Source organism: Mustelus asterias, unplaced genomic scaffold (assembly GCF_964213995.1).
Source record: "Mustelus asterias unplaced genomic scaffold, sMusAst1.hap1.1 HAP1_SCAFFOLD_1546, whole genome shotgun sequence".
Lineage (NCBI taxonomy): Eukaryota > Metazoa > Chordata > Chondrichthyes > Carcharhiniformes > Triakidae > Mustelus > Mustelus asterias.
Window position 1 is genome coordinate 3424 of NW_027591491.1, and position 72089 is coordinate 75512.

Consider the following 72089-nt stretch of genomic DNA (forward strand, 5'->3'; position numbering starts at 1 on the left):
ACAGTCAGCATGGCTTTGTGAGTGGAAAACCATGTCTCACAAATTTGATTGAGTTTTTTGAAGGGGTAACCAAGAAGGTAGATGAGGGCAGTGCAGTTGATGTTGTCGACATGGACTTTAGCAAGGCCTTTGACAAGGTACCACATGGTAGGTTGTTGCATAAGGTTAAATCTCACGGGATCCAGGGTGAGGTATCTAATTGGATAAAAAATTGGCTTCTTGACAGAAGCCAGAAGGTGGTTGTAAAGAGTTGTTTTTCAAACTGGAGGCCTGTGACCAGCGGTGTGCCTCAGGGATCAGTGCTGGGCCCACTGTTATTTGTCATTCATATTAATGATTTGGATGAGAATATAGGAGGCATGGTTAGTAAGTTTGCAGATGACATCAAGATTGGTGGCATAGTGGACAGTGAAGAAAGTTATCTCCAATTACAACGGGATCTTGATCAATTGGGCCAGTGGGCTGACGAATGGCAGATGGACCTTAATTTAGACAAATGCGAGGTGATGCATTTTGGTAGATTGAACCAGGGCAGGACTTACTCAGTTAATGGTAGGGTGTTGGGGAGAGTTACAGAACAAAGAGGTCTATGGGTACATGTTCATAGCTCCTTGAAAGTGGAGTCACAGGTGGACAGAGTGGTGAAGAAGGCATTCAGCATGCTTGGTTTCATCAGTCAGAACATTGAATACAGGAGTTGGGACGTCTTGTTGAAGTTGTACAAGACATTGGTAAGGCCACACTTGGAATAGTGTGTGCAATTCTGGTCACCCTATTATAGAAAGGATATTATTAAACTAGAAAGAGTGCAGAAAAGATTTACTAGGATGCTACCGGGACTTGATGGATTGAGTTATAAGGAGGGGCTGGATAGACTGGGACTTTTTTCTCTGGAGCGTAGGAGGCTGAGGGGTGATCTCATAGAGGTCTATGAAATAATGAGGGGCATAGACCAGGTAGATAGTCAATATCTTTTCCCAAAGGTAGGGGAGTCTAAAACTAGAGGGCAGAGGTTTAAGGTGAGAGGGGAGAGATATAAAAGTGTCCAGAGGGGCAATTTTTTCACACAGAGGGTGGCGAGTGCCTGGAACAAGCTGCCAGAGGTAGTAGTTGAGGCGGGTACAATTTTATCTTTTAAAAAGCATTTAGATAGTTACATGGGTACGATGGGTATAGAGGGATATGGGCCAAATGCAGGCAATTGGGATTAGTTTAGGGGTTTAAAAAAAAAAAAGGGCGGCATGGACAAGTTGGGCCGAAGGGCCTGTTTCCATGCTGTAAACCTCTATGACTCCAGGTGGTGATGGGATACAGTCAGCCTGGGGAATGGGATGATGTAGCGGATGGTATGGTTGTAAGATGTTGCAGAGAGGGGACTGGACAAGGTCACGGAGGAGTTAGATCAGAATGCGGAGTTTTAAACTCTGGTGTGCAACAGAATTGGAAGCCAATGAAGTCCAGAGAAACACCGTGTGGGACCCAATCAGATACAGGGAGCTGCAGTTAGTATTCCTGGAAGACGCAGAAGGTACAAATGTGGAGCAGGCCATTCGGCCCATTGAGTCTGCTCTGCCATTCAGTAAGATCATGGCTGTGGTCCCAACTCCACTTTCTGCCTGCCTGCCATCTGCCACCATCCCGCCAACCCCCCCCACATATTCCTATCGAGGGGAGGGGTTAAGGAGAGAAGGCGGAAAAGGTGGTCGGGTGAGATGGGAAGGGCAGAAAGTATGGATTAGGCTTACAGCTGGGCTGGAGGAGGCACAGAAAGAGGAACATAAGAACTAGGAGCAGGAGTAGGCTATTTGGCCCCTCGAGCCTGCTCCGCTACTCAATAAGATCATGGCTGATCTTTTCATGGACTCAGCTCCACTTACCCGCCCGCTCACCATAACCCTTAATTCCTTTACTGTTCAAAAAGGTATCTATCCTTGCCTTAAAAAACAGTAGAGAGGCAGAATCAGGGTCTTGGTGTTGTGTAGAGCTTGTACGATTCATAGCTCAGTCCACACGCAAAGATTCCCAAATTCTGCCCACAGCCTCGGCACCGAGACAAGGACAGGACCAGAAATCCAAACTTTCAGAGGCCAAAAGCAATGGTTTCAGTTTTTCCAATGTTCAGATCATAAGATTCAGTAGAGAATCTCTACAGTACAGGGGGAGGCCATTCAGCCCATCGAGCCTGCACTGACAACAATGCCACCCAGACCCCATCCCCATAACCCCACGTATTTACCCAGCTAATTCCCCTGAAATGTCAATTTAGCATGGCCAATCCCCCTAACCTACACATTTTAGGACACTAAGGGGCAATTTAGCAAGGCCAATCAGCCTAACCTGCATGTCTTTTGGACTATGGGGGGAAACCGGAGCACCCGGAGGAAACCCACGCAGACACGGGGAGAACGTGCAAACTCCACACAGACAGTGACCCAAGCCGGGAATCGAACCCGGATCCCTGGCGCTGTGAGGCAGCAGTGCTAATCACTGTGCCACCGTGCCGTCCACAGAGACAGAGGTGGAAAGAAGCTGAACTCTGTCATGGGAGAGGGGAAAGCGAGAAGAAACACCCACCTTCACTGACCACAAGAAAACACTCGAGCAAAGATATCCGAGAATTTACCAACGGCAATTAACTTTTCACCAGAGCGGAAGAAACGTCAGAGTTACGGTCTGCTGCTACAGAATACAATTTCAGATTCAGATACAGAACTTAGATTGAAAATATAAAGCTCTAAAGAATGGAATTCCAGCATGCTGATTGGTGGAGTGTATTAATTTCTGTTGTTCCCAGCAGACAGAGTCCTTCCAATTGAACAACACCTGTTCCCCGATAATAATGCAGCAGCAACGCTCACACTGGAATGGATGTGGGGTAGACAGTTTTGGTTAGTTCCGATAATTCATCAGCTCGGAACCCTTCCTGTCCCCCAGGTTGTAAATCTCCATCAGAATCAGTGCCGCCTAGAATTATTCAGGTCTGTACAAGCGTTCGGAACGGGTCAGTTCCTCTCCCTGTGACATTGCACACATCAGGTCAACACTGTCAAAGTGAAAGCAACTGTTTCTCTGACCCAGCGACTGCAATCCATCACAGCGCTGTGAACTGTGCCTGGAACATGGAACAGAATAAGCCCCATCGTTCAGCAGAGATTCAGCCTCCCAACCAGCTCAGAAATAAGTGTGTACACAAGATTCAGAGAGAAGGAGGGAGAGAGAGAGGAGGGGGAGAGAGAGAAGGAAAAGAGAGAGAATGAAAAGAGAGAGAGAGAAAGAGAGAGAGAGAAAGAGAGAGAGAGAGAGAGAAAGAAAGAGAGAGGGAAAGAGAGAGGGAAAGAGAGAGAGAGAAAGAAAGAGAGAGAAAGAAAGAGAGAGAGAAAGAGAGAGGGAAAGAGAGAGGGAAAGAGAGAGGGAAAGAGAGAGGGAAAGAGAGAGGGAAAGAGAGAGGGAAAGAGAGAGGGAAAGAGAGAGGGAAAGAGAGAGGGAAAGAGAGAGGGAAAGAGAGAGAGAAAGAAAGAGAGAGAAAGAAAGAGAGAGAGAAAGAAAGCAAGAGAGAAAGAGAGAAAGAAAGAGAAAGAGAGAGAGAGAAAGAGAGAGAGAGAGAAAAAGAGAAAGAGAGAGGGAGAGAAAGAGAGGGAAGTGGAAGTGTTTAAGAAATAGGCACGTGGAAGTCGAACATTGCGGAATGGGTGATGCTGAGCTGGACGGTGTGAAACGCGAGCATGAGGCTGCTCACTGAGTGAGAGCGGCCTTGCCCAGCACTCAAATAAATCACTCTGGCAGCTGGTTTGGAAGCAGCTGTTAATGATAGCTTGACTGAAGACTGCAGGAAATCACCTTTGAACCCAGCCTCCTGTTACCCTCCTCATAAGATGGTGACAAAAGATTGGAAATGAATAAAATGCCAAGTGTCAGAACAATCTGGCAGAGATGTCACAGGACACTGGTTCCACTGGCAAGTTAGCACAGCACACACTCTCAACTCCTACGTTTCAGAATTTCAATTCTACTCAACGTGGCTGGAACAATAGAAGGTCACAGCACTTTTAAAAAATCTATTAGTGAAGTCGATAGTCTCGAGATCAATTTTATTTAGAAATAAATCTTATGTTAGTCGGACCTCAATCCTGAACTGTGTTCCAAAAGGAAATATAATTGTCATGAGTATCCATGTATAACAGGCAACTTTCTTTTTTAAAAAGTGCACTGAAAAAGGTAAATACAGCATCTCTCAGAGTGCAGACTCTCTCATTACCCCGACAGTTATTGGTGTATTGTGTCAGTGAGAAGCAATGACAGATTATTGGGATGGAGAGCGAGAGATTAAGAAGCTGCAGACGGGGACTGAGTGAGGTCTGCCCCTGCTTGTCTCAGTGTTGGAGGTAAGTTTGCGACAGTGGATGCATGAGTTAACGAGGGGAGAGTTAAAATGATCTATTTTTACTTAAAAACAGAAACATTTTTCCAAGGCATCAAATAGTTTGGGGGGTTTGACAGATCCTGATGCACCATAACATGTGTTGGTCTTGGCCCCAAACTGATTCCTAACCCACTTTCATTCTGGGACGGCAGGCACACAACTTTTGAACTCGGGGGTCTATAAATACGTTCCCGGAGGGACCATGCCACAGAAAGGATGTGAAATATCACCGCTCACTCTCTCACTTGCACGCACAGAGGGGGGCTTGGAGTAACCTCCACATGGCTAAATAGAAAGCAGCGGGAAGGTTTCGTAGGGGCACACACCAGTCTGCTTTAATGACCAGGGTGAGGGGGCTGATTTTGAACAGGATTAGTTGTCCTGGGCCGGGACATTCTGGCCCCGTTGTGGCGCGACACACTGCAGGAGATTCAGCAACAACCACTGACTTGCAGCAGGAGGGAATGATTGTGGTGAGGGAGGCAGCAGGGGGGGGGGGGGGGGTGGGGGGCAGGCAGGGGGGAGGGGGGAGGCAGGCGGGGGGGGAGGGCAGGGAGGGGGGAGGCAGGCGGGAGGAGGGGGGGAAGGCAGGGGGGAGGGGGGAGGCAGGCGGGGGGGAGGACAGGGAGGGGGGAGGCAGGCGGGGGGAGGAGGGGCAGGCAGGGGGGGCAGGCAGGGGGGAGGGGGGAGGCAGGCGGGGGGAGGCAGGCGGGGGGGAGGGGGGAGGCAGGCCGGGGGAGGGGGGCAGGCGGAGAATGCATAATCCCCACCTGGTATTCTGTTCAACACAAAACCCAGCGGTACCGATCCTAGAATCACCCAATGACAGAAGCCCATCCATCAGGGCAAATTCCAGCAAAGCAGGAATGTATTTAGCGAGCGCTCCGGGGGTGGGGGGAACGATGCACCTATTGGCTGCTGCCAGATATCACTCGGAATGAAATGGGAATAGTCGGATTCTCTGATGGCGTACCTTCCCTGACTCCCGAAGGTGCCATTCTCTGGGTGCTACATCACTGAATACCATCAATGGTTTCAGGAAATACTGCTCCTTAAACTCCATGAAGACCGAGAGCACCGTTACGAAGACAGGAGCTAGAGGAAGCCATTCAACTTCTCACGCCCGCTCCTGCTATTCAGTTAGAGGTACACATCCCACGCACCCCGGACATTCTCTCTTCCACCTTCTTCCATCGGGAAAAAGATACAAAAATCTGAGGTCACGTATTAACCGACTCAAGAACAGCTTCTTCCCTGCTGCTGTCAGACTTTTGAATGGACCTACCTTGCATTAAGTTCCACAACACCAGGTTAAAGTCCAACAAGTTTATTTGGAATCATGAGCTTTCAGAGCGCTGTTCCTTCATCAGGTGTGAGTGGAGAATTGGGTTGGACTTTAACCTGATGTTGAGACTTCTTACTGCGCCCACCCCAGTCCAACGCTGGCATCTCCATTTCATTATATTAAGTTGATCTTTCGCTACACCCTAGCTGTGACTGTAACACGACATTCTGCACTCTCTCCTTTCCTTCTCCCCTATGTGCTCTATGAACAGTATGCTCTGTCCGTATAGCGCGCAAGAAACAATACTTTTCACTGTATGTTAATACATATGACAATAATAAATCAGATCAAAGATAATTCAGTCTAAGAAAGAAAGAGTCTTGCATTTATATAGCACCTCCTGCAATCAGCTGACATCTCAAAGGGCTTTACAGCCAATTATATTCTTCTTGAAGGGTTGTCACTGTTGCAACATCAGAAACATGGCAAGTACTATTCAGCACAGAAGCTCCCACAAAGCGTGTAATAAATGACCAGACAGTCAGCTTGTGTGGCATTGATTGAGGGATAAATATTGGTCAGGACACTGGGAAGATCCCCTGGCTCCCAGCCATGCTGTTACTCTTCTTCACAGCAGCGCCATTTAATCCCTTTGACTTTTGCTCCATATCTCCAGATAGCCTCACCCCCACCCCAAAGCCCTACCAATCTCAGTCAACACTCCAGCATCCATAGCCGGTAGGGAGGGAGGGTTCCAAATGTTTCCTGTTCTTTGTGTGAAGAGGTGTTTCTTTGAAAACTCTCTTAAATGGACTGGCTTTCATGTTAAAACTTGTGTCTCTTAATTCTGGATTCCGCCCCCCCCCCCCCCGCCCCCACCACTCCCTAAAGAAATAGTTTCTCTTCATCTACTCAATCAAATCCTTTTCAACAGCCCGGTTAGACCAACGTCTAACATCTGAAACACAAGTGAGAGTGTAAAGCCGGTTCGTGCAGGCCTCCCTCAGCAGAACCCTTTAAGCCAGGGTGTTGGGATGGTGAATCTGTACAATACCCAATGAAAGAGTTCAACACATCCTTCCTGAGGAACTCCGCCTCGAGCCAAATGCTGAACTCCACATGGGTTCCCATCAAGGCTTTGTACAACTGAAGCTCAACAGGAAGGAGTGAGATGGCACAAGCTGTATAAGACCCTTGTCAGACCCCACTTGGAGTACTGTGCTCAGTTCTGGTCGCCTCATTACAGGAAGGATGTGGAAAAGATTGAAAGGGTGCAGAGGAGATTTACAAGGATGTTGCCTGAATTGAGTGGCATGCCTTATGAGGATAGGCTGAGGGAGCTCGGTCTTTTCTCCTTGGAGAGACGTAGGATGAGAGGAGACCTAATAGAGGTATATAAGATGTTGAGAGGCATAGGTCGGGTGGATTCTCAGAGGCTTTTTCCCAGGGTGGAAATGGCTGCTACGAGAGGACACAGGTTTAAGGTGCTGGGGGGTAGGTACAGGGGAAATGTTAGGGGGAAGTGTTTCACACAGTGGGTGGTGGGCAAGTGGAATCGGCTGCCATCAGTGGTGGTGGAGGCAAACTCAATAGGGTCTTTTAAGAGACTCCTGGATGAGTACATGGAGCGTAATAGGATGGAGGGTTATACGTAGGCCTAAAAGGTAGGGATATGTTCGACACAACTTGTGGGGCCGAAGGGCCTGTTTTGTGCTGTAGTTTTCTATGTTTCTAAGGTCAGATCTGGTGACATGTTTACCGTGGATTTAACTACCTGTTAATCTGAAGACGGCTGGCATGCTGTTCAACAAATCGGACCGTCTTTTGGAATGTTCCATTGAACATCATCAGCTAGTGTTTTCGGGATGATTTCTGTAGTTTACCAGTTTAATTTTTAAGGGGAGGCGATGGCCTCGTGGTATTATCGCTAGACTATTAATCCAGAAACTCAGCTAATGTTCTGGAGACTCAGATTCGAATCCCGCCACGGCAGACGGTGGAATTTGAATTCAATAAAAATGTCTGGAATGAAGAATCTACTGATGACCATGAAACCATTGTCGATTGTCGGAAAAACCCATCTGGTTCACTAATGTCCTTTAGGGAAGGAAATCTGCCGTCCTTACCCGGTCTGGCCTACATGTGACTCCAGAGCCACAGCAATGTGGTTTGCCTCTCAACTGCCCTCTGAAATGGCCGAGTGAGACACTCAGTTGTCACAATCGCTACAAAGTCTCAACAAAGAAATGAAACCGGACGGACCACCTGGCATCGACCTGGGCACCGGAAAAGACAACGGCAAAACAAACAGCCCTGTCCACCCTGCAAAGTCCTCCTTACTAACATCTGGGGCTAGTGCCAAAATTGGGAGAGCTGTCTCACAGACTAGTCAAGCAACTGCCTGACATAGTCATTCTCATAGAATCATACCTTACAGATAACACCCCAGACACCACCATTACCATCCCTGGATATGTCCTGTCCCACCGGCAGGACAGACCCAGCGGAGGTGGTGGCACAGTGGTATACAGTCGGGAGGGAGTTTCCCTGGGAGTCCTTAACATAGACTCGGACCCCATGAAATCTCATGGCTTCAGGTTAAACACGGGCAAGGAAACCTCTTACTGGTTACCACGTACTGTCCTCCTTCAGCTGATGAATGAATACTCCTCCATGTTGAACAACACTTGGAGGAAGCACTGAGGGTGGCAAAGGCGCAAAATGGGTCTGTCCTGGATGCCGGATTTCAATGTCTATCACCAAGAGTGGCTCAGCAGCAGCACTACTGATCGAGCTGGTCGGGTCCTAAAGGATACAACTGCTAGACTGGGTCTGCGGCAGGCGGTGAAGGAACCAACAAGAGGAAATAACATACTTGACCTCATCCTTACCAATCTGCCGGCTGCAGATGCATCTGTCCATGACTGTATCGGTAAGAGTGATCACCGCACAGTGTGTGTGGAGATGAAGTCCCATCTTCACATTGAGAATAAGGTCCATCGTGTTGTGTGGCACTATCACCGTGCTAAATGGGACAGACTTTGAACCGATCCAGCAACTCAAGACTGGGCATCCATGAGGCGCTGTGGGCCATCAGCAGCAGCGGAATTGTACTCCAGCACAGTCTGTAACCTCATGGTCCGGCATATCCCCCACTCAAACATTACCATCAAGCCAGGGGATCAACCCTGGTTCAATGGAGAATGCAGGAGGGCACGCCAGGAGCAGCACCAGGCATACCTAAAAATGAGGTGTCAACCTGGTGAAGCTACCAAACAGGGCTACTTGCATGCCAAAAGGTAAAAACAGCAAGTGATAGGCAGAGCTAAGCGATCCCACAACCAACGGATCAGATCTAAGCTCTGCAGTCCTGTCACATCCAGTTGAGAATGGTGGAGGATAATTAAACAACTCACTGGAGGAGGCTCCACAAATATCCCCATCCTCAATGATGGAGGAGCCCAGCGCATCAGTGCAACAGATAAGGCTGAAGCATTCACAGCAATCTTCAGCCAGAAGTGCCAAGCGGATGATCCATCTCGGCCTCCTCCAGTGGTCCCCAGCATCTCAGGTGCCAGTCTCCAGCCAATTTGATTCCCTCCACATGATATCAGGAAATGACTGGAGGCACTGGATACTGCAAAGGCAATGGGCCCTGATAACATTCCGGCAATAATACTGAAGACTTGTGCTCCAGAACTTGCCGCTCCCCTAGCCAAGCTCTTCCAGTACAGTTACAACACTGGCATCTACCCAACAATGTGGGAAAACTGCCCAGGTATGTCCTGTACACAAAAAACAGGACAAATCCAACTGGACAATTACGACCCAATCAGTCTACTCTCGATCATCAGTAAAGTGATGGGAGGGGTCATCGACAGCGCTATCAAGCAGCACCTGCTCAGCAATAACCTGCTCAGTGACGCCCAGTTTGGGTTTCGCCAGGGTCACCCAGCTCCTGATTCCAGCCTTGGTTCAAACATGGACAAAAGAGCTGAATTCCAGAGGTCAGATGAGAGTGACAGCCCTGGACATCCATCATTTGATTGAGTGTGGCATCAAGGAGTCCTAGCAAAACTGCAATCAATGGGTATCAGGGGGCAAACTCTCCGCTGGTTGGAGTCGTACCTGGTACATAGGAAGATGGTTGTGGAGGGTCAGTCATCTCAGCTCCAGGACATCTCTGCAGGAGTCCCTCAGGGTAGTGTCCTCGGCCCAACAATCTTCAGCTGCTTCATCAATGACCTTCCCTCCATCATAAGGTCAGAAGTGGGGATGTTCGCCGATGATTGCACAATGTTCAGCATCATTCGCAACTCCTCAGATACTGAAGCAGTCCATGTTCAAATGCAGCAAGATGTGGACAATATCCAGGCTTGGGCTGACAAGTGGCAAATAACATTTGCGCCACACAAATGCCGGGCAATGACCATCACCAATAAGAGACACTCTAACCACCGCCCCATGACATTCAATGGTGTTACCATCACTGAATCCCCCACTGTCAACATCCTTGGGGTTACCATTGACCAGAAACTCAACTGGACTCACCACACAAACACAGTGGCTACCAGAGCAGGTCAGAAGCTAGGAATACTGCAGTGAGTAACTCATCTCCTGACTCCCCAAAGTCTATCCGCCATCTACAAGGCACAAGTCAGGAGTGTGATGGAATACTCCCCACTTGCCTGGATGAGCCCAGCACCAACAACACTCAGGAAGCTCAACACCATCCAGGACAAAGCAGCCCCGCTTGATTGGCACCACATCTACAAACATCCACTCCCTCCACCACCGACGCTCAGTATCAGCAGTGTGTACTATCTACAAGATGCACTGCAGCAATTCACCAAAGATCCTTAGACAGCACCTTCCAAACCCATGACCACTTCCATCTAGAAGGACAAGGGCAGCAGATAAATGGGAACACCACCACCTGCAAGTTCCCCTCCGAGTCACTCACCATCCTGACTTGGAAATATATCACCATTTCTTCACAGTCGTTGGGTCAAAATCCTGGAATTCCCTTCCTAACAGCATTGTGGGACAACCCACAACATGTGGATTGCAGCAATTCAAGAAAGCAGCTCACCACCACCTTCTCAAGAGTAACTAGGGATGGGCAATAAATACTGGCCAACCAGCGACACCCATGTCCCATGAATGAATTTAAAAAAAATTGCAACATAAGCTATTCCCGAAAGGGTTCACACTAGAATCTTTCACAATCTTTAACATCTAGAATAATTCTCGTAGCCCCCAACTACTTCTGGCATTTGGTTCGAGATGGTTGGGGAAGGGAGATTATAGGTTCTTTATAACGTCAAGATTTATCATAGCCTTTGAACTCCCAGGCTACATTCATCAGTGAATGAAGTTTGGTGTAACCATGATTCAGCACTGAAGGAAAAGAAATGCTGAAATAACTCTGCCAGAAACAACTTCTGAAAAAGTACTGTCTGCCATGCCAGCCCTCAAGTTATAAAGTTTCCTTACAGGGCAGAATATCCATCCCCACACATATCTCTGGATGAATATTCTGCCCTGTAAGGAAACGCAATGCCAGAATTCGCAATCCATATTTACCAATCAGCAATGCATTTCCGGACTTTCACTCTTCACAAATACATCAGGCTAAGGTTAAGAGCAACATTGGCAAAGCGAGGGGGAGAGATGCAGCCCCGTGCAACCATTCAGCAAAACAGCTAATGAGACAACCATTCATTTGAATGACTTAACACGTTATTTACAAGTCAAAGTGTAAAGTAGTCTTGCCGTCGAGGCTATGTTTAGGACAGATGCCATCAACTAAACAAAGAGAAACAAAGGTTTATATTTGCAAAAGTACAGGAAGCCTGCCTCCCTCCGATAACTGCGTCTCTCTGGAAATTTGACTGTTAAAGTCCATGGTCATGGTGAAGGGTCCAGCAGACTTCACAACTTCAACATTAGTCACAAAGTTTATCCTTGCTCAGCAAAAACATTGACATAGAATCATAGAAATCATAGAAACCCTACAGTGCAGAAGGAGGCCATTCGGCCCATCGAGTCTGCACCGACCACAATCCCACCCAGGCCCTACCCCCACATAATTTACCCGCTAATCCCTCTAACCTACGCATCCCAGGACTCTAAGGGGCAATTTTTTTAACCTGGCCAATCAACTTAACCTGCACATCTTTGGACTGTGGGAGGAAACCGGAGCACCCGGAGGAAACCCACGCAGACACGAGGAGAATGTGCAAACTCCACACAGACAGTGACCCAAGCCGGGAATCGAACCCGGGACCCTGGAGCTGTGAAGCAGCAGTGCTAACCACTGTGCTATATATTTCCACAATTCTCAGTTGCAAACACCAATGCAGAATTCCATGCAGCAACACGGTACCGTGTCGTCAGGAGAACCTCCCAAACATTTGCACAAAAACAGGTCAATGAATTTGAATGAAGAATGTTAACATTAATGCCTGAATTTGATGCAAGTAAAGTAGCCAGTACCTCCTACTTACTGTAAATACATCATCATCCCCAACCTCCACTTCATTCTGAATTGTCGAAGAGGATGTTGTTGACCCTGGAGGGGGAGAAAGCGTGCATTATTAAAAAAACAGAATCTTCCACCAGTGGTCACAATGTCAGCAATGTTATTCTACAAGCAAAGAAACACTTAAAAGTCATACAATCCCGACAGCGCAGGAGGCGGCCATTTGGTCCATCGAGTCTGCACAGATCATGATCCCACCCAGGCCCTATCCCCACATATTTACCCCACTAATCCCCCTGACACTAAGGGGTAATTTAGCATGGCCAATCAACCTAACCCGCACAGCTTTGGACTGTGGGAGGAAACCGGAGCACCCGGAGGAAACCCACGCAGACACGGGGAGAACGTGCAAACTCCACACAGTCACTCGAGGCCAGGAATCGAACCCGGATCCCTGGCGTTGTGAGGCAGCAGTGCTAACCACTGTGCCACCGTTCCTTAATTTAGAAGGTTGCAGTAGTGCAGTGGTTATAACTCTGGATGGTACAAGGTAGAAAGGGGGTGGGGGGGGGAAGGTGGAGTTTGGCAATTTAAATTAAACGCACTCCACCTAGTTTGTTTGTGGGCTAGCACCAGAGTGAAGAGGAGAACTGCCAGAATGTCCTTCACTTATTTACTGAGTGTTCTTCAGGGAAGGGAGGCTGATACTGATACTGCTCTCACCAACACTCTGATACAACTCAAGAAGTGGCTTTGCATGTCAATCCGTTCCAATAGTTCTTGAAGAAATGGGACAAAAAAAACCTCTTTGCAATAATCCTGAAATCTCAGCCAAATGAATTTGGCTAATTCCTCCTAACGCATGGGGATGGGCTCACAAATTGGGAAGAGGTATCCTCAGACAAAATAAGGAACAATTTGACATTCTTCAATCCTTCAATGAACATTCCAGAGAGCTGACACCCTGGTGTAAACATTCTGTGCCAGATAACTCATCCAATAAGCCGGCTGGACAAGAGGTCAGACGGTTTAGCATCGGAAAGTATCCCAGGATCTCACAGGAGAACTCAAATTAAATTTGATACCGAGTCATGTTGGAGATATTTCCTGACTTTTCTTCCTCCATTTTTAGGGATAGGCTGTCAATCAATATTTACTATAAGCCCAGTGACCCCATATTGACCTTGATTACATTTCCTGTAAGGACTCTCTTCCTATATTCTCCATCTCCATAGCATCTGTTCTGGTGAAGCCATGACTGATGGGTCCACCTTCCTCCCACTCCTCCAGCAGCCTCTACATTCAACTGATTGCCCGCCGCCATTTCCACTCCCTCCAGCACGATGCCCACCTCCACAGTTCTAATGATTTACACGTCATGCCTTCAGGTGAGTGCAATGCAGTAACCCCTGCTCACTGTCATCTCCTCTACATTGGGGAATTCTGACAAAGGGTCATCCAGACCCAAAACATTGGCTCCACTCTCTCTCCACAGATGCTGCCAGACCTGCTGAGATTTTCCAGCATTTTCTGTTTTTTGTTTGAGTTATAAAGCAAATACAATTCCACGATGAAGCTTCTGTCAGAGTGCACATTGTGCCTTTCCTTATGTTTTAAAGTTTCAGTTTGTTTATTTGTTAGTCACAAGTAGGCTTGCATTAACACTGCAATGAAGTTACTGTGAAGTTACTCTGGCGCCTGTTCGGATACACTGAGGGAGAATTTAGCACAGCCAATGCACCTTTCAGAATGTGGGAGGAAACCGGAGCACCCGGAGGAAACCCACACAGACACGGGGAGAATGTGCAAACTCCACACAGACAGTGACCCAAGCCGGGAATCGAACCCAGGTCCCTGGCGCTGTGAGGCAGCAGTGCTAACCACTGTGTCACCGTATCCTATGTTTTGGTGCAGGCTATTTGCTTGTGGCAAGGCAGAGTGTGCACTTGCTGTGTAGGCATGTCCACAATTGTGCTCAACGGCAGTGGAATGACAGACTGACAAAACACACAGGCGGTACGGTACCTTCAGTAAGATCCTCGACTGCCTTCCTCACTCCTCGGTCAAAAGCTCGTGCATCCGCGGGGCTTTGAAACGTAAGTCCAAACTTCCTGTTATCAACCATCCAATGGTGGAACGTAGGTGTTGCTTTAGTGTAAACCAGGTCCTTCTTCAAGAAACATTCCAATACAACCTTGTGCGAGAGAGAGAGAAAAATAAACAGCGTGTAACAAGGTCATGAGTAGAGTCGTAGCATCCATTTCAAGCTGCTTACAGACACAAATATTCTGCTTTCCACTTATTGGGCCGTTTTGAAAATCTGACTGCGCATTAAAACATTCCTCTTGAACAATGGGGCTGCCAGCGCTTCCATATGCTGAGGTGCTGCCCGCAGCAACTGGTGTGGCAGTAGTATAACAGGTTAGTCAAGGTCTCGAATAGAATGAATTCTTTTCAATATAGACTTGAGCCCCTTCCATTCCCGCTCGCCTTCTTTGAATTTTGCACAAATCAAACAAAGGTGGGAGAGACTCGGATCCGAGGGCACGGCCTCAGAGTAAAGAGAACCGGGATGAGGAGGAATTTCTTCAGCCAGAGGGTGGGTGAATCTGTGGAACTCACTGCCACAGAGGAGGCCGGGTCATTGAGTGTATTTAAGACAGAGATAGGTAGGTTCTTGATTGGTAAGGGGATCAAAGGTTACGGGGAAAAGGCGGGAGAATGGGGTTGAGAAATTTATCAGCCACGATCGAATGGCAGAGCAGACTCGATGGGCCGAATGGCCTAATTCTGCTCCTATATCTTATGGTCTAAATGCTGAGAGGCCGGAATCAGAGGGGAAAAAGAAATCACTCGCTACAAATACTCCGCCATGTCGAAGCAAGGTGACAGTTCCCAATAGAAGTTTTAATTTGGCCATTCAGCCTGGGGCAGAATCACACTATCTCAGCATACCCCACAGTCCTGTGTCTTGTCTGGTTTTCATTATCCATGATGTGGAGATGCCGGCGTTGGACTGGGGTAAACACAGTAAGAGTTTTAACAACACCAGGTTAAAGTCCAACAGGTTTATTTGGTAGCCTATTTGGTAATTTATTTGGCAATGGCATTTGCTACCAAATAAACCTGTTGGACGTTAACCTGGTGTTGTTAAAACTCTTACTACTTTCATTATCCACGCACACTCTGATTTATTGAATAATACCATAATCACTTTTAATTACTAGTAGTTTTTTTTTCCTGGAGGAATAGTTTTGTAAAGTTTGGACAGTATAATTTTGCAGGAGGTTATTAAATAGCATCAGGAAGCGCATCAGAAACCAGTAAGTCAACTGGCTTGTGCCCTTTCAGAGTACCAATATCAAAATCCTTAACTAACAGAGTGGATGATGAGAGGAGGCATGTATTGTCAGAACCAACATCACAAAAGGAGCATTCTATCGGGGAGATGGTGGCACACTGGTATTGTCACTGGGCTAGCAATCCAGAGGCCCAGGCTGATGCTCTGGGGACCTGCGTTCAAATCCCACCACAACAGGCTGCGGAATTTAAACTTGATTTGTTATAAATCTGGAATTACTGATGGTGACCATGAAACACCTCCACCCGGTTCACTAATGTCCTTCAGGGAAGGAAATCTGCCACCTTTACCAGGTCTGACCAACACGCTGCTCCAGACCCACAGCAATGTGGCTGAGTAGTGAATGCTCTCCAGGAATGGAGAGCAGAGGCTGGTTCAGCCAACGATGCCCATATCCCATAGACAAACTCACAATATATAGAGTCACGTGGCCTTTAGTTTTCACTGTTGCTATGTTCAGAGCCACGTTGAGCAGGACTGTGAGACACTGCATGCTGCGAGTGTGCAGGACTCCAATATCACAAGTTATTCCAACAGGGCGGCACGGTAGCACAGTGGTTAGCACTGCTGCTTCACAGCTCCAGGGACCCGGGTTCGATTCCCGGCTTGGGTCACTGTCTGTGTGGAGTTTGCACATTCTCCTCGGGTCTGCGTGGGTTTCCTCCGGGTGCTCCGGTTTCCTCCCACAGTCCAAAGATGTGCGGGTTAGGTTGATTGGCCAGGTTAAAAAAATGCCCCTTAGAGTCCTGAAATGCGTAGGTTAGAGGGATTAGCAGGTAAATATGTGGGGGTAGGGCCTGGGTGGGATTGTGGTCGGTGCAGACTCGATGGGCCGAATGGCCTCCTTCTGCACTGTAGGGTTTCTATGATTTCTATGAAATTAACTTTATATCAATGCTTTCATTTAGCAAAAGAAAAAGAGTGACATTCTCTCTTCCACCTTCTTCCTTCAGGAAAAAGATACAAAAGTCTGAGGTCACGCACCAACTGACTCAAGAACAGCTTCTTCCCTGCTGCTGTCAGACTTTTGAATGGACCTACCTTGCATTAAGTTGATCTTTCTCTACACCCTAGCTATGACTGTAACACTACATTCTGCACCCTCTCATTTCCTTCTCTATGAAAGGTATGCTTTGCCTGTATAGCGCGCAAGAAACAATACTTTTCACTGTATGTTAATACATGTGACAATAATAAATCAAATCGAATGAAGGGTTTTTAAGAAACAAAAATACCTTTAGAAAAATATCCATTTAGAAATATTGTAACACCTTTGGTCATTTTAGCGGACTGCTCTTCCTAAACTCAACTGGAGCACACTCACTCACACAATGAAACAAAGCACAAAGAGGAAGCTGGAGAAACACGCAGCGGAAAGGAACAAGAAGCCCACGTTAAATGAACAATGAGAGGAGGCTCGTGTGAAGCATAAATACCAGCGCTGGGCTGAATGGCCTGTCCCTGTGCTATTGGTGATACTGGAAGATCCTTTATTAGAGTTTAAAGTTTTAAGTTTATTTATTGGCGTCACAGGTAGGCTTAGATCAACACTGCAATGCAGTTACTGTGAAAATCCCCACACTCTGGTGCCTGTTTGGGTACACTGAGGGAGAATTTAGCATGGCCAATCTACCTAACCCGCACATCTTTGGAAGGTGGGAGGAAACCGGAGCACCCGGAGGAAACCCACACAGACACGGGGAGAATGTGCAGACTCCACACAGACGGTGACCCAAACTGGGAATCGAACCCGGGTCCCTGGCGCTGTGAGGCAGCAGTGCTAACCACTGTGCTAACCACTGTGCCACCATTTCTTTCACTGTGGGTAACATGGATGCAAGCAGCAACGTAATCAGATCCACAGTCAGAACAACTCAATCACCCTCCTTTCCACAATCACACCAGTCCCATTTGCCCAAATCACTGCTGCATTATCCATGATTAAAAGCCAGATCAAGATATCTTGATTTTCCAGTATTTATGAAGAATAAGATTCTCTTGCAAATATTCACACTATTTCTCACCAATAGCTTGGGGAATATTTCGAGCCAGGGAACAGCTCAGTAGTTGAATTTCTGTTGCTGCCCTGCCTGAAAATGACAAGGTAGCAGAACGGATTGTGCGCGACCCAGAATATTGTCCAACATTGTGAAGATCCTGCATGGCGATTTATCAACTTTCTAATAGGTGCCTTGAACAGAAATGTTTGTTTATAGAACACCAACATTTCCTTCAAGATGTGGTCTTATTCAAGAGGTGATCATGTTTGTTCTGGGGTTGGATACAATTTTCCATCATTCCGTTTAGATTCGAATTGGTGGACGGCACGGTAGCACAGTGGCTAACACTGCTGCCTCACAGTCCCAGGGACCCAGGTTCGATTCCCGGCTTGGGTCACTGTCTGTGTGGAGTTTGCACATTCTCCCCGTGTCTGCGTGGGTTTCCTCCGGGTGTAGGGGGATGGAGGAGGTTACAGAGATAGGGAGGGGTGTAGGGGCTGGAGGAGGTTACAGAAATAGGGAGAGGTGTTGGGGCAGGTCAGAGATAGGGAGGGTTGGAGGGGCTGGAAGAGGTTACAGAGATAGGGAGGGGTGTTGGGGGAGGTTACAGAGGTAGGGAGGGGTGTAGGCGCTGGAGGAGGTTACAGACATGGGGAGGGTTGTAGGGGCTGGAGGAGGTTAGAAAGATAGGGAAGGTTGTTGGAGGAGGTTACAGAGATAGGGAAGATTGTTGGGGGAGATGGGGGTAATGAGGCCTTGGAGGAATTTGAAAGTAAGGAAAAGAATTTTAAAAGTATGACATTGATTGCCAAGAGGCCAGTGAAGGCGAGGATGATGGAGGAACAGAGCTCGGTGGGGTTTGGGGTATTGGGCAGTTGAACTTTGGACCACCAGAGGTTTACGAAGCTTAGAACATGGGAGCAAGACATGTGATAGCATTCCTTTGTGACTATTGGATCAATATGCTTGACCTCCTGACCTATCACCATGATGGGGGGCACCGTCACACGGAGAATACCACCAGCAACCGACAGGCCGTGCTGTCAACTTCCGAGGCTATGAGAAAATATGTGATACAGGTGCTGCCTGAGGAACCTGCCTAATGTTGACTGAAGCACCTTATAAAGTGGGACAAAAAACACTCAGAAGTCAAACCAAAACTGGGATACAAAAACGGTCAACATAGACGCCTTCCTTGACTTTTTGTTGCCCAAAGACCTGGAGATTATTTTTTGAGCCTCTTTACGAACACTGCTGGACTTACCTGCTTGTCTCGAAGGCGCTCGCCGCGAATGAGAAAATCACTTCTCCCAGCAGCCTCTGGTTGAGTGACCTTACAGACGCCAACTCGACTGAGACCACCTCCATCTTGTGGTAACCATCCCGAGTCATCTCTGGTCATAACCACAGCTTTGACACGTACAATGTAGCTGTCACTGCAAAGGGAAGCCCACAGTTAGTGACGGTTAACATGGCACGCGAACCACAGCACCTCTAAACTCAAATAAAATTTATGTCTCTCTCAGTTTGATTGGTTGCTGTTAGTGACCATAGAATCATACAGCGCAGAAGAGGTCCTTCGGCCCATCGAGTCTGCACCGACACATTAGAAACACCTGAACTCCCACCTAATCCCATCTACCAGCACTTGGCCCATTGCCCTGAATGTCCTGACGTGCCAAGTGCTCATCCAGGTACTTTTTAAAGGATGTGAGGCATCCCGCCTCCCACCCAGGCAGCGCATTCCAGATCCTCACCACCCTCTGGGTAAAAAGATTTTTCCTCACATTCCCCCCCTAAATCCCCCCCGCCCCTCACCTTTAACCTATATCCCCTCATGACTGAGCCTTCAACTAAGGGGAACAGCTGCTCCCTATCCACCCTGTCCGTGCCCCCCTCAATCTTGAACACCTCGATCAGGTCGCCCCTCAGTCTTCTCTGCTCCAACGAAAACAACCCAAGCCTATCCAGCCTCTCTTCATAACTTAAATGTTCCATTGCAGGCAGCATCCTGGTGAATCTCCTCTGCATCCCCTCCACTGCAATCACACCCTTCCTATAATGTGGTGACCAGAACTGCACACAGTGCTCCAGCTGTGGCCTCATCAAAGTTCTGTACACGACTGTACGACTTGCGACCTCCCGGTGTCTCGGCATGCACCGAGAGCAGTAAAAGCAGCAACTTGGAACATTTTTCCAATTGATTCTGGGGGTGTGGGAAGTGCTGACAGAGTCCACCCCCAACTCCCCTCGAGAAGGCAGTGGTGAATTGCCTGCTCGGCAACCGAATCGCATTTGAGAGTCAACCACATTGCTGTGGCTCTGGAGTCACATGTAGGCCAGACCGGGTAAGGACGGCAGATTTCCTTCCCTAAAGCATATGAGTGAACCAGATGGGATTTTACAACAATTGGTAGTTACGTGATAACCCGCACCACCCAATATTTAGCAATAAACAAAGTAATACAATGCCCCCACGCCCCTGCTGATTTCAACAATTCAGGAATGCAGCTACTCCTCAAGACCAAAGGTTAATTTGCACAAACACTTATCGATATTTGAAGCTGGTATAAAGCTCGAAATCTCCACCCTATGCAAAGATTACAAGTTCTACAGGAAGGTTTGTGGTACTAACAAGAACACTGAGTGCAGGAAACGTTTTAAAGTTTAAAGTTTGTTTATTAGTGTCACAAGTAAGGCTTACATTAACACCGCAATGAAGTTCATAGAAATCATAGAAACCCTACAGTACAGAAAGAGGCCATTCGGCCCATCGAGTCTGCACCGACCACAATCCCACCCAGGCCCTACCCCCATATCCCTACATATTTTACCTGCTAAGCCTTCTAATCTACACATCCCAGGACACTAAGGGGCAATTTAGCATGGCCAATCAACCTAACCCGCACATCTTTGGACTGTGGGAGGAAACCAGAGCACCCTGAGGAAACCCACGCAGACACGAGGAGAATGTGCAGACTCCACACAGACAGTGACCCAAGCCAGGAATCGAACCCAGGTCCCTGGAGCTGTGAAGCAGCAGTGCTAACCACTGTGCTACCGTGCCGCCCGTGTAATTTTCACAGTTACTGTGAAAATCCCCGAGTCGCCACACTCTGGCACCTGTTCGGGCTCACTGAGCATTTAGCATCTAACCAGCATGTCTTTCAGACTGTGGGAGGAAACCAGAGCACCCGGAGGAAACCCACGCAGGCACGGGGAGAATGTGCAGACTCCGCACAGACAGTGACCCAAGCCGAGAATTGAACCCAGGTCCCTGGCACTGAGGCCACAGTGCCACCCTTGGAAAGGTCTGTTTCCAATGGTATTATTCCCTGCAGTCCACTAAAGTCTTAGAAAAATGAAAATAAAATTATAGACATCTTTGCAAAAACTCAAATGTACCAAAATTGGAATAGCACAACATCACTTTCACTCCCAGACGGTGCAGCTGTGAATTCAGCCTTTTATGTAACCAATAACACTTTACTTTAGCACAATGTCTGAACCTGCCCTTCTACCCCTTGAAGCGCTTTATACTTCAAGTGATATGATTGGATGGGAAGTCATTGGACCAATAGTAAGATGTTTTTTATCCATCAGGATTATCTTGCGAAAATAGGTCATTTACACAAAGTTATTCTAAAGTCTTTCATGTAAAAAGCTGCTGCCAGGTTGCTATTAATCGCATAACACTATAGTTAAGAAAACTCACCAATGCCTCTACTTTCTCAGAAGACTAAGGAAATTCTGCATGTCAGCTATGACTCTCACCAACTTTTACAGATACACCACAGAAAGCATTCTTTCTGGTTGTATCACAGCTTGGTATGGCTCCTGCTCTGCCAAAGACCGCAAGAAACTACAGAGTCGTGAATATAGCCCAATCCATCACGCAAACCAACCTCCCATCCATTGACTCTGTCTACACTTCCCACTGCCTCGGGAAAAGCAGCCAGCATAATCAAGGACCCCACGCACCCCGGACATTCTCTCTTCCACCTTCTTCCATCGGGAAAAAGATACAAAAGTCTGAGGTCACGTACCAACCGACTCAAGAACAGCTTCTTCCCTGATGCCGTCAGACTTTTGAATGGACTGACCTCGCATTAAATTGATCTTTCTCTACAAAGAACAACAAAGAACAAAGAACAATACAGCACAGGAACAGGCCCTTCGGCCCTCCAAGCCCGCGCCGCTCCCTGGTCCAAACTAGACCATTCTTTTGTATCCCTCCATTCCCACTCCGTTCATATGGCTGTCTAGATAAGTCTTAAACGTTCCCAGTGTGTCCGCCTCCACCACCTTGCCTGGCAGCGCATTCCAGGCCCCCACCACCCTCTGTGTAAAATATGTCCTTCTGATATCTGTGTTAAACCTCCCCCCCAACATCCGAGCTATGACTGTAGCACTACATTCTGCACTCTCTCGCTTCTATGAATGGTATGTTTTGTCTGTATAGCGTGCAAGAAACAATACTTTTCACTGTGACAATAATAAATCAAATCAAAGTAAAATATCCCAAGTTCAACAGTCCAGTCTATGTCGAGTCAGCGGATATCAGCGGAGATGGCACCAGAGGTGTTGGAACCGATCTTTAAACTGGGAGGCGAGGCAGAGATATGGATGGAGAGATAGGCAGTAACCGGGCTGGGTGCAGGGTGAACCCGAACGTGTAGTTTGCTGGGTGTGGCCAACTCTCGATAGCACAACGTGCTAACTCCTGGTATCTCGGCACGCACCGAGCGGTAATGGGGGGAGGTGGGGGGAATGTCCACACTGCTTCGCAACAAGGACTGGCCGTTATGGGAGGGAAAAATGGCAGCTGGAATATTTCATATGAAAGAAATTGAAAGCAGATTGAATCATTCATTCATTGGCCATTGGCGGGGGAAGATGGTGGTGTCGTGGAATTATCACTGGGCTAGTAACCCAGAGGCCCAGGCTAACACTCTGGGGACCCGGTTTCAAATCCCACCACAGCAGCTGCTGGAATTTAAATGTAATTAGTAAGTTTGGAATCCAAACTCGTCTCAGTAACGGTGACCATGGCAACCATCATCGATTGTCGTAAGACCCATCTGGTTCACTAATGTCCTTTAGGAAAGAAATCTGCTGTCTTTACCCGGTCTGGCCTACATGTGACTCCAGAGTCACAGCAATGTGGTTGACTCTCATCTGCCTTCCAAGGGCAAAACTCGGGATGGGCAATAAATGCTGGCCCAGCCAGCGACACCCACGCTCCACATGAGGAATAAAGCAAAGAACAAGCCGCATTTGAATTTATTTTTCTATTCCCACTACCCTTTCAGTCCTGTTTCTGAAGGTTTTTCTGCCTTGCGTGCTACCCTTCAACCGGCGTATCGCTGCTATTCAGCTTTTAACTGCAGACAATGTGAGTGAGCGGGGAAATCACCACAGATGGGAAGGATCAAGTGTGGTAGCGGGTTTCTAACCATGCCAGTCACCAAACCTCATCACTCAACAACTGAGCGAAGAGACGAGGTCCAAAGCACAGGGAATTACCCAGCGTTTGTTAGGCACATTGATCTGTGTGCAAATTATGAGAACAGTGGGTCATGAGCAAAGTGGGAAGCTGTACGTAACAATCGCACTCACTCTCCACCCTCCCTGGCCCAAACCCAGACAGCTTAAGCACAATATTTAGAAGACAAGAACCCCAAATGTGAACTTGGGTCAGTGCAGCTAAAACTCACACAACTCGCCAGCGTGAAATAACTCGACTGGACTCAACGCTCGGGGATCTTCAGGGAGACAAGAATCAACACAAGCAAATCATCAGAAAATGCCAGTGCACATTGCTACCCTGATCCCAACTCGGAGCGGCAAAAAAGCTCCTTATTTGGAATTATGAGCTGTGCTTCATTTGGTAGCACTCTCATCTCAAGAGTCAGAAGGTTGTAGATTCAAGTCCCACTCCCAAGAGTTCAGCACTAAATCTAGGCCGACACTCCAGTGCAGTACCGAGGGAGTGCTGCACTGTCGGAGGAACCATATTCCAGATGAGACGTTAAACTGAGACCGTCTGCCCGCCTCAGGTGGATGTAAACATCCCCTGGCACTATTCTGACCAGGATCAGGCAGAGTATTCCTGGTGCCTTGGCCAACATTCATCCCTCAATCTCAATCACTAAAACAGATTCTCTGGCCGTTACCTCACGGTTGTGTGTGCGAGTTTGCAGTGCACAGACCAGCTGCCATGTTTCCTACATTACAACAATGTGACTATGCTTTGGAGGCAGTAGATTGGCTCTCAAGTGCTTGGGGACAGGCTACGGCTGTGGAGGGTGCTACAGAAATGCAAGGCAACCGTTCTTCCATCAAGATGAAGAAACAACCCCGTTAAGCTCAAAGACGGAGTTATTTCAAGCTGGACTAACTCACAACCTAGTCCAAACTACAAAGTCCCTTTGAATCATCCTCGCCAGCGTCAACCTTCACGGGCAAGCACTCCGATCAAAAACTGCAAAAGAGATTCCCTTAACCAGGAGCAGAACACAAAATCCTGTTGGCCTCGGATGGACAATTATGAAGGCTAAAACATAAGGAATTTAGGAAATATACTGGGAAGATAAAAGGCAGGAGAGGGGGTTACAGTATAGGAATTGGAGGAAATCCCAAAAATGCTTTAAAAAGTGCAATGATAACGAGGCACACAAAGGGTGAGAGAGAGAATGACACAGCGCTGAAGGAAAAGTCAAACTGTGGAGGATAAAGGTATATTAAATATTTTGAGATAATGACGGAAAGGAAATGTTGGTACACTGAAGCAATCTGCAGATCAAACGATAAGAGGTAACTGCAGGAAAGGAATGAGTTCAGGATGTATCACCCAATCAAACTGGATGCGTTCCAGGGCCTTATGGCATTCATCTTAGGCTGCCATGTGATGTCAGCCAAAAGATTGCTGCTATTGTTCAACCCTCCAATGTACAAATGTCAATTCAAAAATAAGGTTATTTATTACCACACACTTTGCCCCAGAGGTTTGGAAACATGATATCCCGGTCTCGCGACACACCCACACTATCAATAAAGATTATATACAGAGGAAACAATAATGACTGTCTCAGGCCTGTAGATTCTTAGTCAAGCTGACGCGATATTTGAAAGGTCCAGTGCGGCAGAGGATTTCCAGCCAGTTGTGAAGTCTCTTGTGTTGGCCTTTCCAGTTGGTTTGTGCTCTGGTGAACCTGAGATCAGACCAGGAGGGGGGCAGACCTTCCTCCACCTTCAAGGTGATGAATACCATGGCTGCTTAGCTGACCTGGAGCTGGTTCAATGGTTTCCTAATGGGTTCCGTCACTAAACAGTTTCTTGCAGAATTTTTAAAAGCAAACGACAAAATGGCTTTCTCACCATAGAACCAGAGGGGCCATCCGGCCCCATCAATTCTGCACCAACTTTTCTTCCTAAAGGTCATCTCACCTCGAATCTCCCCTCTGCCCTATCCCTCTAACCTTGCACATTTACCATGGCTAATCCCCCTAACCTACACATCTTTGGACTGTGGGTGGAAACCGGAGCACCCGGAGGAAACCCATGCAGACACGGGGAAGAACGTACAGACTCCACACAGAGTCACCCAAGGCTGTAATCAAACCCAGGTCCCTGGCACTGTGAGGCAGCAGTGCTAACCACTGTGCCGGAAATGTGACTTGGACTTAAATAAGGTGAATGGCCAAGGTCTTTTCCTCATGTGACTTGGACTTAAATAAGGTGAATGGCCAAGGTCTTTTCCTCAGGGTAGGGGAGTCCATAACTTGAGGTCTAAGTTTTAAGGTGAGAAGGGAAAGATTCAAAAGGGACCTGAGGGGCAACTTCTTTGAAGTTGAAGAAGAGGGTGGTGTGTATATGGAATGAGTTGCCAGGAGAGGTGGTAGAGACGGGTACAATTACACCATAGAATCCTACAGTGCAGAAGGAGGCCATTCAGCCCATCGAATCTGCACCAACAACAATCCCACCCAGGCCCTATTCCCGTAATCCCACACATTTACCATGCTCATCCCCCTGACACTAAGGGGCAATTTAGCATGGCCAATCCACCTAACCCACACATCTTTGGACTGTGGGAGGAAACCGGAGCACCCGGAGGAAACCCACGCAGACATGGGGAGAATGTGCAAATCCACACAGACAGTGACGAAGTAGAAAGGGCCGAGAGCTTCATGTTTTTGGCTGTCCAGATCACCAACAACCTACTCTGGTCCCCCCTTGCCAACACTATTGTTAAGAAAGCCCACCAACGCCGCTACTTTCTCAGAAGACTAAGGAGATTTGGCATGTCAGCTATGACTCTCACCAACTTTTACAGATGCACCATAGAAAGCATTCTTTCTGGTTGTATCACAGCTTGGTATGGCTCCTGCTCTGCCCAAGACCGCAAGGAACCACAAAAGGTCATGTATGGAGCCCAATCCATCACGCAAACCAGCCTCCCATCATTGACTCTGTCTACACTTCCCGCTGCCTCAGAAAAGCAGCCAGCATAATTAAGGACCCCACGCACCCCGGACATTCTCTCTCCCACTTCTTCCTTCGGGAAAAAGATACAAAAGTCTAAGGTTACGTACCAACCGACTCAAGAACAGCTTCTTCCCTGCTGCTGTCAGACTTTTGAATGGACTTACCTCGCATTAAGTTGATCTTTCTCTACACCCTAGCTATGACTGTAACACTACATTCTGTACTCTCTCCTTTCCTTCTCTATGAACAGTATGTTTTGTCTGTATAGCGCACAAGAAACAATACTTTTCATTGTATGTTAATACATGTGACAATAATAAACCAAATCAAGACCCAAGCCTGGAATTGAATCTGGGTCCCTGGCACTGTGAGGCAGCAGTGCTAACCACTGTGCCACCGTACCCCATTTAAAAGACATTTTGGACAGGTACATGATGAGAAAGGTCTCGAGGGTTATGGGCCAAAGGCAGGCAAATTGGACTAGTTCAGTGTAGGAAACCTGGTTGGCATGGACAAGGTGGGCCAAAGGGACTGTGCCCGTGCTGTATATCTCCACAGCTCTATTGAGAGCTGGTGACCTAACTGAGGCGTCTGAAATGAGAAAAGATTCAAGTTTATTTATTAATGTCACAAGTAGGCTTAAATTAACACTGCAATGAAGTTACTGTGAAATTCCCCTAGTCGCCATACTCTGGCACCTGTTCGGGTACACTGAGGGAATATCTAGCATGGCCAATGCACCCTAACCAGCACGTCTTTCAGACTGTGGGAGGAAACCAGAGCATCCGGAGGAAACCCACGCAGACACGAGGAGAATGTGCAGACTCCATACAGACAGTGACCCAAGCCGGGAATCGAACCCGGGTCCCTGGCGCTGAGAGGCAGCAGTGCTAACCACTGTGTCAAATGGAGTTGAGATACATATCAGCAATGACCTAAATGAATCATAGAACAAGCTAGAGGGCTGAATGGGCCTCCTCCTTTTCTGAAAGGCACATTAGTAAACTCGTCCACTTGTGAGATTACAAACACTGTTGTTTTCTTTTGCTTTCCGAGTTTGAAGAGTCAGACTTTATACAGAAGTTGCAAGGTAGAGTTTCTCTGCTGGTTAGAGTGGCCTTTCTACAGTGCCCGAGGACGTGTTTGGTGTCAGGGCAGAAGTATTTACAATGCTCCAGTTCACATGCTGCCAACAATAAAACCAGATGTGTAATTTCCCCGTGGCTAACAGAATCAACATCCTATCAGTTAGTCACCATGGAGAACGGGGCCAGGGAGGGATTGGCTGATGGGTGTGCTGCACAAGAGGCCACGAGAAAGGGCGATTGTGCAATGGATCGATTACCCTGCCCTGAGGGACAGATACCAAAAAGGAAAGGCTTCTTCCTCCCAGACACCCGATGGTGTAGGAAGCAGCCACAGCAAGTAGACCCATCTACCTGGAGAGGTCCGAGTGCACAAATATCTCCACAAACTACCCCAGATAAATAGATATCTCCTTAAAAAGCCAGGACAGGTGGTAGGCCACTAATAGGACTATTCAAACTAGTAAAACTACACACGTAACAAGAAACAAAATGTTAGACCCGGGTTAACCTGCAACAGCTACAGAATTCAACTGTTCCATTTTTTATTTGATTTATTGTCACATGTATTAACATAGTGAAAAGTATTGTTTCTTGCGCGCTATACAAAGCATACCTTTCATAGGGAAGGAAGTGAGAGAGTGCAGAATGTAGTGTTACAGTCATAGCTAGGGTGTACAGAAAGATCAACTTAATGCAACGTAGGTTCATTCAAAAGTCTGATGGCAGCAGGGAAGAAGCTGTTCTCGAGACGGTAGGTACGTGACCTCAGACTTTTGTATCTTTTTCCCGGCGGAAGAAGGTGGAAGAGAGAATGTCCGGGGTGCGTGGGGTCCTTAATTATGCTGGCTGCTTTGCCGAGGCAGTGGGAAGTGTAGACAGAGACTGTCTTTAGGTAGACGGAGACAGTGTAGCATTTTAGATGATGCCATGCCTCTCATTTGATGAATCTTCTAGTTGTGCCCACTTGGGGGAGAGAGAGGGGGGTAAAGGCTGGTGGGAAGAAACTTTCTCAGACCAAGAAGATGTTGTAGGAATCTGTGTTGGAGCCACATTTATGAGACACATGACTAATGAGTGAGTTTGGAATTTAACCCACTTCCTGGCGGGGGTTGGGGAGAAGGTGGGGAGAGACTTGGTTCGGAAGTTAAAAGAGAGGTTGTAAAAGACTTCAAGAATTCAGACAACAATAACAGCTTGCATTTATATAGCATCTTTAGTACAGGCAAATGCCCGAAAGCATTTTACAGCATTAACTTTGATGAAAGGAGATTTTAGGAGAGATGACCAAAGTCTTGGTCAAGGACCTCAGCTTTCAGGAATGTCTTGAAGGAGGAGACAGAGACGGAGAGGTTTAAAAGGAGGCAATTCTAGAACTCAGGGTTCAAGCAGCTAAAGGCACGGCTGCCAATCGGGAGGGGAACTAGAATTGGGGATATGCAAGAGACCAGAACTGGAGGAGTGCAGACATCCCCGGGGTTTTGGAGGTGGAGATTGGAGCTGGAGGGGGTGGCACAGTGGTTAGCACTGCTGCCTCACAGCGCCAGGGATCTGGGTTCAATTCCGGCCTCGGGTCACTGTCTGTGTGGAGTTTGCTCATTCTCCCTGTGTCTGTGTGGGTTTCCTCCGGGTGCTCCGGTTTCCTCCCACAGTCCGAAAGATGTGCAGGTTAGGTGGATTGGCCATGCTAAATTACCCCTTAGTGTCAGGGGGATTAGAAGGGTAAATGCATGGGGTTATGGGATAGGGCCGAGGTGGGATTGTAGTCGGTGCAGACTCGATGGGCCGAATGGTCTCCTTCTGCACTGTAGGATTCTATGATGATTAGATAGAGGGAGAGAGAGAGAGTGGGATTTGTAAACAAGAATAAGGATTTTCAAAAAATAAAATCAAGGTATTGCCAGATAGGAAGCCAGTGTCGATTGGTGATCCCAGAGTGATGGATGAATGGAATTTGGTGCAAGTTAAGATTTGGGCAACTTTACAGAGAACACAAGATGCCAGTCCAGCCAGGACAGCATTGCGATAGTCAAGATTTCTCCACTGACATGAGGGGAAAACGACATTGATTCTGACATGAAGCTGGGGGGTGCCATTATTTTCTTAATGTACTTGGTCTGAACTCATTCAACACACTTTCAGGATCTGCATTCAACCCAAACTGAAGCAGCTCACATTGAGGAGAGCTGATATTTCAATGCCAGTCTAGATTACAAGTTTACAGCACATTAGGCAGCCACGTAGCTAACTGCACCCCGAATGAAAAGCTTTCTGAAAATCAGAGCCCCATTACCCTGCCATTTCACAACGTTCTTTATAAAACATTCAGCCACAACTCCTTCGGAAGCCAGCTACATTCCATTTCCTGTTGCTATTGAAGAAACATCTCCCCTCGTGTTTCTGATCACCAAGTCCTGTGGTTATTCACTCGCTGGCAAGCAACTTCAAACAACTGCACCACGTCTTAATTTAACCTTATCATGGAAAAGGGTCTCAGACTTCATAAAGTTTGTAAATTAAACCTTGCCCCCCCCCCCTCACTAAGTTACTGAATCCCTCTGTACGTCCAATATGACCCTGGCATTTTGCACAAAGTAATCCATAATTAATAATCCATTAAAGGCGACATTAAAACGGACCAGTTAACAGGGGAGTCGATGCAGTGATAAAGCATGGAAAGATACATCTCCAAACGCAACTTTAAAATCATCTCTCTCAACCTCTCCGTTATTCTTCAGTTCAGGACTGTGCAGTCATGCTAGTTCACAGATGAAAATCTGATCTAGGAACCAAAAGTTTTTTAAAATTTAAAGTTTATTTATTAGTAGGCTTACATTAACACCAGTGAAGTTACTGTGAAAATCCCCTAGTCGCCACACTCCGGCGCCTGTTTGGGTACACTGAGGGAGAATTTAGCACGGCCAATCCACCTATCCAGCACGTCTTTCAGACTATGGAGGAAACCAGAGCTCCCGGAGGAAACCCACGCAGACACGGGGAGAACGCGCAGACCCCACACAGACAGTGACCCAAGCCAGGAATTGAACCCGGGTCCCTGTCCCTGGCACTGGGGGACAGCAGTGCTAACCACTGTGCCACCGTGCCGTCCTAAATGGAGACAAATTGGGACTGACTTGGATTCAGGCCGTTTACTATCCCCAAAATGCAAGAGAAAAGGATTCTTGGCACAATTATGTAAAGATCAACACAGCCTGGTTAATATCAAACCCACACCGCACAGGAGATACAACCTGGTTCCGTTACTGCAAACCAGTCTCCACATCAGTTCGCAATGTCACAAACCTCGTTTCTGTAATTAGGGACTTTTATTTCATTATGAAGTTTCAGTAACAGTTATAGAAATGAGTACACAAACATCCGAATGAGGTGGAGGCCGCCATTCAGCCCCTCGAGTCTGCTCCACCATTCAGTAAGATCGTGGCTGATCTGACTGTAATCTCAAACCCACATTCCTGCCCATCCCCCGATAACCTTTCACCCCATTCTTATCCAGAATCCACCTAGCTATTGGAAACGGTTAACATGCATCACAATAAACACTTTTGACCGGATAAACTTCATGTTTTACACAAGGTTCGCTTTCCAACAGTTAATTTAACCCGTTGTTGCTGCCACTATTTTAGCATTTCTTCAACTGTGCTGCATTTTATTAGCTCAATATTCACACAATTACTGCTTTAAACTTGAGAAATTCCATGAAGTGCCAAAGTTTAAATTAACGAAACGTACACGATGCCCCGGCTTCAGACACGACACACTCGGGGATTTTCACAGTAACTTCATTGCAGTGTTAATCTAAGCCTACTTGTGACTAATAAATAAACTAACTTTAAACATTTTCAGTTGTTTTACTGCAATAAGGTGTTTTGTTGGACAGTGCAGAGGGAATCAGATGATATTGATGGTTGAAAATGACTGGCTCCTGGCCTGAAGCTGTTGTACGGACGATCACTAATTAGCACAGTCCGTGCAAAGACAACTTTCAGACCAAATTAACATGTGCATCGAATATTGGGCTATTTTAGAAACATAGAAACTAGAAACAGGAGGAGGCCATTCGGCCCTTCGAGCCTGCACCGCCATTCATCACGATCATGGCCGATCATCAAATTCAATATCCTAATCCCCCCTTCCCCCCATATCCCTTGATCCCTTTAGCCCCAAGAGCTATATCTAATTTCTTCTTGAAATCAGACGTTTAAGTTTATTTATTAATCACAAGTAGGCTTACATTAACACTGCAATGAAGTCACTGTGAAAATCCCCTAGTCGCCAGAGAGGAGAACGTGAAAACTCCACACAGACAGTGAGCCAAGGCTGGAATTGAACCCCGGTCCCTGCACTGAGAGGCAGCAGTGCTAACCACTGTGCCATTCAGTGGGAGTGAATTCCACACATTCACCACCCTCTGGGTGAAGAAATTTCTCCTCACCTCAGTTCTAAAAGGTTTACCCCTTATCCTCAAGCTATGACCCCTAGTTCTGGACTCACCCTGCCTTATACCAAAAGTTTACAGTCCAACATTCTGACAAGAATTGTAGAATAAATTAAATATGCCGACTCTAGGGCAACAGTGAATGGCCCTGAGATGCAGTACTTGTAAATCTAAACACAGCACGACTGATCATTTAAAAAAGAGAGTTTAAATGTATTAATACTGTACTCCAAAGTATAGACGCATGAATGGGGGCGGTGATTCATTCATGAAAACCAGAAGAGGACAGAGTGTAACACAAGAAAGCAACACCACTTCCAACAACTTCAAAACAATTACAAAGCTTCAGCCTTATCACAGGAAGACAAAACAAAACTTTTACATCCTGAACAGCCAATGGCATCTCATCCAAAGACAAATGAAAACCCCCAAGGAATGTCTGGCAAACATGAGATAATGGTGTAACAATATTCCAGACTTGGTTTAATCCGGAGCACCCCCCTTTACAAATCATATCACCATTCCACATCTACAAGGATCATTCAAAGGACCAAAGGGTGGCACGGTGGTTAGCACTACTGCCTCACAGCGCCAGGGACCCGGGTTCGATTCCCGGCTTGGGTCACTGTTTGTGTGGAATCTGCACGTTCTCCCAGTGTCTGCGTGGGTTTCCTCCGGGTGCTCCCACAGTCTGAAAGGCTGCTGGTTAGGGTGCATTGGTTGTGCTAAATTCTCCCTCAGTGTACCCGAACAGGCGCCGGAGTGTGGCGCCTAGGGGATTTTCACAGTAACTTCATTGCAGTGTGAATCTAAGCCTACTTGTGCCACCAATAAACTTTAAACTTTTATACGTTAAAGTTAAAAGTTTATTTATTAGTCACAAGTAGGCTTACATTAACACTGCAATGAAGTTACTGTGAAATTGCCCTAGTCGCCACACTCCGGCGCCTGTTCGGGTCAATGCACCCTAACCAGCACGTCTTATACTTGAGAACTTGGGTATTTGAAACATTTTTTGGATCCTAATTTAATGTTTTTACACCGAGTTTAATAAGTGTTATTTGCTTTGGGGTGGGGAGCAGGGGTGTGTGTGTGTAGTAAACCGAAAGAATACACAAAGAAATGGTCACAAAATAAACTTCGCCATCCCTTTAAAAAGAATGTTTTTCTCAGGGATTCACGGACACAGTCGACAGGGAATGTGTCTATTCCTAGTTAATGTGGCACCTTAACACATGGACCCATGCACCAACCTCAAACTCTACACAAACAAATCAGCAGCAGCTGAACAGGGAAACAGTAAAAAGGTAGAAGCATAATGTTTAAAAAATAATAGTTCATTGGTAATGTTCTTCAAAATGCATTCAATTCTTCTTCCAATCCAACTCCTCACAATCACGTGTGAATTTTCACTTCATTACAGCCTTTCTCCAGTGACTATCATTTCTCATTCAACGTAAGCATGAGGACTGACTGCGTTTCAGAAAAATCTCTGACATGGAGTGACACTAGACTGTCCGAGGTATCAAACTGACCACAATTGATGCCAAAATAGATTTTGTGTCAATGTTTATAATTTCACAACACCATCGGGAACACCCTCCCCACAGAACGTACACACCAGCCTCACACTCTACCTTCAGGGGGTTTATTGGAAGCCTCAAGTGACATTCTTGAGCTTCCAGCTGATCACTGGCTAGGCCGTGTACTCAGAGAAAGGCAAACTACACGAGGAAACACGGCTTCCTCTTAAAGTGTCACCCAACCCTCTTCCAACATCTCTCCAGTTAGATAATCTACGCAAATCCAAATCCCACTCCACTCGAGTTAAGCTCAAAACCGAATCAAACCATTTGGATCCACAAAATGGTAAAACTTTGAGAATTTTTAAATTGATCTAATTACCTAATTGATCTCTTTGCTACTGCCTTGGAAAAGCAGCCAGCATAATCAAGGCCCCCCACACACCCCGGACATTCTCTCTTCCACCTTCTTTTGTCGGGAAAAAGACACAAAAGTCTGAGGTCACGTACCGACCGACTCAAGCACAGCTTCTTCCCTGCTGCTGTCAGACTTTTGAATGGATCTACCTCGCATTAAGCTGATCTTTCTCTACACCCTAGCTATGACTGTAACACTACATTCTGCACTCCTTTCCTTCTTCTCTATGAATGGTATGCTGTCTGTATAGTGCGCAAGAAATACTACTTTCACTGTATACTAATTACATGTGACAATAATAAATCAAATTGTAAAAATTAAATGCCACAGATTCAAGACATTTTTTCAGTACTTTGTTGATGTGTCATCGAATATCTAAAAATAGAAAATATGTTAATATGCATAAACTGAAGACATGTCAAATGATTTGCAATAGGCAGGAGTGTGAAGAGGAGGAAACGCCTTTTAATATAAATCTTTACTGTTGTGTGAACAAAGGAATTTACAGAACAGGAACAGACCACTCAGCCGGATAGTTCGATGTTGCTGTTTGATCTCCAGCTGAGTCTCCTCCCACACTGCTTAATCTAACCCATCTAAAATCTCTGTTTCCTCCACACTCTATCCTTCACTTTTCATAATCATTTAAAAACCAACTCCTTTCACTATTTCACCAACTGCTCAGCTCCTTTCATCCTTTTGTTAAGATTCCATTCCTATTTCTCTCACCTCTGGACAAGAGGGACCACTGACCCATACCCACAGCTGGAGAAATTTGTGGTGTGCATGTGAGAGAGTGGGTAATCCCGGTAAATACCATCAACGTTCTAGAATGTTCTCCAGCACATTGAGCCACTTTCAGGTTTGCTGGTGGTTTCCTCTTCCTTCAATAATTATTATTCTGCAATGGAATCTCAGTGGTTCATTCTGCTAATTAAACTGTCTTTTCTGGCCTCTTTCCTACTTCCTGAAAGGTTCTCTGCGCTCCCCCAGATTGGCGGATTACTCACTAACGTCTGGTTCCTGAAGCCTATTCCTGCTTTAATTCCTTCCGCACAACCGTTTGCGTATGAACCCAGCATTGGGAGGGTGCGGGGTTTTAGAATTAGGTCTCATCATGTGACACCTACATGACTGGTGGAAACCTGGGCAAATACGTATCGTGGTTTGTTAACCTCTAGACCCGTGTACAACGAACCAAGCAGCAACTCCCCTACAATGGCCTTGATTTGTGATTCATCCATGCAGCGAAGTCCAGGCATTAAAAGCCTGTGACATTTCTGGGCACTGTGGTGTAGATATCCACCGCCTTCACCAACTGAACACCAATGTCCTAATGCTTCACATTCCCCTGTATCCATCATCTTGCGACGTACTGCTTAACAGTTTATTTAATAGTGTCACAAGTAGGCTTACCCTAACACTGCAATGAAGTTACTGTGAAAATCCCCAAGTCGCCACATTTCAGTGCCTGTTCAGGTACACTGAAGGAGAATTTACCATGGCCAATGCACCGAATCAGCATGTTTTTCGGACTGTGGGAGGAAATCGGTGCACCAGGAGTCAGTGACCTGGGTTCCTAGCGGTGTGGGGCATCAGTGTTAACCACTGCGCCACCCGCACAGTACAAGCCCAAGGAAGCAGGAGTGGGGAACACTCTGGTGAAGTGGTAATATCTGTTAGGGACCAGGCCAGAAACTCCAAGGTATTTTATGAAGTTAGACTAGACCCCCAACCTTATTTGATTTTTGCATTAGGGTGATCATAAGCTGTTTTGCTCCAGGTGGGATTCGATTGACCCAATAGGGTACTTTATTAAAACAAACTTTATTTAAGAACACAGTTAAAATACAAAAAGAATTAGCATAACTTTTAACTACTGAAATACTTAAACATGTATAATTCTTAACAGCTAGCTATCTCTATTGTTCCAATTTGAGCACTATTCCTGTAGATATGAATCCTTCAGAACCAATTAGCACCAAAAAAAGATGGGTTAGATTTCCAGCCTTTCAGCCTCTCTGGACAGATACAGAAAGACACCTGCCTTCAGACTCCAATCCAACAGTTTCCAGAGAAAAATCTACCTTCAAACGGCAGAATTTTGGAGAAAGGGACCTATCTTCTGGCAGATCCCAGCCTCCAAATCTAGAGACTCGGAGCTATTTCTTCTCTCTACAGTTCCCAAAACAGCAACTGAATCTTGCTTCTCTCTGTGAACCTAGCTCCTCCCAGTCACATGACATTACTTGTCAATGAACCTAATCAAGCCCCACTCTGAAAAACCCCAGGTGGAAACACTAAAACAACAACCCTGCATTAATCCAGATTAAAACAAACATTGTAGCAATTAATATCAATTATGCTGTTGCAGTAACAACAGGGCTGCCGGATCCTGACAAAACGGCACCGATAAAAAAACAAAACTGCTAAAACAGATGCTGCACAAGAAACATGACCCAAATACATTTCTTAAAATGACTCTTAGTACTGTAGAGGATCAGAAGGACCTTGGGGTCCGGGTCCATAGGACTCTAAAATCGGCCCCGCAGGTGGAGGAGGTGGTTAAGAAGACGTATGGTGTGCTGGCCTTTATCAATCGAGGGATTGAGTTTAGGAGTCCGGGGATAATGATGCAGCTTTATAAGACCCTCGTCAGACCCCACTTGGAGTACTGTGCTCAGTTCTGGTCGCCTCATTATAGGAAGGATGTGGAAAAGATTGAAAGGGTGCAGAGGAGATTTACAAGGATGTTGCCTGGATTGAGTGGCATGCCTTATGAGGATAGGCTGAGGGAGCTTGGTCTTTTCTCCTTGGAGAGACGTAGGATGAGGGGAGACCTAATAGAGGTATATAAGATGTTGAGAGGCATAGATCGGGTGGACTCTCGGAGGCTTTTTCCCAGGGTGGAAATGGCTGCTACGAGAGGACACAGGTTTAAGGTGCTGGGGTGTAGGTACAGGGGAAATGTTAGGGGGAAGTTTTTCACACAGAGGGTAGTGGGCGAGTAGAATCGGCTGCCGTCAGTGGTGGTGGAGGCAAACTCAGTGGGGTCTACACCTCGCATTAAGTTAATCTTTCACTACACCCGAGCTATGACTGTAACACTACATTCTGCACTCTCTCCTTTCCTTCTCTATGAACGGTATGCTTTGTCTGCATAGTGCACAAGAAACAATATTTTTCACTATGTTAATATGTGACAATAATAAATCAAATCAAGAACTCACATACATAAGCAAAGCACACAAAACGGCGTAATTAATCAAAGGGCCTCATTTTCAGAAAGATCACAAGAAAGCAGGTTTCCACGATGACTTGTGGAATGAAGATGCAGAAGTTATTACCAATGATGATGATGAGGGTTGACTTGGTGATGCAGACTGAGAGGAAGGGTGGAAAGGGTCATCAGCGATTTCAAAGGATTTGAACGTTGATTTTTCACATGCATTGGGATCCAGTGAAAAGTATTGTTTTTTGCGCATTATACAGACAAAGCATAACTATACAGACAAAGCATACCATTCATAGAGAAGGAAAGGAGAGAGAGTGCAGAATGTAGTGTTACAGTCATAGCTAGGGTGTAGAGAAAGAGCAACTTAATGCAAGGGAACGTGATGTGTTGTAGTTAATTTGTTACACTTTTATACTGTATTAGAGAAGATATATTTTGTAATGTTACAATTAGCATGAATTCTGTAGTGTTGCTGGTTTTTACTTTTTCCATTGGCCATTCCTGAGTGGACTTGCACGGCTGTCAACCCCTTGAAAACGTGACCTATGTACAAGTTGACCCTGTAGCTTTGACCCCAAAACTTTGGGTCGCAGAAATTTGACATTTTGCATAAATATGCACGTTTGATTTTTGACAAATCAGAAACAAGACCGCTCTTCAGAGAAGACAATGACAATTCCTCCCACACCCACACGGATAAATACAGTACCACACAATAAAATAGCAAATAAACCACCCAGAGGCATATTCCATCAAATTTCTGCCACTATGTAACTGGCATGAATCAAAGCAGCTTTCCTTAATCCCAGATCAAAACTTGGTGACTCTAATTAATTTTTAAAGCCTTCAATCTCTCAGCTTCCTTCCTTCCTTCCCAAGTTTGACATAAAGCAGGATCACAAAAAAAGATTGGAGTTTGTGCCCAACAGAACCAGAGTGAGGCCTTTTCTCAAAGTCCAACCGCCCACTAGACTGAGGAGACACAACTCATTAAATACACAGGCTAACCATACCATACAACAAATGCTGGCCAGATCTATATTGTAAGAAGTCTCACAACACCAGGTTAAAGTCCAACAGGTTTATTTGGTAGCAAATACCATAAGCTTTCGGAGTGTTCCGAAAGCTTATGGTATTTGCTACCAAATAAACCTGTTGGACTTTAACCTGGTGTTGTGAGACTTCTTACCATGTTCACCCCAGTCCAACGCCGGCATCTCCACATCAGATCTATATTCCCAGCCACTAAAATAAAAGCAGCAAGCCTTCCAGCGAACAAAATGTTTTTCAAATCCACAATTTTCCAGATATCGAAATCATTAAACTCCTTTGTTTCCCTCAGCCACACACCAATTCTTCTTAATGTACAATTATAGAAAATACTCTTCCATTTACAATTTTACCAATAATTCATTTTCACCAATAATTCTTCACCAGAATCAAACCTCAAAAAAGCTGAACAATTGGCATTAAAACAGAAAATGCTGGAAAATCTCAGCGGGTCTGACAGCATCTGTGGAGAGAGAAGGTGGAAGAGAGAACATCCAGGATGCATGGGTTCCTTGATTATGCTGGCTGCTTTGCCAAGGCAGCGGGAAGTGTAGACAGAGTCAATGGATGGGAGGCTGGTTTGTGTGATGGACTGGGCTATGTTCACGCCCCTTTATAGTTTCTTGCAGTCTTGGACAGAGTAGGAGCCATACCAACCAGAAAGAATGCTTTCTATGGTGCATCTGTAAAAGTTGGAGAGAGTCGTAGCGGACATGCCAAATTTCCTTAGTCTTCTGAGAGAATAGAACCAACGTTGGGACCCTTCGTCGGAGCTCCAGACTGGAAACGTTGTTTCTATTTCTCTCTCCACAGAGGCTGTCAGACCTGCTGAGATTCTCCAGCATTTGTGTTTCAGATTGCAGCATCCGCAGTAATTTGCTTTGAACAATGTCTGGTCAGTACACATTTCCACAGCAAAACATCCCAACCTGTGGTTTAACCACACAACATTTCTCAAACTAAACTGTTCAATTCTGAGCTGTGCTTTGGAACAAAAGCAAAAATGAAAGCTGGCGAGCGGCAGTGAGTTGATTCTGCTCCAAGTTCGACTCACTCGGAATAGTCAGGTTCGGAAGCAGGTTGCTACTTGCCCCGATCTGGATGACTCCTTCAATTGAAGCAGCGAGATTGAGGACATTAATTAGTACTGGTGCTTCTGAGACATGTACATCTGCCCAAAGACTATTTCGACAGCCAGTGATGGACAAGGTTGTAGACATCGGAGTTTGTTGGCTCTCAACGCCTCTACTTTCTCAGACTAAAGAAATTTGGAATTTCTGCTACGACTTGTCACCAACTTTTATAGATGCATCATAGAAAGCATTCTTTCTGGTTGTATCACAGCTTGGTATGGCTCCTGCTCTGCCCAACACTGCAAAAGACTACAAAAGGTTGTGAATGTAGCCCGATCCATCACGCAAACCAGCCTCCCATCCATTGACTCTGTCTACACTTCCCACTGTCTCGGCAAAGCAGCCAACATAATCAAGAACCCCACGCACCCCGGACATTCTCTCTTCCACCTTCTTCCATCGGGAAAAAGATACAAAAGTCTGAGGTCACGTGTCAACCGACTCAAGAACAGCTTCTTCCCTGCTGCCATCAGACTTTTGGATGGACCTACCTTATATTAAGTTGATCTTTCTCTACACCCTAGCTATGACTGTAACACTACATTCTGCACCCTCTCCTTTCCTTCTCTATGAACGGTATGCTTTGTCTGTATAGCAAGAAACAATACATGCGACAATAAGATATCAAATCTTTCAAAGGTAGTTCTGGTAACCTCAAACCCTTGCATCAAAAATGTTCCGGATGATGATACCTACACGATTCTCTCAGGTAACATAAGCACAGTGTCACATCGATGTGTAGCTTTGTGCGTATACAAGGCAGGAAGTGCAGCACTGTGTAGAGATGAGTGGAGCTCAAAGAGAACATTCACTGAATGATGTATGAATGACTGCAGCAAAATGTGCATTTGAACCCTGACCGAGGAGGGAGTGGGGGTGGAGAGAGTGCGGAGAATCTGGCTACAGCCACTGAGTGTGGCATGGGTTTGGATTTTACAAAGGGGTGGACTGGACGGAGAGCCGGAAGGGAAAGGGAAATGAACAAATGAGGAGGGTACGCTTCGAAGGTCATTCATTTGGATTTTCTCCTATCCTGCTGGCCCTCGAATGTCTTAATGTTTTATCTAGTTTTTCAGAGGAAGTATTAGGAAGTTGTGCACTATGTACACTGAACAAAAACACACACTAACCAATCATTTGTCAAGCGCCTAGCAGCAGAAACTCAAACATTGACATTCCTGATTACCCTTTTTCACACACATTGGTCCCCAATCATTTTCTTTTCTCTTCTCGAAGTGCTCTGCTGGTGTTGCAGCCTTGCCGGGGTTTCAGTCCGCCGGTACAGGCCACCCCTCCAGCGTGTTGCTAATCACTGCTTTTTCATGAATAAACCTTGCTGCTGGAGCTTACACCCCTCCCCCAGCCGAGGCTCCCGGCCAAACACAACCACGTTCACACCCTGTTCAGGTTCACAGCTCAGATCAGGGGACCGCAGCGAGAACACTGGAGCATTTTCCTCTCGCTAACTCCGGAGGAGTAGGGATTCAGATGTGGCACGTCAACAGACCGAGGCTGAGGCGAGTTAAATTCACAAGGCCGCGGGGAACTGGCTTTGCCATCTTCCTGCCTTGTCTAGTCGCTGTGTGAGCTTCCTGAACCTGGGGAGGGTAGCAGCAGGAGGGGAGGGCATGAGGGACACTTCAAGCAGCAAGGGTTTAATTTCGCTGGAGCTCCATGGTCTGTGCCCATGCTAAATTCATCTGTAATTTGCAGCAAGCACACTGCTGCACAATAATTACACATCCTTCCAAGCACTGTGTATATAGTGAGCTCGTGTAACAGGATTCGACAGAATGTTGACAAAATTGTCTTCATTTCTGTACATGCAGCTGAGCCAGAACATACATCATTTCACCCAGTCTCCAACTGAAAGATCTCTCAGACTATATACAAAGCCACTGTGCTCAGGAAGAGCAGGAAAAGTAGTTTTATTCCTCAGCATGGCACAGCTCACACTTCCAGACTCTTAATTATTGAACTGCTTCCCCCTAGCCACACACACACACAGAGACACCGCGCACACACAACACAGAGACACCGCGCACACACACACAACACAGAGACACCGCGCACACACACAACACAGAGACACCGCGCGCACACACAACACAGAGACACCGCGCGCACACACAACACAGAGACACCGCGCGCACACACAACACAGAGACACCGCGCACACACACAACACAGAGACACCGCGCACACACACAACACAGAGACACCGCGCACACACACACAACACAGAGACACCGCGCACACACACAACACGGAGACACCACGCACACACAACACAGAGACACAGCGCACACACACAACACAGGAGACACCGGGCACACACAACACAGGAGACACCGCGCACACACAACACAGGAGACACCGCGCACACACAACACAGGAGACACCGCGCACACACAACACAGGAGACACCGCGCACACACAACACAGGAGACACCGCGCACACACAACACAGGAGACACCGCGCACACACAACACAGGAGACACCGCGCACACACAACACAGGAGACACCGCGCACACACAACACAGGAGACACCGCGCACACACAACACAGGAGACACCGCGCACACACAACACAGGAGACACCGCGCACACACAACACAGGAGACACCGCGCACACACAACACAGGAGACACCGGGCACACACAACACAGGAGACACCGCGCACACACAACACAGGAGACACCGCGCACACACAACACAGGAGACACCGCGCACACACAACACAGGAGACACAGACTCAATCACTCATCAATCTCTAAAATGAAATCTCATGGAATTTGCCCTCACACCTGTGGAAGATCCCAGGGCGAATCAACACAGACAGACAGCACAATAGGGCCAAGCCTTCAATAAAACTTTATGACTGGGCACTTACCGCTCATCACGGATCATTTTGAACCTTGAAGCATCACGGCAAGAACACTATGCTTTCAGCACAGTGTCACATCACCTCTCACAATCACATCCCACACTAGCACCTTTCACTCCGATCTGCTCCAAATCCTGGAGCTTTGACCAGAGCATTTTCAGCTCATGATTCAACCTTTCTTCAGAAATGCATCAGATTGATGCGATGAGTCACTGAAGGTTCAGCCTGCCTTTGCAGAGACCTACAATTCCCTCATGCCATATTCATATCCTGAAGTGTGGGGGCTGCAGCAACACTGGCACAGTAAGAATCCAGGATCAGGGCCAACAGCTCCCCTCCACAGCTCAAAAAGAAAGTATTCCTTCAGAAACTGACACAAGTCTTGTAGCTCAACAGTTATCAAAAGAAAATGTGACTCTATAATTCGACTAACATGACTCAATGCAAACACTGTCGAAAGGCCGTTCTCAGTGTATACAGAATGCTCCACCCATTAAAACTAGTCCAACCTACAAACATCGCTGGGGAGGCGATGGCCTGGTGGTATTATCACGAGGCCATTAATCCAGAAACTGAGCTAATGTTCTAGGGACCCGGGTTCGAATCCCGCCACGGCAGATGATGGAATTTGAATTCAATAAAAAAAAATCTGGAATTAAGAATCTACTGATGGCCATGAAATCATTGTCGGAAAAACCCATCTAATGTCCTTCAGGGAAGGAAATCTGCTGCCCTTTCCTGGCCTGGCCTACTCCAGAGCCACAGCAATGTGGTTGACTCTCAACTACCCTCTGAAATCGCTTAGCAAGCCACTCGGCTGTCAAAAAGGCAACTTCGCTACCACCTTCCCAAGGGCAACTAGGGATGGGCAATAAACACTGTAAGAAGTTTAACAACACCAGGTTAAAGTCCAACAGGTTTATTTGGTAGCAAAAGCCACACAAGCTTTCGAGGCTCTAAGCCCCTTCTTCAGGTGAGTGGGAATTCTGTTCACAAACAGACCCCAGTCCAACGCCGGCATCTCCACATCAATAAACACCGGCCAGCCAAAAACAAATGAATTAAAATCCGCCCCCCCCACACACCTCAAGGATAAGACGGCCATTTGCTTCATTCAGCCAATGTTAAAATGTGCTGGTCATGTCCCCTCCAAGAAACTACAAAGGGTTGTGAACCACGCAAACCAGCCTCCCATCCATTGACTCTGTCTACACTTCTCACTGCCTCGGCAAAGCAGCCAGCATAATCAAGGACCCCCACGCACCCCGGACATTCTCTCTTCCACCTTCTTTCAATGGGAAAAAGACACAAAAGTCTGAGGTCACGTACCAACCGACTCAAGAACAGCTTCTTCCCTGCTGCCATCAGATTTTTGAATGGACCTACCTCGCATTAAGTTGATCTTTCTCTACACCCTAGCTATGACTGTAACACTACATTCTGCCGCATCTCCTTTCCTTCTCTATGAATGGTATGCTTTGTCTACAGAGCGCGCAAGAAACAATACTTTTCACTGTATCCCAATACATGTGACAATAATAAGTCAAATCACTCCCCCCACCCCTGGCCACATGTCGCTTCTATCAATATGGCGCTCCCTCAGGACTGCATTGAAGTGTCAACCTACATTCCAGATTCCTTAGCTCGATTTCCCTGTGTCAGAGAGTCCAGGAGTAATGATTCACTCTCAATCTTCCAGATCAGAACCAAACATCACTATCACAGCCAAGAAAGAAGCAAAGAATGTGCAGCAATCCTTTCACTTAAAAGCTACAAGTACAGAACGATGATCTAGAGACAGTAAAGATGCTCAGAATGAAAACTGAACGGTCCTCATGTGAACAGCCTGTGGTAAACCACTGTCGTGCCTTTGGCACGGTTGAGCTGTATATATTGTTGCCACTACTGTTCGTATATGAGACACTCCCTGACACCTTTAATTCGGTTGCACCCTTAACTGGAGGCTCCGCCCTCAGGGTATAAAGACTGCAGCCCTCCCCCTCCGGCCTTCAGTCGGGAGGTCCACATGCTCAGTATTGTCTGTTCCACATCGTTCCTTTTTTAGTGAATAAAAGCCTTCTGTTTCTGGCAACATCAGCTTTGTCTATTTACCAGACGCGCATCACACACACCTCGGGGAAGACCTGATATAGAGTGTCCCTGGTTCCGACCTCCCACAATGCTCATGGATCTCCCCAAACCAAACCACGGCGGATCACAAACAGAAAATTAAAAACCCTCCTGAGGCAACTGTGGTTGCCCAGAACAGATCATGGAACGCCTCACAATTCAACACGCAGCTGGCAAGGGCACGGGTGAGCCGCGCGGAGGGGCCAGGGCGGTGAGCCGCGCGGAGGGGCCAGGGCGGTGAGCCGCGCGGAGGGGCCAGGGCGGTGAGCCGCGCGGAGGGGCCAGGGCGGTGAGCCGCGCGGAGGGGCCAGGGCGGTGAGCCGCGCGGAGGGGCCAGGGCGGTGAGCCGCGCGGAGGGGCCAGGGCGGTGAGCCGCGCGGAGGGGCCAGGGCGGTGAGCCGTGCGGAGGGGCCAGGGCGGTGAGCAGCGCGGAGGGGCCAGGGCGGTGAGCCGCGCGGAGGGGCCAGGGCGGTGAGCCGCGCGGAGGGGCCAGGGCGGTGAGCCGCGCGGAGGGGCCAGGGCGGTGAGCCGCGCGGAGGGGCCAGGGCGGTGAGCCGCGCGGAGGGGCCAGGGCGGTGAGCCGCGCGGAGGGGCCAGGGCGGTGGGCAGCATGATGGTATCACAGCGATACACACCGCCACTCCTGAGGCAATACCAGGAGGCAACGGCAAATTAGACTTGTTGCTCTGCACCCAGCCGTACTAAAGGAGTTTGTTGTAAGCAGGTATTCAACCCATGTCAGTTTTTGAATACCTTAATTAGACACTCGGTGTGTGTGAAGCTCCTGTAACGTTACCCAGTGATCATGCTTCAAAGATCAAAGTAACCATTCTCTCCTCAAACAGCAGATAGAGAGACCCGTGTGTGTCGCTGGTGTCTGAGGCAGTGACTAAGGCAGGAAAACACCAAGGAAGCATTAATCGCACTAAATAGTTCATCTCACAGAAGGCAACTGAACAGCAACATGTCAGAACTTCTAACAACGGAAACCTCAATCCAAGATACAACTGCCACAACATCCGTGATACTTGGGGCTGTTTGGCTAACTGTTTACAACAGCAACAGGAAAGGGGTGCACCTGATAAACACATTAAAAAGGGTTGGAAATCAAAATTATTCTGCTGACTTTGCTCTGAATTAGTAATCGGCCATTTACAAACTCCTATTAGCTGGCCGCTTCTAGCTAACCGCAGGAGGCAGCCCTGAAAGCGGGAGATCTTTAAGGAAAGCAGGCAGGGTACAATATGCCCACATTGCGGAGAACGATATGATGCATTACATAACCCAGACCTCGATACATCCATGAGTATTCTGAATGGACCTACCGTATATTAAGCTGATCTTTCTCTACACCCTAGCTATGATTATAACACTACATTCTGCACTCTCTCCTTTCCTTCTCTATGAACGGTATGCTTTGTCTGTATTGTACGCAAGAAACAATACTTTTCACTGAACACGCACACACACGGCTTTCGAAGTTACGACAATGATTACACTCTAAAATCTCCTCACTGGATGTAAAGCACTTCGAGATGTCCAGTGACTGTGAAAGGTGCTATATAAATGCAAACCGTTCTTTTCTCTACAGCGTGCTCGACAACTCATTTATTTCCTCTTGGAATGAATGACCAGAAAATCTTCTCATTGCCCTTCGCCGAGCTTTCAACAGCAACAGCAAGTCAGTCCCAGGATATAATATGTCGCATCTTAACTCAGGAGTTCCACTGCTCCAGGGATCCAGGTTCGATTCCTGGCTTGGGTCACTGTCTGTGTGGAGTCTGCATGTTCTCCCCGTGTCTGCGTGGGTTTCCTCTGGGTGCTCCGGTTTCCTCCCAGAGTCCAAAGGATATGCTGGTTAGGTAGGTTGGCCGTGCTAAATTGCCCTCTAGTGTCCCAAGATGTGTCGGCTGGAGGGATTAACCATGGGAAGTGTGTGGGGTTACAGGGATAGGGCAGGGGAGGGGGTCTGTACAAGACACACTGTCAGAGAGTTGGCGCAGACTCAATGGGCCAAATGGCCTGTACTGCACTGTAGGGATTCAATGATTAAACAGCTCGCAAAGTCTACCTTTGAAATTCTAAAACACCGGGAGTGGCACAGCGGTTGGCACTGCTGCCTCACAGTGCCAGGGACCCGGGTTGCATTCCCGGCTTCGGTCACTGTCTGCGTGGAGTCTGCACATTCGCCTCATGTCTGCATGGGTTTCCTCCCGGTGCTCCAGCTTCCTCCCACAGTCCAAAGATGTGCAGGTTAGGTGGATTGGCCATGTTAAATTGCCCCTTACTGTCAGGGGGATTAGCTAGGGTAAATGCATGGGGTTATGGGGATAGGGCCTGGGTGGGATTGTGGTTGGTGCAGACTCGATGGGCCGAATGGTCTCCTTCTGCACTGTAGGGATTCTATGATTCTATTCCGAGTGTCATTATTCCTCAAAATCCAAGTTGTAGCAGACACACAAACCAGGGTTTTTATCAGCCGTTGGTGGTGACTTTACTGATACGTCAACCATGGATTATTTGTTGTCCAGAGGCCAGGACTCTCAGACAGAGAGAGGCCAGTTAGACGTTAGGGATGGCACCCACAAATACAGCGTGTACCCACACTCACTGAGGCAGCCACAAACTGGTCTGTCTCTATCCCGAATTGGGAACATTTCTTCATAAATGATTAACTTATCAGGGTATGCAGCCAGCAGCAGCCTGGAATCTCCATTCAGCACCGTCACTTCAGCCTCAGTGCTGGCAGTGCATCGGCGGAGGAAATGATTTAAGGATTAGTGAAATCCACAGCTGGGTCTCCTCATTCCATTGCTCTCCCAGGCCCGTAATCGTGAAGAAATGCAAAAAACTGACTAAGGCTTGAGTAAGTCGAAAGAATCTGAAGGTCCAAAAGTCTTCCAAACACATTCCACAGGCCCCTCTACACGGGGGAAGGACGGGGGGGGGGTGGTGTGGAAGGCGAGAGGAACCAAGCAGACCTTTTAAAAACTGCCTTGACATTCTGCCATAGGCACGCCATGAAAACAGATTACTCGGTTACAACATGACTTTAAAAGCTGCAATCTTGTGACTGGTCAGATCTGAACTTTGATTTGATTTTGTCATCGCTCTGTTCCAGATTCTAGATGAATGAATTTATTGCTCGGAGGGTGTGGGGGGGTTGGGGGGGGTGGGTAAGAGCATGTGTGCAAGAAAACACATCTCCGCAGTATGGTTTTTGCAAAGTTTCTGCTCACTATCGAAAACACAATGATCCAAAAAGAAAATGCATTGCTGAGGTAACTTACCGTAAGCGCGCTTGTGAAATCATCACAAAAACGCTCTCCAATGTCAGCAAATACTTTGCAAGAGGCTCCGAGCGATTCCCCGATTCACATCATACCCCAAGATGAAGCAAACAAAATTGCAACTCATTAAAGACACCGGTAAATAGCTTCATAGAAACATAGAGGATAGGAGGAGGCCATTCGGCCCTTCGAGCCTGCTCCACCATTCATCACCATCATGGCTGATCGTCCAACTCAATAGCTAATCCTGCTTTCTCCCCATAACCTTTGACCCTGTTTGCCCCAAGTGCTATATCCAGCCGCCTCTTGAATACATTCAATGTTTTGGCATCAACTATTTCCTGTGGTAATGAATTCCACAGGCTCACCACTCTTTGGGTGAAGAAATGTCTCATCTCTGTCCTAAATGGTCTACCCTGAATCCTCAGACTGTGACCCCTGGTTCTGGACTCCCCCCACCATCGGGAACTTCCTCCCTGCATCTACCCTGTCTAGTCCTGTTAGAATTTTATAAGTCTCTATGAGATCCCCCCTCATTCGTCTGAACTCCAGTGAAAACAATCCTAACTGAATCAATCTCTCCTCATACATCAGTCCCACCATCCTCGGAGTCAGCCTGGTAAACCTTCGCTGCACTCCCTCGAGAGCAAGGACATCCTTCCTCAGAAAAGGAGACCAAAACTGCACACAATATTCCAGGTGTGGCCTCACCAAGGCCCTGTATAATTGCAACAACACATCCCTGCTCCTGTACTCGAAACCTCTCGCAATGAAGACCAACATACCATTTGCCTTCTTTACCGCCTGCTGCACCTGCATGCTTACCTTCAGCGACTGGTGCACAAGGACACCCAGGTCCCTCTGCACACTCCCCTCTCCCAATTTACAGCCATTTAGAAAAGAGAGGTTCAATTGTTGCTTCGTATTAACCCCAGAAAAGTCACCAATAAAGGAGGATAAACTATCTTGTAACTACTTTTAAAATGAACCCAACAGCGGGCTGATTAAACTGCCCAAAGCTTGCAACACTTTTAATAAAGCAGCTTTACAGATGATCAAAAATACACTTGCAACAGGTTCATATAAATGAAAATAGATTTACAGGGACTGAATTTTTTGTAAGTACAGGAGCAGGAGCAGGCCTCTGAGCCTGTTCCACCATTCAATAAGACCATGGCTGACCCGATTATCACTTCAACCCCACATCCCCACCTAACAGCACCGCCCCGATAACCTTCACCCCCTTGTTAATCACAAATCCATCGAGCTCCGCCTTTAAAATATTCAAAGACTCGCCTTCTGCTGCCTTTTGAGGGAGAGAGTTCCAGAGACTCAAAACTCCAAGTGAAAAAATCTGTCTTAAATGAGCGACCGACCCTCGTTCTCGATTCTTCCACCCTGTCAATGCCCCTCAGGGTCTTATATGTTTCAATCAAGTCGCCTCTTACTCTTCCAAACTCCAGTGGATACAAGCCTAGACTCTTCAACCTTCCCTCATACGACATCCCCGCTCAGGCCAGGTATGAGTTGAGTAAACATCCTCTGAAGTGCTTCCAAGGCGTGGATAATTAACAAGCAACTTCACAAAGTTTTGACAGGAAGTTGATCTGCTTTTCTTGATGGATTGAACCAGAACACAAAACCTTCAAATAAAAAAAAAATGCTCGGAAATACTTCGCCGGAATAAAAATTACTTTTCAATGTCCAGTTCAGAGGTTAATTTAAATATTTTCCTGCTTTTAGTCCATTCCTTCCAAGGAAAAAAAAAATCAGCCTTCAACGTCTAGATGGGTTTTGAATTTATCGTACACTATGAAATGGATCTAGAGAAGGAGTTTACATTATAGAAACTAGAAGCAGGAGGAGGCCATTCGGCCCTTCAAGCCTGCTCCGCCATTCATTTTGATCATGGCTGATCACCTAATTCAATATCCTGATCCCCCCATATCTCTTCATCCCTTTAGCCCCAAGAGCGATATCTAATTTCTTCTTGAAATCACACAACGTTTTGGCCCCAACTACTTTCTGTGGGAGTGAATTCCACACATTCACCACCCTCTGGGTGAAGAAATTTCTCCTCACCTCAGTCCTAAAAGGTTTACCCTTATCCTCAAACTATGACCCCTAGTTCTGGACTCCACCGCCATCGAGAACATTCTTTCTGAATCTGTCCTGTTCAACCCTGTTAGAATTTTATAAGTTTCTATCAAGTAGCAATACTCTGACTGTTTCCACTTTTCTCTAACGGAACAAACAATTAGCCCTAAAATATCCAGCCATGGAAACTGAGTGCGCTCCCAAGACTTAAGTTAATGTTTTGTCAGAAGAAGAATGATTAACAGAAGCCAACAATAAAGCTTCTTACATGAGTTTATTTGTTCCGTCAATTGCTTGCCGTGAGAATATGCATTTAGAATTTGAGAGATTAACTAGAATGTTAGGAAAATTGTGGTCCCTAGCTCCTGGAGGGAATTGGAGACTTGAAGATCATATGATCCCCACAGCGCAGAAAGAGGCCATTCAGCCCATCAAATCTGCACCGATTCTCCGAAACAGCATCTTACACAGGCGCTCTCTACCCCCCCCCCCCCCATCCATCACCGTAACCTCAAGCATTTAATATGGACAATCAACTTAACTTGCACATCTTTGGGCAATTTAGCATGGTCAATCCACCTAGCCTGCACATCTTTGGACACAAAGGGACTATTTACCATGGCCAATTCACCCAACCTGCACATCTTTGGCCAATGAGAAGCAATTTAGCATGGCCAACCAACCTAACCCGCACATCTTTGGACTTGCACACCTTTTCCCAGTTTGGATCTTCACTGCAGTTCCTCGGATTTCTCGAAGGAGGAATTGCTTGCGATGTGGAATGGGTCCTCCAGCTTTCCAGGGACTCGGATAAAAGGGCAGGAGGGGGGCAGGTTGTTCCTGAGGGTGAGGGCAACTCTGCTGAAACATGTACCAGTCTGGGTAGTCCACACCCTTGGCATCCACTAGCTTCCTCCTCCTGCCAGTCTCTGGGCTACACTGTTCATTCCTTCCCTGTCGCCCACCTCGCTTGCACACGCCCCACTCTCTGATTCACTCTTTGCTGTTTTGACTTTTCCCTCAGGACCCCTGTGGTCTCAAGCTAACGTCACAACCTCAAAACCATCTCCTCTTCACTGTTTAAACTTTTGTCCTGTGTTTTCCACACCTCTCCTATGCCTGTTTCGTTCACCTGGAATATCTCCCAGTCCTAATCCCTGGGGGATGGCGGGACTGATGTACGGGGAGAGATTGACTAGGTTAGGATTGTTTTCGCTGGAGTTTGGGCGAATGAGGGGGGATCTCATAGAGACTTAAAATTCTAACAGGACTAGACAGGGTAGATGCAGGAAGGATATTCCCGATGGTGGGGGAGTCCAGGACCAGGGGACCTGAGGAATCATTTAGGATGGAGGTGAGGAGACATTTCTTCACCCAAAGAGTGGTGAGCCTGTGGAATTTATTACCACAGGAAGTAGTCGATGCCAAAACATTGAATGTATTCAAGAGGCAGCTGGATATAGCACTTGGAGCGAATGGGGTCAAAGGTTATGGGGAGAAAGCAGGATTAGGCTATTGAGTTAGATGATCAGCCATGATCATGATGAATGGCGGAGCAGGCTCGAAGGGCCGAATGGCCTCCTCCTGCTCCTATCCACTATGTTTCTGTGTAATGATAGATCGCTGACTTGAAACATTGGGCTGGATTATACACTGAAGGGGGTAGAGGTGGAGGGTGGGTGGGTCTCCGTACCTCACAGGAAAGGTGATTGGCCGGGGCTGGGGGGGGCTCATCCACTTGTGTGAAGCGGAACTTCAGTCTATCTCAAGGAGGAAGCCCCGCCTCCTAGCACTGCTGGCCAATTGGAGGTTGGCGGCTTGATTAACCTGCGGGAGCAGGTAAACCAAGGAGGTGGTATTCACCAATGGAGCCAGACACTCAGGTAGCTGAGATCTCGCTGGAGCCTGGCCAACAGGTGTGCTGGAGACAGCTAGGGCCATGTGGGACAGGCTGCTGGAGACAGCAAGGGCCATGTCGGACAGGCTGCTGGGGACAGCTAGGGCCATGTGGGACAGGCTGCTGGAGACAGCTAGGGCCATGTGGGACAGGCTGCTGGAGACAGCAAGGGCCATGTCGGACAGGCTGCTGGGGACAGCTAGGGCCATGTCGGACAGGCTGCTGGGGACAGCTAGGGCCATGTCGGACAGGCTGCTGGGGACAGCTAGGGCCATGTCGGACAGGCTGCTGGAGACAGCTAGGGCCATGTTGGACAGGCTGGTGGAGACAGCTAGGGCCATGTTGGACAGGCTGGTGAGCTTGGGAGACGATGACAAATGATGGAGAGGGGTCTCCAATTGCCGCCAAGGACCTGGTGATAGCCCTCTCCCCAATTCAATTAGCCTACACCTTGTAGAGCTGCACCAGCTGGGGTGCACATTGAACGCTAATCACTCTCCTTCTGCGTATTAAATCAAAGCAGCAGCTGCACAATGGAGGCCCTGAACAGAACATTAATTGTTCATTTAATGGCTGCAATTGATTTGTCACATCTATTACCATACAGTGAAAAGTATTGTTTCTTGCGCGCTATACAGACAAAGCATACCGTTCATAGAGAAGGAAACGAGAGAGTGCAGAATGTAGTGTTATAGTCATAGCCAGGGTGTAGAGAAAGATCAACTTAATGCAAGGTAGGTCCATTCAAAGGTCTGATGGCAGCAGGAAAAAAGCTGTTCTTGAGTCGGTTGGTACCTGATCTCAGACTTTTGTATCTTTTTCCCGGCGGAAAAAGGTGGAAGAGAGAATGTCCGGGGTGCGTGGGGTCCTTAATTATGATAGCTGCTTTTCCAAGGCAGCGGGAAGTGTAGACAGAGTCAATGGATGGGAGGCTGGTTTGCGTGATGGATTGGGCTAAATTCGCGACCTTTTGTAGTTCCTTGCGGTCTTGGGCAGAGCAGGAGCCATACCAAGCTGTGATACAACCAGAAAGAATGCTTTCTATGATGCACCTGTAAAAGTTGGCGAGAGTTGTAGCGGACATGCCAAATTTCCTTAGTCTTCTAAGAAAGTAGAGGCATTGGTGAGCTTTCTTAACTATAGTGTCGACATGGGGGGACCAGGACAAGCTGTTGGCAATCTGGACATCTAAAAACTGGGTGCCCCGCCAACACCTCTGTCACCACCATCAATGCCAAGCACCTGAATTTACAGGTTGACCCAGCTGTTTTCCCAGCCATGGGTGAGGTGTACAATGCAGCCCACTCACCCAATTCCTCTCTCTGCAAACCATGAGTGCTCTGTTTTTGTTACAGATTTCCAGCTTCTGCGGTATTTGCCTTTTTGCTCTCGATTCCAGTCTGATTCCATTTCCACCATCCGTACCTTTCCCTTCACATCTTAAACTCTGAGAACGTGCAGTTTATCGATACTTTAGCTGCCCATGCCTGCCATCTCTCCATTCTCACCAGAAGTGTAGAAATGTCAGTCGCAAAAAGAATTTGTCTTTGTCCATCGGGCGGCACAGCTGCCTCACAGCTCCAAGGACTTGGGTTCAATTCCTGGCTCAGGTCACTGTCTGTGCGAAGTCTGCACATTCTCCCCATGTTTCCTCTGGGTGCTCCAGTTTCCTCCCACAGTCCAAAGATGTGTTGGTTAGATGGATTGGCCATGCTAAATTGCTCCTTCGTGTCCTGGGATGTGTAGGCTAGATGGATTAGTGGGGTAAATGTGTGGGGTAGTGGGGGTAAGGCCTCGGTGGGACTATTGTCGGTGTGGACTTGATGGGCTGAATGGCCTCCTTCTGCACTGTATGATTTCAAGCTGACATGATTCAAAGTTGGTAATCAGCTCTGACGAACGATCATCCAGACTGGAAACATTGGCTCTGTTCTCTCTCCACAGAGGCTGTCAGACCCGCTGAGATTTTCCAGCATTTTCTGTTTTTGTTTCAGATTCCAGTATCCGCAGGATTTTGCTTTGATTCAAAATGGGATACGGTTGCAAAATCAATTTGTCTGGTATGAAACCTGCGTCTCAAAATAGGTAGCGATTAAGAAAAAGAGACTTCTCAAAAGGGATTTGACCTCGCTATGAAATCTCAGGTAAGATCTTATCTTAGACTTGTGACTCAGTGCCAGAGACAGTCTGAGTTTTTGCATCCTTCCCGACAGACACCGCAGCCAGGCTGGAAAATATCAAAATTGTACCTGTGACTACATTCTGTTTTATTGTTCATCCAACCTTGCAGTCTTCCCCTGTATAAAGCACTGCTCAGAGAGAATGTTAGTAAGAAGTCTCACAACACCAGGTTAAAGTCCAACAGGTCTATTTGGTAGCAAATAATGTGTCACCCTCATTTTATTGCAGAACTGCACGAGCAGCAATGATTCGGATGAATTGATCAAAGAATTCATTTGCTGCCACCAATTTGAAGGAGAAACGCCATCAAACCCAAACACGCTGAAGTTCAAGCTTCAAAACCCTGCTTTACAATAGTGTCCGTCACTACTGAGAAACATTAAAGCCAACCAGAGGCCATTAGCACACTGCCTTTCCCACTATCAGGTTCAGCAACTCCCTTACAACCTTCAAGATAACAACAGCATGCCAATGCCAACTTCCTCCCAAGACAGACATGAGCTGCCCTGCGACGTATCATCACTTAGCAGCAGCAGCTGACGAGAAGCTTATCGAGATAGGGCGGCCGGAGATAACACATTTGAGTCAATGGTGGAAAAGCTGACTTGGAGGAAGCTGTGTGCTGGGAGGGGGGAGGGAGGGGGGGTGGGGTGGGGAGAGTGGACGGCCAGTGTTTGCTGGGAGGATGGGGAGTGAATGGCCAGTGTGTGCTGGGAGCAGGGGGGGGGGGGGGTGGACGGCCAGTGTGTGCTGGAAGGACGGGGAGTGAATGGCCAGTGTATGCTGGGAGGAGGGGTAGTGGATGGACAGTGTATGCTGGGACGAGGGGGAGTGGACGCCCAGTGTGCGCTGGGAGGAGGGGGTGTGAACGGCCAGTGTGTGCTGGGAGGAGGGGGTGTGAATGGCCAGTGTGTGCTGGGAGGAGGGGGTGTGAATGGCCAGTGTGTGCTGGGACGAGGGGGAGTGGACGGCCAGTGTGTGCTGGGAAGAGGAGGGGGTGTGAATGGCCAGTGAGCACGAACGTATTGCGAGCACGAACGTATTGCGAGCGTCTCCAGGATCAAACTCCAACAGGGGAACGGCACAGGACAATCGGTCAGCACACTGCGTTATAGAAACACTGGAATAAACATTACAGAGAAACAGAAAAGGTGATGTTGTGATTAAATCAGAACTCTTAAAAAGGGAACTTAGGTGAAACAGTTCAAACTAATCAACATGAGGGAGTAAGCACTGCGACCAATAAAAAAAATCTGAAGATGTCCACACGCACAATGGTACAGTGCAGGAGAGGCTCTTCAGCCCATCGAGTCTGCACCGATGCATGAAAGGCCCTGACCCTAGAGTCATAGAGGTTTACAGCATGGAAACAGGCCCTTCGGCCCAACTTGTCCATGCCGCCCTTTTTTTTTAAAACCCCTAAACTAATCCCAATTGCCTACATTTGGCCCATATCCCTCTATACCCATCGTACCCATGTAACTGTCTAAATGCTTTTTAAAAGACAAAATTGTACCTGCCTCTACTACTGCGTCTGGCAGCTTGTTCCAGACACTCACCACCCTCTGAGTTAAAAAATTGCCCCTCTGGACACTTTTGTATCTCTCCCCTTAAACCTATGCCCTCTAGTTTTAGACTCCCCTACCTTTGGGAAAAGATATTGACTATCTAGCTGCCCACCTAATCCCATCTGCCAGCGCTTGGCCCATAGCCCTGAATGTTCTGGCGTGCCAAGTGCTCATCCAGGTACTTTTTAAAGGATGTGAGGCAACCTCCCCACACAAATCCGCCCCCCCCCCCCCCCCCCCCCCCAAACGACACCCTCGCCACACAGTGGGGTTATTTTAAGAAACGTCCCCACTTCTGGCCGTTTATGCCGATACAGAAAGGGCAATTCACTGACACACGAGAACACAACACAGGAACCCACAGAATGGCAAACAGAGACAGTGCCCCAGCGGAAAGTGGGATCCCTCAGTCCCGTGAAGGTTCTCAATCACTTTCCCCATTTATTGCTGTTCTGCAGAGTAACGACCACCTCCAGCCGTATTTCGATTGTGCCGTTTCTCAGCCATCTGCGTCCTTGCTCCAATGACAATCTGTTCAAACTGCAACAGCTTGTGCGTCTTTTTATACTTGAAGTCTCATATTCAGAATAACAAAATCCGAAAGCTATGACTACAATCCTCCCCCTTACCCCCACAACAAATCTGCTCTCGATTAGAGTCTCGGGCTGAAGTGACAAATGCAGTGGGAACCGTGGCTAATCTTTAAACGCCAGGGAAGGAAATCTGTGCGTTTGCTGTTTAAAATTCAGCACGCTTTAAGTCAAGGGGAAAACCTTATTCGAATTGTGGAAGTTTCCATCAGTAACTGTGCTTGAAGGATGCTTACCCTGAGAGAACGGGTGAAATACAGCAAGAGGTTTGTACCAAAGTTGGAATTATACAAGTCTCCTATCACTCTGAATAGAGCGTGGTTACAGTACAAGAGAAGGCCATTTTTCCCTTTGATTTGATAGCCGTCTCTCAAAAAAGACAATTTAGCTCCACTCACCCACCCTTTCCCCAGAGCTCAGCAAGGTTTTCCCCTTCAAACACTTGTGTAATTCCCATTTGAAAGCCACAAGGAACTACAAAAGGGTCGTGAATGTAGCCCAATCCATCACGCAAACCAGCCTCCCATCCCTTCACTCTGTCTACACTTCCCGCTGCCTCGGAAAAGCAACCAGCATAATTAAGGACCCCACGCACCCCGGACATTCTTTCTTCCACCTTCTTCTGTCGGGAAAAAGATGCAAAAGTCTGAGGTCACGTACCAACCGACTCAAGAACAGCTTCTTCCCTGCTGCTGTCAGACTTTTGAATGGACTTACCTCGCATTAAGTTGATCTTTCTCTACACCCTAGCTATGACCGTAACACTACATTCTGCATTCTCCCCTTTCCTTCTTTATGAACGGTATGCTTTGTCTGTATAGTGCACAAGAAATAATACTTTTCACTGTATACTAATAAATGTGACAATAAATCAAATCAAATCAATTGAATCTTGCTTCCCCCAGTAATCCAGCATTTCAGGTCTTTACCACTCAAAGCATGCTTTCATTCTTGTATAAAATCTTAGCCCTCTGGTTTTTAAGTTTTCATTTGAAATTGGTGTCCTCTGGTTCCCAATTCCTCTTCCAGTGGAAACGGTACCTCTTTGCCCACCCCTCTCCTGATTTTGAACATCTCTCTCTCTCTCAAAGCTCCTCTCTCTTTTCCAAGGACAACCAGCCCAGCTTCTCCAATCTATTCCAGTAACTGAAGTCTCTCATCCCTGGAACTATTCTCGTCAACCCTCTCACCATCCTTCCTAAAAATGTGTGTTCAGAAATGGACACAATGCTCCAGTTGAGGCTGAATATGTGTTTGCTGAATTTCACCATGACTCCCTTGCTTTAGTACTCTTATTAATGAAGCCCAGGATTCCAAATTTCTTTGTTAACCACTTTCTCGCCCTGCCCTCAAACTCTGCTCCTGCAGTCTCTTTTAATTGAGATTGCCTCTCCGTATCCTGCCAGGGAACCCTGCCTGTATTCAACCTTTGGACTTTAAACCTGTTGGACTTTAACCTGGTGTTGTGAGACTTCTTACTGTGTTCACCCCAGTCCAACGCCGGCATCTCCACATCATGTATTAAACCTAGCGTATACTAGCTTGCAATTTCACACAATCTCAGAATTGTTACGGTGCAGGAGGCCATTCGGCCCATCATGTCTGCACTGGCTCTCCAAATGAGCATAATGACTGAGTGCCTTTCCCCTACCTTTCCTCAGTACCCCTGCACATTGTTTCTATTCAAGTTAATCATCTAACACCCTCTTAAGTGCCTCGATTGAACCTGCCTCCACCACACTTCCAGGTAGTGCTTTCCAGACCCTGATCAGTCGCTGAGAGAAATTTTTTTTTTCTCACATCACATTTGCTTCTTTTACAAATCACTTTAAGTCTGTGCCCTCCCGTTCTTGATTGTTTTATGAAGGTTGGGGGCGGCAGTTTCTCCCTGTCTACCCGGTCCCGCCCCTTCATGATTTTGAACATCTCTATCATATCGCCTCTTAGCCTTCTTCTCTCCAAGGACAACGGTCCCGACCTCTCAATCTATCCTCATAACTGAAGTTTCTCGTCCCTGGAACCATTTTTGTAAACCTCTTCTGCGCTCTCTCCAATGTATTCACATCCTTCCTATAGAACTGTACACAATATTCCAACTGAGGTCTAACTAGTGTGTTGTATAAATTCAGCATAACCCACCTGCATGCATTGACTGAACTATACATAGAAAGTCTAGTATATTACCAGTGCTGATTTAAACAATGACTCTAAATTCTATATGAAAATTAACTGGCAAACCTACATGTCAAGAGCTTAATGCAAACTAATGCAACTGCAAAACTCCAATGATGAGCAGGTTAGGTGGACCGGCCATGCTAAATTGACCCTTAGTGTCAGGGGGATTAGCGGAGTAAATACATGGGGTTACGGAGATAGGGCCTGGGTGGGATTGTTGACAGTACAGGCTCGTTGGGCTGAATGGCCTCCTTCTGCTCAGTAGGGATTCTATGAATCTAAATAGGAAACATTGCCATCACTTTCGTCCTCTTTCCCCCAGATAACTACATTTCTAAAGTATTTCTTTGGTGTTAGAGCAGAGAGATGTTCGGTGATCATGAATGAAGCTATAGAAAATATAATTCTTCCAGTAACGTGTGGGAGAAATTTCCATCTTATCTGTTAATCAAAAGTCAACACCTACATGGAGGTGGTAATTTAATAGCTTTCTGGTACATTTGTTGATGCTATATAAATACTGGTCAGTATGGGTCAGTCAACTAAATGAGTGCAAGCTTCCCGACGTTAGCTATCAAACAAGGACTTCTGCTTTGAGACTTTTCATTGTGTCCTGAACATTGGCACTCCTGGGACATCATACAAAATACTGTCTTTTGACAACAGCAGTTCCTACAACACCTCACTCAGTGAAGAGGATTCATGCAGTGGGTGACAGTTATACAGAAACGTACCCACAGCAACAGGCGGAATTTAAATGCAAGGAATAAAACAAAATTGGAATTTGTGACCATTGATTATTGTAAAAACCCACCTGGTTCACTCGTGTCCCTTTAGGGAAGGAAATCTGCCCTCCTTACTTGGTGTGGTCTACGTGTGACTCCAGAGCCACAGCAATGTGGTTGACTCTTAACTGCCCTCCAAGGGCAACTAGGGATGGATAATGAATGCTGGCCCAGCCAGCGACGCCCATGTCCCAAAGAGTTAAAAAGTGCAAAACCTTCATCAAATCGTTCAGGAGCATTGTTGCTATCCCAACGGATCACGGATAACACGGAGAGAGGCCATTCAGTCCATCATGCCTGTGCCAGCACTTTGAAATAGTGATCCAATTAGTTCTTGCTCCTTCCCCATAGTCTTACAGATGCCCTCTCCAAATACTTCTCCAGTTCTCTTTGGGAAGTTACCAGTTAATCTGCTTTGACTGTGCTTCCAGGCACTGCACTCCCAATCAGAACAGCTCACTGTTTTAAAATAAACTCATCCCATCTCTGTTGTTTTTGCATATTATCTTTAAGCCGTGTTGGTGAAGATGGAGATGACCAAGGCTGCAAAGTGTACGTGGAACACTCTGCTCTGTATAGTAAGAAGTTTAACAACACCAGGTTAAAGTCCATGAAGAAGTCTTGTTCGAACCTGTGCATGAAGATGTTGGCATATTGAGGTGCAAATTTGGTCCCCATGGCTGTTCCGTGTGTCTAAGTCTGTATAGTACACAGCACTGTGTGGCCACCCAGCAGAACACCAGGTAGAAGGTAACCCAACTTATCAACTGGATGAACCTGTTACTGAGGATCATGGTGCTTTAACGTTAAGCAGCTGACCTCTCAGAGGCATTGAGAGTCCGTTTCTATGTGGGATTCTCATGTACCAAACTGTCAATCATACAGAGACTGCCAGCCCGGTCCAGGGGGGAGACAGACTGAATCAGCAAACTCCAGAATTGCTGCACGGATGAAAATCAGTTACACTGGCTTCCATTTCCCAAAGCAGAGTTAAAATGACTGCAGCTTGTCAGCCTCGGAGTAACTTGTTTGGGTTGGCCAAATGACAATTTTTTTAAAGATATGAAAATGTGGCCATCTTCACGATGCTGGTGTCACGGCAGCAAATGCTGCCGATGGATTGCCGGATGCTGCTTTGGTTCATTGCTGGGACTCATCTGGAGAACGTGTGGTGCAAAGAGTCACATTCGTCAGTGACACACACACTCCTCTCACACACACACGCACACTCCTCTCACACACACACGCACACTCCTCTCACTCTCACACGCACACTCCTCTCACTCGCACACGCACACTCCTCTCACTCGCACACGCACACTCCTCTCACTCGCACACGCACACTCCTCTCACTCGCACACGCACACTCCTCTCACTCGCACACGCACACTCCTCTCACTCTCACACGCACACTCCTCTCACTCTCACACGCACACTCCTCTCACTCTCACACGCACACTCCTCTCACTCTCACACGCACACTCCTCTCCCTCTCACACGCACACTCCTCTCACACGCACACTCCTCTCACACGCACACTCCTCTCACACGCACACTCCTCTCACACGCACACTCCTCTCACACGCACACTCCTCTCACACGCACACTCCTCTCACACGCACACTCCTCTCACACGCACACTCCTCTCACACGCACACTCCTCTCACACGCACACTCCTCTCACACGCACACTCCTCTCACACGCACACTCCTCTCACACGCACACTCCTCTCACACGCACACTCCTCTCACACGCACACTCCTCTCACACGCACACTCCTCTCACACGCACACTCCTCTCACACGCACACTCCTCTCACACGCACACTCCTCTCACACGCACACTCCTCTCACACGCACACTCCTCTCACACGCACACTCCTCTCACACGCACACTCCTCTCACACGCACACTCCTCTCACACGCACACTCCTCTCACACGCACACTCCTCTCACACGCACACTCCTCTCACACGCACACTCCACACACACACGCACACTCCACACACACACGCACACTCCTCCACACACACGCACACTCCTCTCACACGCACACGCACACTCCTCTCACACGCACACGCACACTCCTCTCACACGCACACGCACACTCCTCTCACACGCACACGCACACTCCTCTCACACGCACACGCACACTCCTCTCACACGCACACGCACACTCCTCTCACACGCACACGCACACTCCTCTCACACGCACACGCACACTCCTCTCACACGCACACGCACACTCCTCTCACACGCACACGCACACTCCTCTCACACGCACACGCACACTCCTCTCACACGCACACGCACACTCCTCTCACACGCACACGCACACTCCTCTCACACGCACACGCACACTCCTCTCACACGCACACGCACACTCCTCTCACACGCACACGCACACTCCTCTCACACGCACACGCACACTCCCTCTCACACGCACACGCACACTCCTCTCACACGCACACGCACACTCCTCTCACACGCACACGCACACTCCTCTCACACGCACACGCACACTCCTCTCACACGCACACGCACACTCCTTCACACACGCACACTCCTCTCACACACACACGCACACTCCTCTCACACACACACGCACACTCCTCTCACACACACACGCACACTCCTCTCACACACACACGCACACTCCTCTCACACACACACGCACACTCCTCTCACACACACACGCACACTCCTCTCACACACACACGCACACTCCTCTCACACACACACGCACACTCCTCTCACACACACACGCACACTCCTCTCACACACACACGCACACTCCTCTCACACACACACGCACACTCCTCTCACACACACACGCACACTCCTCTCACACACACACGCACACTCCTCTCACACACACACGCACACTCCTCTCACACACACACGCACACTCCTCTCACACACACACGCACACTCCTCTCACACACACACGCACACTCCTCTCACACACACACGCACACTCCTCTCACACACACACGCACACTCCTCTCACACACACACGCACACTCCTCTCACACACACACGCACACTCCTCTCACACACACACGCACACTCCTCTCACACACACACGCACACTCCTCTCACACACACACGCACACTCCTCTCACACACACACGCACACTCCTCTCACACACACACGCACACTCCTCTCACACACACACGCACACTCCTCTCACACACACACGCACACTCCTCTCACACACACACGCACACTCCTCTCACACACACACGCACACTCCTCTCACACACACACGCACACTCCTCTCACACACACACGCACACTCCTCTCACACACACACACGCACACTCCTCTCACACACACACACGCACACTCCTCTCACACACACACACGCACACTCCTCTCACACACACACGCACACTCCTCTCACACACACACGCACACTCCTCTCACACACACACGCACACTCCTCTCACACACACACGCACACTCCTCTCACACACACACGCACACTCCTCTCACACACACACGCACACTCCTCTCACACACACACGCACACTCCTCTCACACACACACGCACACTCCTCTCACACACACACGCACACTCCTCTCACACACACACGCACACTCCTCTCACACACACACGCACACTCCTCTCACACACACACGCACACTCCTCTCACACACACACGCACACTCCTCTCACACACACACGCACACTCCTCTCACACACACACGCACACTCCTCTCACACACACACGCACACTCCTCTCACACACACACGCACACTCCTCTCACACACACACGCACACTCCTCTCACACACACACGCACACTCCTCTCACACACACACGCACACTCCTCTCACACACACACGCACACTCCTCTCACACACACACGCACACTCCTCTCACACACACACGCACACTCCTCTCACACACACACGCACACTCCTCTCACACACACACGCACACTCCTCTCACACACACACGCACACTCCTCTCACACACACACGCACACTCCTCTCACACACACACGCACACTCCTCTCACACACACACGCACACTCCTCTCACACACACACGCACACTCCTCTCACACACACACGCACACTCCTCTCACACACACACGCACACTCCTCTCACACACACACGCACACTCCTCTCACACACACACGCACACTCCTCTCACACACACACGCACACTCCTCTCACACACACACGCACACTCCTCTCACACACACACGCACACTCCTCTCACACACACACGCACACTCCTCTCACACACACACGCACACTCCTCTCACACACACACGCACACTCCTCTCACACACACACGCACACTCCTCTCACACACACACGCACACTCCTCTCACACACACACGCACACTCCTCTCACACACACACGCACACTCCTCTCACACACACACGCACACTCCTCTCACACACACACGCACACTCCTCTCACACACACACGCACACTCCTCTCACACACACACGCACACTCCTCTCACACACACACGCACACTCCTCTCACACACACACGCACACTCCTCTCACACACACACGCACACTCCTCTCACACACACACGCACACTCCTCTCACACACACACGCACACTCCTCTCACACACACACGCACACTCCTCTCACACACACACGCACACTCCTCTCACACACACACGCACACTCCTCTCACACACACACGCACACTCCTCTCACACACACACGCACACTCCTCTCACACACACACGCACACTCCTCTCACACACACACGCACACTCCTCTCACACACACACGCACACTCCTCTCACACACACACGCACACTCCTCTCACACACACACGCACACTCCTCTCACACACACACGCACACTCCTCTCACACACACACGCACACTCCTCTCACACACACACGCACACTCCTCTCACACACACACGCACACTCCTCTCACACACACACGCACACTCCTCTCACACACACACGCACACTCCTCTCACACACACACGCACACTCCTCTCACACACACACGCACACTCCTCTCACACACACACGCACACTCCTCTCACACACACACGCACACTCCTCTCACACACACACGCACACTCCTCTCACACACACACGCACACTCCTCTCACACACACACGCACACTCCTCTCACACACACACGCACACTCCTCTCACACACACACGCACACTCCTCTCACACACACACGCACACTCCTCTCACACACACACGCACACTCCTCTCACACACACACGCACACTCCTCTCACACACACACGCACACTCCTCTCACACACACACGCACACTCCTCTCACACACACACGCACACTCCTCTCACACACACACGCACACTCCTCTCACACACACACGCACACTCCTCTCACACACACACGCACACTCCTCTCACACACACACGCACACTCCTCTCACACACACACGCACACTCCTCTCACACACACACGCACACTCCTCTCACACACACACGCACACTCCTCTCACACACACACGCACACTCCTCTCACACACACACGCACACTCCTCTCACACACACACGCACACTCCTCTCACACACACACGCACACTCCTCTCACACACACACGCACACTCCTCTCACACACACACACACACTCCTCTCACACACACACACACTCCTCTCACACACACACACACTCCTCTCACACACACACACACTCCTCTCACACACACACACACTCCTCTCACACACACACACACTCCTCTCACACACACACACACACTCCTCACACACACACACACTCCTCACACACACACACACTCCTCACACACACACACACTCCTCACACACACACACACTCCTCACACACACACACACTCCTCACACACACACACACACACTCCTCACACACACACACACACTTCTCACACACACACACACACTCCTCACACACACACACACTCCTCACACACACACACACTCCTCACACACACTCCTCACACACACACTCCTCACACACACACTCCTCACACACACACTCCTCACACACACACTCCTCACACACACACTCCTCACACACACACTCCTCACACACACACTCCTCACACACACACTCCTCACACACACACACACACTCCTCACACACACACACACACTCCTCACACACACACACTCCTCACACACACACACTCCTCACACACACACACTCCTCACACACACACACTCCTCACACACACACACTCCTCACACACACACACTCCTCACACACACACACTCCTCACACACACACACACACTCCTCACACACACACACACACTCCTCACACACACACTCACACACTCCTCACACACACACACACACACACACACACACACTCCTCACACACACACACACACTCCTCACACACACACACACACTCCTCACACACACACACACACTCCTCACACACACACACACACTCCTCACACACACACACACACTCCTCACACACACACACACACTCCTCACACACACACACACACTCCTCACACACACACACACACTCCTCACACACACACAGACACTCCTCACACACACACACTCCTCACACACACACACACACACTCCTCACACACACACACACACTCCTCACACACACACACTCCTCACACACACACTCCACACAACCACAACAATGGGCTTTCACCATGAGAAATGTTTATAGTTTTACAGCAAGCCCAATGGTCTTTCCTAACACTTGCATACTCCACAAATAAATACACATACGCATGAACTGAAGATACCTTGTACAAGATATGGACTGATGCATTCACAGCCATATCAAGTCAAAATCAAGAGAAACGTGGGGGAAAATCCACCCTCAGTAATTGGAACAGGAATTTCTCCAGTCTCCTCAGATCCTCCCCCAACTCATTATTCTCATTCCTACTGGTCAATTCCATATTTAATTACCCAACTGTAAAGCCTGTCTTAAAAAGATCCTCCTCATCCTTTGCGAAACTGGAACCGGGACAGCTCTACATCACAATCTTTTAACTCTACTTACACAAATGTAAATACAAATGAATGAAAAAGAAAATGCAAGTTGCCAGAGTCCCAGGTGACCATAGGGTGCTGTCCCCTTTGAGGGGGAGAGCTGACTGGCGGTGATTTAACCTGAGGGTCACCACACCTCAGGTTAGGGGCAAGTTTGAGAAGGTTGGACCTTCATGAATAATCTCAGCCGGTACGGGAATTGAACCTACTCTGCATCACTAACTTGCCTTCCAAGCAGCAATACAAATAAAGCATCCGAACATACTGCAAAGTAACCATTTCATTGCCAATCCTTGCCTGCATTATCCCAGATCTAATTGCACATTTTCACTTGTCTAAGTTCACACAGACACAAGGTCTCTTCCTTCACTGACAAAATGTTGAAGTAAAACAGATCAGGGCAGGGAATTTAAGCTCTACTTGAAAACAGCAATATATTTCACAAATTAGGGTGGAATATTTTGATCATAGCACACCTCCGTCTCAAATGCATCAAGACAACATGTCCAGCATTGACAATAGTCCAGGATCAAAGTCCAATGATGTATTCCTTCAGAGGTCAGCAGGCTGAAAACCGATGCTGGATAATTTGTCCAGTACAGATGGACTTCCCCAATGAGATAGAAACAAGATCAAGGTGGGATCAGGATATTGAATTTGATGATCAGCCATGATCAAAATGAATGGCAGAGCAGGCTCGAAGGGCAGAATGGCCTCCTCCTGCTTCTATGTACCACTGACCTCAGTGACCCCGAGAATGAAGAGCTTTGTAAAAGCCAAGCTGAATCACTGGGTCAAAACTACAGCTAATGACAACAGCTAAACTCTTTGCCAGAGAGCGGGCGGTAGGGTGTGGACCCCCCCACACACGATCCCGTACACACACTCCCCCCGCGCCACGGCCAGGATTCCTAACATGCTGAACAGGTACTCAGAGCTTTGTCAAAGAGAATGGAGAAACAGCACCGTCAGCACAGAGAGACAAAACACCAGTATCATTTATTTAAAACTGACTCTTTTTTGTTTCAGTTGTTCCGTTTTGAGATAATAATTAATTAGGAGCAGAGACAGCCCCATGGGAGCCCAATTCTACCTGCAAAAACCTCGCACTTATGTTTCTTATCCCATCTGTTTTTCTGTTACAATCTGACACAAATGGAAATTACAGAAGGTCCGTCTCCAGTGTCAACTCATTGGGAGAACACTCACATTTCACTCAGTCGGTTGCGTGTTTAAGAGCCACTTCAGAGAGTAGATCACAAGATCCCAGCGCAGTAGAGTGGGAGCTTCAGGGCTAAGGGAGTGCCGCACTGTTAGGTGGTGCTGCCTTCAGGATGAAATATAAAGCTTGGGCCCTGTTTGGACCCTCTGTTGGACACACAGCGGCTTTACAAAGAACACCCCTGGAGTTCTGACCAATACTTACCACTCAAACACCATGGCTAAGGCAGATGATCCGGTTGGCCGCCACATTACAGGTTGTAAGGGTTTGCTGTGTGAAAGGTGGCCATCACATTTCCGACACTATAACAGTGATTATTACACTTCCAAAGTGCTTCCTCAGCTGCAGTGCTTTGAGGTGGCCTGAGATCGTGAAAGGTGCTATATAAATGCAAAGCTATCCTCACTTCAGTATTGCATGTTGGTGGAAAAATCCAAATGTGTGCTGTTCTAAACATAATCAAAGTAATGGTAGCATTTGAACATTACCACGCAGCAATCCCAGTGGTGGATAGACTAATGATCCCCTAAAGGCAAACTCTAGCAACTCAATTCTCAGAAAATCCATTCTCTGCATCGATCACGGGGTGGAAAATTTCCTGCAATTAGTCTGAACATTACTTTTTAACTGATTGGAACCTGTCCCCTTGGTGTCCTCTGGGAGTTAAGACTGAAGGTATTTCCCTTACATATTTACAGTCTCTCAACCTTTTCCAGACAACCCTCGATGGGTGGCCACAGTGGTTAGCACTACTGCCTCGCAGTGCCAGGGACCCAGGTTCGATTCCCGGCTTGGGTCACTGTCTGTGTGGAGTCTGCACATTCTCCCCGTGTCTGCGTGGGTTTCCTCCGGGTGCTCCGGTTTCCTCCCACAGTCCAAAGACCAGCTGGTTAGGTGCATTGGCCGTGTTAAATTGACTCAGTGTCGGGGGGGTTAGCAGGGTAAATATATGGGGTTACGGGGATAGGGCCTGGGTGGGATTGTGGTCGGTGCAGGCTCAAAGGGCTGAATGGCCTCCTCCTGCACTGTAGGGATTCTATGAAATATACTTGTTTGTGAGTATTTATTGGACCTCGATCATCTCCAATAAGAATGCTGCATTTACTGCGGTAATCAGAGAACCTTTTTGCTGTACTTGAGCTCTTCCATTCGATCACCCCATCCAAATTCCACACCCCTCAGGAAATCTAGCAATCAATCCTGATTACACCTCTATAGGTTTCTGTGGCCATGTGGGCTTGAACTGGACGGCAAGGCAAAATCTGGGCAGTGTAAATGTAGCACAGATTGAAAACAATACCAGTCAAATTAGCCATGCAGCAAAAACCCGAACAACACGGCAGCTACAACGCAAATACTTAGCAAGTGTGGAATTGCCAATAAGCAGAGCCGCAGTGAATATATTTTACACCATGAACACACAGTTGACTCACTTCATCACCTACACACCAACTCGACTTCTTCTGGATAACATTCCATCCTTAACTTATTTTTAAAGTCAACTTCTTTAAACTTGCCTCCATGCCAGAGTTAAGATTCAAAATGGCCAGCATTAGGAATATCCCAGTGCCTTCAGACTTGGTGCACCAAAGCCATGGTAATATTGGCATATTTATTATATCAACATAGAAACAAGGAGGAGGAGGCCATTCGGCCCTTCGAGCCTGCTCCACCATTCATTTGGATCATGGCTGATCATCGAATTCAATATCCTGATTCCCCCCCTTCCCTTGAGGCCCAAGAACTAAAGCTAATTCCTTCTTGAAATCATGCAATGTTTTGGACCCAACTACTTTCTGTGGGAGTGAACTCCACACATTCACCACCCTCTGGGTGAAGACATTTCTCCTCACCTCAGTCCTAAAAGGTTTACCCCTCACCCCTAAACGATGACTCCTAGTTCTGGACTCCCCCCACCATCGGGAACATTCTTTCTGAATCTACCCTGTCTAACCCTGTTAGAATTTTATAAATGCATAAAAAACACCCGACACATTCAAACTCTCACGGCTGTAGTTTAGTCTTTCCAGTTTCTGTACCTTTAACATTAGACAATTGCTACCACACCAATCCATTTTATACAACAGAAAGTGGATTTGTTTAAAATGGCCTAAAACTGGTTCACGCCAGCCATTCAAATCTAACAGGAATGGCTAAATCCCACTCGTAAACACAAACACACAAGTTAAAAAAATGCCCAGATATCAAGTGATCTGAAAACCAGAAAAAAAGTAAGGTGGATTTTTATTTGGGACAGGAAATAGTCGGTCTGGCCTGGTCTTTACAAAACTGCCCCAGTAACGATACATTGCTGCATCCAACAAGATTGAGATGCGGAATGAGAAACGGTCGGACAGTCCACCCGATTACAGACTCTCTGTTCATTTAACATCCTGAAAAATAATTCTGCAGAAATGCTTCAGACTACAAACATAATTCCTGATATTCACCATTCCCAGTGTTTGCCCTGTTTTCAGGCAGTATTCCCATTCTCCTCCCCACCAGCGTCTCATCCTCACCCAATTGACTTTATTTATTTAGCAAACGCAAATCCCTGAGGCTGGGCGAGAGCCTCCTCACTCGCCGAGCGATTATCATAGAATCCCTACAGTGCAGGAGGCCATTCGGCCCATCGAGTCTGCACCGGCCACAATCCCACCCAGGCCCTATTCCTATAACCCCACATATTTACTCTGCCAATTTAGCATGGCCAATCAACCTAACCTGCACATCTTTGGACTGTGGGAGGAAACCGGAGCACCCGGAGGAAACCCACACAGACACGGGGAGAACGTGCAAACTCCACACAGACAGTGACTCGGGGCTGGAATTGAACCCGGGTCCCTGGCGCTGAGAGGCAGCAGTGCTAACCACTGTGCCGCCTCTAATTAGTCCATTAGTTAGTCTGTACAGGGGACACGACTTGGTAACATGCGGTATTGTTTGTGTTCAGTTAATTAAAGTTTATTTGTCACAAGTAAGGCTTACATTAACACTGCAATGAAGTTACTGTGAAATTCTCCTAGTTGCCACACTTCAGCGCCTGTTCGAGTCCATGCACCTAATCAGCACGTGGGAGGAAATCGGAGCACGTGGAGGAAACCCACGCAGACATGGGGAGAACGTGCAAACTCCACACAGACAGTGACCCAAGCCGGGAATTGAACCCGGGTCCCTGGCGCTGTGAGACAGCAGTGCTAACCACTGTGCCACCGTGCTGCCCCGATTTGACTGGAACTGGTTTGAAATCTAAATGTTGAGAGTCAACGTTGTTAACAGGATGGATGCACATTGTACGGAGTGGTTCAGGAAAACATACCGTAGACTGAAGGTCACAAAATAGAACCAGAGAAATTCTCTCTCCTTGTGGGATGAGAGGAGGTGATCAGATTTTGGTTCCCAGGACTCGAGGAGGAACTAGAGAATGTTAACCATGATAAGCTGATTCACCCTTTCCAGAACTGCAGGACGACCGGATGTGGTTTGTGTTTGAAAGGAGGGGGAGAAGATCAAAACCAATCTGTGGAAACATCTCAATGAGTGAACATCCAGTCCGTGGGACAGGCTCCTTAGGGAGAGCGTGGTTCCAGGAGTGTGTTGGTTTTATTCAAATCCAAATTATAACATTTCTTGGGATACAGTATTTGAGTAAATGGAGACATAGCTTGTGGCAAGTGCAGAGTGCCTGGGAGGAACAAGCGGTTTTGGACCTCGGGTTTCCAAATCTCTCTTCCATTGGGATTTTCCTCACCATGTCTGGGTTTGTTGGAGACTTTTAAAAATTCATTTACGGCATGTGGGTGTCGCTGGCTAGGCCAGCATTTATTGCCCATCCCTAAATTGCCCTTGAGAAGGTGATGGTGAGCTGCCTTCTTGAACTGCTGCAGTCCACGTGGTGTAGGTACACCCACAGTGCTGTTAGAGAGGGAGCTCCAGGATTTTGATCCAGGAACAGTGAAGGTACAGCAATATAGTCCCACGTTGGAAAGTGAGTGGCTTGGAGAAGAACTTGCAGACGGTGGTGGTTCCCATGTATCTGCTGCCCTTATCCTTCTAGATTGAAGAGGGCACAGGTTTGGAAGGTGCTGTTGAAGGAGCCTTAGTGAGTTTCTGTAGTGTATCTCACTGATAGAGATTGATTGATGCGATTGGTCAACAACTCTGCTGTATCATGTGACCACCAGGACAGGTGGTGGTGGATGGGATCGTCCCAAATCATACTGTACCAAGCAATTCCATGTTCCTACAGCCTAAGAGATACTTACTGTCAACTTTAATACCTCAAAGCAATAATTATAACAACTATAAAATGACACGTTAGACTCAATAAATTCCGAAATACATTTGCTGGAATTCTACAATATTAAATAGGGATAAATAAATCATGATGTGAATAAGCTAGAACTAGAAGCAATTTCCTTGAAGCAGGCCTCACAATCTTATGACGCAAGAATAGTTAGTCATATAATTGTGGAGGAAATCTCTGGGCACGTATCAGAAATAAATAAATCTGCAACCTGTAGCCCATACCAATCCAATAAAAATAAGACAAGCAATGTGACCCATAATCTGATACAACATGTGCCTATTCTCGCTCAGCATCTGCTCAAACACTCCTGTTTTTATGTAATAGTTAGGGAAACACTTTCCCCAGAGTCTGGAATGTGACCAGGGAAAGGCTGAAGACTCGCCATATGGCTTATTGTGGTCACTGTTAACTGCCTACACCACAACACTCCGTTTAGATATCAGCTTGAATATTTGCAAAAATAACAAAGAATTTGGTTCCGGAATTTTAACAGTCCGGGCACACTGGACCAGCAGTCCTGCCTGTTTGCTACAAGGACGCAGCTCTCTGCTAGTTACATAGAAGATAGGAAAAGATAAGAGCAGGAGGAGGCCATTCGGCCCTTCGAGCCTGCTCCGCCATTCATCACGATCATGGCTGATCATCCAACTCAATAGCCTAATCCTGCTTTCTCCCCATAACCTTTGACCCCATTTGCCCCAGGTGCTATATCCAGCCGCCTTTTGAACACATTCAATGTTTTGGCATCAACTACTTCCTGTGGTAATGAATTCCACAGCCTCACCACTCTTTGGGTGAAGAAGTGTCTCCTCATCTCCGTCCTAAATGAAGAGGACGGAGATGAAGAGGAATTATGAGGAGTTATCCTATTAAGAATAGAGGCAAGAAAATATTAGAAAGACATCAATGTTGGCACAGACTTGGTGGGCCGAAGGGCCTGCCCCTGTGCTGTACTGTTCTTTATTCTAATAGAAGAATAGAATCCCTCAGTGCAGAATGAGGCTATTTGGCCCATCGAAGCTGCACCAAC

At 47.6% G+C, this 72089-nt stretch overlaps 1 protein-coding gene across 1 annotated transcript; it reads right to left on the minus strand.

Annotated features, from left to right (window-relative positions):
- Positions 1 to 12203: 12203 nt before the first annotated feature.
- On the minus strand, positions 12204 to 36939 carry LOC144488419 (sprouty-related, EVH1 domain-containing protein 2-like; the record flags this gene model as incomplete). Its single annotated transcript, XM_078206488.1, has 4 exons — positions 36870 to 36939; positions 18815 to 18986; positions 14215 to 14383; positions 12204 to 12279 (listed from the first exon to the last, which is right to left on the minus strand). Coding segments are annotated over exons 1-4 (479 nt in total), but the record flags the coding sequence as incomplete, so codon positions are not given.
- Positions 36940 to 72089: the final 35150 nt, after the last annotated feature.